General features: G+C 46.8%; 1 protein-coding gene across 1 annotated transcript; it reads left to right on the plus strand.

Annotated features, from left to right (window-relative positions):
- Positions 1–6,657: 6,657 nt before the first annotated feature.
- Gypc (glycophorin C (Gerbich blood group)) lies at positions 6,658–51,045 on the plus strand. Its single transcript, XM_075969042.1, has 3 exons — positions 6,658–7,032; positions 46,049–46,099; positions 49,205–51,045. The coding sequence occupies exons 1-3, from the start codon at positions 6,993–6,995 to the stop codon at positions 49,399–49,401; spliced, it is 288 nt and encodes a 95-aa protein (XP_075825157.1). The 5' UTR covers positions 6,658–6,992; the 3' UTR covers positions 49,402–51,045.
- The last annotated feature ends 21,044 nt before the right edge of the window (positions 51,046–72,089 follow it).

Genomic DNA, 72,089 nt, shown 5'->3' on the forward strand with positions numbered 1-72,089 from the left:
CACTAACATGTCAGAGTTCACACAGTGCACTAATGCACACTAACATGTCAGAGCACACACAGTGCACTAATGCACACTAACATATTAGAGAGCACACAGAGCACTAACGCACACTAACATGTCAGAAAGCACACAGCACTAATGCACACTAACATGTCAGAGTTCACACAGTGCACTAATGCACACTAACATGTCAGAGCACACACAGTGCACTAATGCACACTAACATGTCAGAGCACACACAGTGCACTAATGCACACTAACATGTCAGAGCACACACACCACACACTAAGTCAGAGAGCCCACACAGCACACTAACACAGACTAACAGCTCTGAACACCCACACACAAGCTGGAATCTTACCAGAGCTCCCTCCCCCATGGGTCCTGAATTCCTTTTTCTCTCCAGCCTTAAATAGAATGCCGTTAACTCTTTGCAGACGCCCCAGCTGTGACTGTCCCCAAGCAAAAGCCTCAGCAGAAAAACCGATGCCCGTGTCAGTTCTCCATGTCATCGGTTCTTTCTGCAGAACTGAGCCCCTCAAAATAGCCTGCTTTAATAACGCTCTATAATGTCAAGCCAATTTTCTTAATGTTGTGCCTGTCATAATTTTTTACACTTTATGTATGCACATGTGATGTATGTATGCTGTGCACGCTTGTGTGTGTGCAGGCACATGCATACCATAGCACATACAGAGAGGTCAGAGGACAAGCTCAGGCATTGATCTTCACTTTCTACTCCCTCTAAGACAAGTCCAGCACACCAGGTTAACTGGCCCCCAAGCTCCCGAGGCGTCTCACGAGGCCTTCCTTCTCACCGTAGTCCAGCACACCAGGTTAACTGGCCCCCAAGCTCCTGAGGCGTCTCACGAGGCCTTCCTTCTCACCGTAGTCCAGCACACCGGGTTAACTGGCCCCCAAGCTCCCGAGGCGTCTCACGAGGCCTTCCTTCTCACCGTAGTCCAGCACCCAGGTTAACTGGCCCCCAAGCTCCCGAGGCGTCTCACGAGGCCTTCCTTCTCACCGTAGTCCAGCACCCAGGTTAACTGGCCCCCAAGCTCCCGAGGCGTCTCACGAGGCCTTCCTTCTCACCGTAGTCCAGCACACCAGGTTAACTGGCCCCCAAGCTCCCGAGGCGTCTCACGAGGCCTTCCTTCTCACCGTAGTCCAGCACACAAGGTTAACTGGCCCCCAAGCTCCTGAGGCGTTTCACAAGGCCTTCCTTCTCACCGTAGAAGCCCATGGATTGTGTACGCACTCGCTTCTGCATCTGGCTTTATGTGGGCTCTGAGAATGTGAACACAAGTCCTCACACTGTATGAATAAGTGTTTAACCCACTGAACTGTCTTCCTAGTCCCTCAAATTGGGAACTCTATCTGCTAGAAAAGTCCAAAATTAAAACTACCAGATGTCAGAGAGCTCTCAACTATTTCAAGTTTCTCTACCCTTCACCTAGCAATCCCATGTTCTGAAGTCCCCACAGAAGTACATGAAGATGTGCTGCTACTGAAAACACGGTTGAGATTCCACTATTTGCCAGACATAATTCTTCATATTTTGTATGAGTTACCTCATCAGTTCTTACAGTGACACAGAGATAGTAGACATGGTCCACTGTGGACTTCAGTTAAGAAAGGCAGCAACAGCCAGAAGAGGACTAGGCTATGGGACAATGTGCTGTTGCCTCAGATGCTCATCAGTAGAGACTGCTTTCTGCTTTTATTTTAATGTAAAAACAATTTAATGCAGACCAGACATAGTTCAGAGGATTGGGGTCTTAGTAAATCCTGTTGTTGCTGCAACAAAATACCCAACAAAAACAACTTAAGGGGAAGGCTTATTTCGGCTTACACTTCAGGGGATACAGCCCATCATGGCAAGAAGGCATGGCCGCAGGAGGGCACGGTGCCTGGTCACATTGCGTCCACAGCCAGAAGCAGAAAAGATGAAGGCTGGTGCTTAGCTACCTTTTTCCTTTTATGTATTCTATGATCTCAAGCATGGAACTATACAGCCCACGCAAGGGTGGACAATCCCTCTTCAATTAGCATCAGCAAGACAATCTCTCTTTTCTGAGAATCTCCAGTGCTGACTCTGTTCTTGTTCAAGGAAACTCTATATTATTCCTCCTTTGTCCCCATGAGTACCCTGGGTTGCCCATGAATAGCTGCTGGATAAATGACGGGAGGATAATTGTATGGACGGATGAGTGAATAGGCGGGCGGGAGGAAAGAGAACGGAATTCTTCACAGCGCGTATAAACCTTTTCCTTATATGTACAAAGAATGCCGTCTATAGTTTACTGTTTCGTAAATATTTCTGTATTCACACCCAGCTTGCCTCCATCCTTCAAGACTCTAGTGTCGTCTTCACACTTCAGGTGTACCAGGAGCCAGAAAACTATGGCTTTTACCCAGTCTTTTTTTTTTCAGTGTCATTGTCTTCCTTCAGAGCAGAAGCAGCTTTTGTTTTGATTGTCCCATGCTTCAGAGAAAACAAACACTGTCTTCCTCAGAGAAAAACTCATCACAGGGATGAGCGTCTAAGCGTCTGTCCACAGTCAGATCCACTCTTACCAGAAAAGAAACTCCACTTCATGGTCATCAGTTTCTACTATTGCTGTAGACAATAAAATTACGATATGACCCAGAGTGTCATTTCCAGCAGGCTCTGATGAGCGATACACAAGTCAGAACGGTGTAGTAAGAAACTGACCACCACAGTGTGCAGGGACCTCTGCACACTGCGAAGGGCTGAAGCAGAGGGCCAAGATCCCCTCCACCCAATGAGAACATTCCAGGCTTCAGCTAGATGCAGCAGCAGGGAGAGCCTCTAATATTCCTTCAAACACAGAAGATCTCTGGCAGGACTGGCCGGCTGGCTGGCTGCAGACTCATGCTGAGGACAGAAAGAGTACATATTTGTTAGATGATATAACAAACCACCACGGGGGTTCATCCAGCAGGGAACTCTCCATTAGGCCTGACACTCACTGCTCCCCAGAACTCTGCCAGATTACTCTGACTTGGTGGGTTTGTTTTTTTTCCATCAATGAGTAAAACCACCAAGCAAAAATAAAGATAATAATAAGCCCTCACTTATCGAGTACCTTCAGCTTCCAAGCCACATTCTATGTGACACATTCCAAAAAAGAAAAAAAAAACTGTATACAGAAGAGAGAAAAACAAACCAAGTATTAGCACATGAGTCCATTCCTGTCCTGATTTCATTTCTGTCCCGTGATTAAAACAACCTGAGAAAGATCAACTTACACTTAGATTACAGTTAGAGTTCATCGCTATAGGGAAGCCAAGGCAGGGATGCAGAGAAACTAGTCATCTCACCTCCAAGAGCAGAGAGAGGGTGAATGTACGCATGCCTGGTACTAAGCTAGACTTCTCTGCTCTTACTCAGTTCAGGTCTCCAAGGCAGGGAATGATGCTCCCTGTGCCAGTTACGTAAACAAGATAATTCCCTACAGACATGTGTACAAGGCAACATGATCAAGAGAATTCCTCATTGACACCTGCTTCCCAGTTGATTCTTGTTTCTATCAAACTGGCAACTAAGCTAGCCACCAAAATACCAAAGCCCAAATTCCTCAGTCCGTCTAATAGCCCAGGATCCCATTTTGATCTCAAGTACTTCATTCACCTCATCGGCCATGTTACCTGACAGGTATCAGTTTGTGCCAAGTTAAGACCAATACTCAACATAGTCAGAAAATGTAAAAGAACCAAAGGAAAAAAAAAGAACCACAGTACCAAATATTTGGAAGATAAAACACTGAGGGCCCATGCCTGTCTCACGACAACAGAAACTGATACGTATTGGAAGACAGTCTGGTGTTATCTAATAAATTCCATTTGCCTCGGCTGTAGTTACGGCAACATCTCTGAACTGGAATTACCCTGATGAACTCATTAATCAAAACAAGGTTGAAACTTAGGATTTCTGCCCAGCCAATCCCCTGCTTCCAAAAATAACAATAGCGGAAATCCCCTTCAGAAAGCCTCTCCTGGGGCTGGGGGGATGGTTTGGTCAGTAAAGTGTTTGCCTTGCCATGCAAGCGTGAGGGCCTGAGTTTAGCACCCAGCACCCACATGAGAGCTGGGTGCAGGGCCACAGGCTGTGATCCGACTCTGGGGAACCAGAGACGAGAGGATCACTGGGGCTTACAGTCAATTAGTCTAATCAAATCAGCAATCTGCAGGTTCAGTGAGATTCGCTGAGAAACCTTGTTTCACAAGTGACTGGAGAAGACACTCAGGGTTGACCTCTGCTCTCCATCCACACACAGGGAGAAAGAGAGGGAGGGAGGGAGGGAGGGAGGGAGGGAGGGAGGGAGGGAGGGAGGGAGGCAGGGAGGCAGGGAGGCAGGGAGGGAAGTCCTTTAGGTCTACACTCCTAACACCCTGTGCCTGGGTTACAGCTGAAGTCACGGGTGCATTCAGAATTGTGCCAGGCTTCTTCTATGAGTCCTGGGATCCACAGGCACGATTTCAGGTTTCAACCACCAAGCAGTATCTCCAGCTCCTTTCATACCTTTCTGGCTATTTGCTTCTTTTCTTTCTCCACTTTTTCTTATTGTAGAAAAGCAATGTAGACATCATTACGGTTCTCAGGCATGTCCTACCTCATAGTCACCCAGCTCATCTCTGCAGTGTTCTTTAGACTTCCTCCTAGGAGGTGACCAGTCTTCTAACCATCCAGCCTCTGGTACTGAATTTAAAGCCCTGCACTGTCTTCAGGCCCAGCCACAGTGGCCTGTACCATGGGGTTCTACCCCTTGACACTCTTCAACTTTACTGCATCCTGGCCTGCAACAGCTTGCTCTGTATGAGAAGCCGGCATGTCTATCTTAAATCTCCAGAAATGAGGCAGGAGAAGACCTGTCCTAGCCAAGTTATCCCTTAGTCGGGTGTAAGGTTTAAGGACCAACATCATCTCTACCTGCCGCCGCCACCCTCCTGGCTGCCACTTTGAGAATATTATTTTGTTGGGATCTAGCATAGCATTATTATTAATAAGTTCTCCTGTAGGGTGGTTAGTGTCAATCACCAGCTTGATACAGTCACCAGGAGACGGGCTTCTGAGCATGCCTGCGATAGAGTACCTAGGTTAGGTTAATCAGAGGTGTGGAAGATCCACCCTAGGCAGCACCATTCTGTGGGCAGAGGTCCCGAGTGGTAGGAAAAGGAGAAAGTGACCTTAGCACCAGCATCATGACTCACGGCTTCCAGACTGCTGATCCAGTTCCCCAGGGGCCTGGTGCTTCCTCCAGACACAGAGACTTTCCCAGGAATGACTGTGCCTTTGAACTGTGAGTCCAAACGAACCCTTCCCTCCTTAAGTTGCACTTGTCGGGATGTTGTATCACCGCTACAGGGACAGAGACAGATGCAGCTACAATCGTTTCTTATCGCGGAATTAACACGAGACTGAAATTTAAAGCTTAATATTGGGAAGAGGCGCCAAGGCCACCGCTGGTCATCTTGGCTGGAACTTGAATGGCTACAGCAACAGCTCTGAGCACATCAAAAGTCTGAAACATCCTTCTAACCCTGATGCAGCCGTGCCACATGTGGGGTGATGAATTACAGAAAGATGTGAAATAAAGGGACTTCAGGTCACATGGGGCAGCGTGTGGGGGTCAGAGGTCAGCCTAGCCTCAGCTGCTGTTCCTTAGATACCATCTACCTTGGTTTTTAGGACAGGGTGTCTCAATAACCTGGACCTCACCAAGCAACCTAGGCTAGCTGGCCAGCCAACTCAAGGAATTACCTGCCTCCACTCCTCCAGTGCTGGGTTTACAAGCGTGCGCCACTACATTTGGCTTTGTTGTTGTTGTTGTTTAATTGATTAGGCTACCACCTATGAGCTGAGTATTAGCATCCCTCGCCGCCATTCTGCTTCCTGATGTAGATGCCTCAAGCTCCCTCTGCCATGCCTTTTCTGAAATGATAAACTGTACCTTCAAACTGCAAACCAGAACAAACCTTATTTCATCATGGCAACAAGAAAAGTAACTAAGACACTGTAATTGAACTCTGGTCCTCCTCATGCTTGCAAGGTGACAGCACCTCTTAGATAATGCTACATACTGGTGACACTGTCAGCTGACACCACAGAAAGGGTGACGTAAACTAAGCCAGACACAGAGCGTCAAGCACAAGTTTTACCTGTCTTGTGGAATCTACAGTGTCATCTCAAAGTAGCAATTACTAGTGACCAGTGACAGGCGGGAAACTAGAACAAGACTGGGTAAGTGGTACACACACACACACACACACACACACACACACACACACACACACTGAGCTGGATACCTCCAAAAGTAAAAGATTGGCAAAGAGTTAGAAATGCTAATTGACCGCATCAGTACACAGCCTATGTATGCCCTGAAATATCGTGCCAAGCCCTGAAAATATATATACAACGATTAATGTTAATTAAGAGGAATCATTTTAAAAAGGAAGAAGTTTTTAGGTTTGTTCCGGTTGCACAGAACCAGGCATCCAAGCCACGCTTGAAACGCTTGTCTGCCCCTATTTGGATAGTGCCCAGCCAGGCCACTGGGTCTCACGTGGGACTTTTCCAGTGCTCACACGGGGGTGGGAGCGGGGGGGGGGGGAGGGGAGTGGGGGAGGGCTGTCTAACCCCAAGCTTTCTGATAGTGGCAGATGGAAACAGAAACACCGCGAACTGTGAGCTTTGAGCAGAAAGTTAGAGCGCAGAAGAAAACGTTCGGAAGTGGGCGGGTGTGTGTTTAAAAAAAAAATGGGTGGGAACCTCATGGCCAAGTTGTAGAAAAAAAAGTTGAAGTGTGCCTATCTTGGGGCGGAGCCCCTCCCTTCTGCTCGCCGCGCGCGCGGAGTGGGAGTCCAGGCTACAACCGAGAGGCAGGGTCCAGGAGCTGGGGACCCCCGCCGCCGCAGTGCGCCCACCGCGTGTCTCCCCCACCGCGTGTCTCCCCCGCCGCGTGACGATGAGCAGCCCCGAGAGCACGCCGCCTCCCCCGCACCACGGTGAGTAGCCGGACTGCCCCGGATCCCCGCCTGGCCCGGGAAGCACCGAGCGCGCGGGGTCCGAGTCCAGGAGCCGCAGGCCGGGCCCGCTGGCATGGTGGCTGGCCCCCAGCCCAAAGAGGCCACCAGTCCCGCGGTGGCGCGCTGTTTCTTTGTGTGGGGTTTGGGAAGGGTCCGGGACCCGAGGGAGAGAGAAGCCGAGCCTTAAGCAACCAGGCACCCACCACACACTCCACCCCCAAGCGAACTCCTCACCCCCACCCCAAGGCAAGTCGCCGTGGTCCGGTCAAGTTCGCACCAGAGAACCCGGGCCAACTCCGGGAAAACTCCAAAAACCTCCAACAGTTCTTCCTGGCCCAGGGACAGGCACAAAACTTTGCGAGATCCGCTCTCCTAGACTCTTTGGGATTACGAAACAACAAACAAACAAAAACGGCCGTCTTTTTAAAGGCTTTAACTTCTTGGTGACAAGAGCAGTCAGTGAGAGTCTCCGGATGTCGGAAACACTGATGGGCCTCTCCGTGCCTGCCCTCCTTTGCTTTGGGGCTCTTGCAACCTAAAATGTTGTTTTTAAAAGAACACAACTGTTTATCTGTTTTACCCTTCACCTCAGAGGAATTACATGGTGTTCTCTAGCACAATAATAAGACAATAAGCGGTAGCAGAGGCCTTTTTAATTTTATTTATTTATTTATTTATATTTCTGAGGCAGGGTTTTATGTAATCCAGGCTAGTTTGTAAATTGGAACAGGCCATGTAGTCAAAGATGTCTTTAAATTTTTGATCCTCCTGCCTTCACCTCTCAAGTATTGTGATCACAGGCATGGGGCAACACACATAGTTTATGCCGTACTAAAGAGGGAACTTTGTTCTCCGTGCATGCTAAGCACGCGTGCTACCAAGTGAACTACACCCCTGGTCTGCCTCCACTCTTTGTTAAGTCCTATAAATGTTGGCGATGGAGGCCCCTCGGGGCCCCTGTCTTGTGTGTTTGGATAGGTACCTTCTATTGGTGGTGTGTGGTCTGTGACTGTGTGCCCGTCTCCGTCACCAGCACATGCTATCCTGCATGTTGCCTGTAATGGAACTGTGATGTCTCAGCTCCGGTTCCGGCATCCACAAAGTGAGAAAGCCTCATAGAGCATTTCTCATTGGGTTGTAAGAATGAGATGCATGCAAATGCTTGAGAGTTGAAGCTGCCTAGCACCCAGGTTCACACGCGTTTGTTTCAGTCTGTGACTGACTCAGGTTCTCGTTTGTGGTTGCACGAGCACGTGTGTTCAGTTTCAGATCTTGCTTGGTCAACAGCTGCAAACACCTCTCTTCCTGGGCTGATGGGGTTGCCTTTGCTCAGATAGTTCTCCAGGTTACTATCCCCATTGGATCTGTGGCAGGGTCCCTGCTATGGGAGCCCTATTTCTTGCTGCTAACTCAGACAGGATGTGTCTGCATTCTATCTCCATGATGAAGCTGTAGCTACTCAGTGCCTGAGGTCGGAGCAGAGAGAATTGACTTCCCTGTGTCAGGTCTGCCTAGATCCAGCAGGGTTTAGTCTTCTTCTAGGCCTGGTTGTCACCATTACCAGCAAGTTATGCAGGGCGGTCTGGTGCCTTGCCCTTGGATGAAAGGGGTCACTGCTTAGCATAGAGATGCCAGGTTTGGCAGCTTTATATAGAATTTGCTGTCGCTGGCAGAGGCAGAGAGGGTAGCCAGAGGTGCCAAATGAAATTATATCTCTCAACCCTTGTGCAGTCCCTCTAGCTGCTGGGACATTGGGAGTCTCGTGGGGCTGGCACAGTAAGCAGCTGGACCTTTCCCAGGGTACCCTCAGTTGGGCAAGTATTTTAGAGACTTGCAAAACACTCTGGGAAGCAGAGGGCTGTGGAGTAAGAGGTATTGTGTGTGTGTGTGTGTGTGTGTGTGTGTGTGTGTGTGTGTGTGGTGGAAGTAGGTAACTGTTTGCACAGTGAGTGGGGAGAGGTTAAGAAAACCGAATGGATTTATCTGTGGGTGACAGAGCCATCTTTGTATGTGGAGTTTTACCTATATGTGACTGTAAGAGCTCAGGATAAAGTGTCCTATTCCGGGATTTAATCCATGAGACAAATATTTTGTGTGTTTAGAATATTCTTAAATTCTCAGACACTGTCCTCCAGAAGATCATGCCAGTTGTGTGTACAGGGGGTGCACACGCGTGTGCGTGTGCATGTGTTCATGTTTGTCCGTGTTCATGAGTGTGGAGTGTGCACCTATCTGTGCTGTCGTGCATACAGACCCGTGTGCAACCTCCGATGTCATTTCTCAGGTCCTTACCACCTTATGTTTTGACAGGGCCTCTTGCTGTCCTGGAGCTCACTGAATAGGCTAGGCCAATTGCCCGCGAGTTTTACCTACCTATCTCTGCTTCCCCAGCACTAGGGTTACAAATACGTACCACTACACGCAGCGTTTTCCCATGGGTCCTGGCGATCAAACGTGGGTTCTCCCTTGTGTAGTTTATGGACTGAACTACCTCTCCAGTTTCTTATGCTCGTGACCATTATGAGGACAGAAAATCACCCCCAGACTTGCTCACTCTCACCATCTCAGCTGAATTGATGGGTAGGAAATGTGGTCACGTTGGAGTATGCCTCTCTAATTACAAGAGACTCTAAGTATGTTTTATGACTGATAAGATACGCTATTACTTTGGCGGGGAGTGCCTGCCAGAGCCTAGTCCATCCATTCGTCTATCTGTCCTTGTGTGGTGTCAGACCTGGGCGTTCACCGGCTTTCGGGGGAATGCCAGTATCTCAGGGCCTCAGCTCTCTCTCCCTTTGGTGGGTTTAACAATCAGCCTCACAGTAGCGGCTTGGGGGACAGAAGTCACCTGGACCCGTGCCTAGCAGTGGTGGTTTAGGAGAAAGCAAAACTGACTTGCAGATGTGGGTACCCGCCCTCACTCAGTCTCCAGCAGCAGGTGGCAAGGCTGTTATTTCTTGTTTTTGACAGTGTAACAGTATTATTAGTGCTTTTAGGCCAAGCCCTGGTGTGGATCTTGCCTGGATCACCCCAGCATGCTTGGTATTTGACAAAGGGAACAATGGAGGATCAGGGAGGCCTGTCTGCTTCAAGCTTCCAACTTGCTAAGCACTAAGCCAGGCTGGTGATGGAGGCTGTCAGACACAGGCAGCCGAGGTCCACCTGAGTAGATGTCAGGGGCCTGCTGGCAGCGAGCCTATGCAAGGCAAGGGGTTCTGCTCACTGCAAGGGCTGTACCTGGTTAACCAACCCAGAGCCCTGTGTGACAGCCACCAGGCATGCCACAGCTCCTCAGCCAGGCCTGGGTTCCTGCCATGATCCGTGACCATCTACTAACACTGTCTCTCCGTTCCTGTGGTCAGACCTGCCCCACTATAGCTGCAGCCTTCCCTGATGGCCCTCATGCGTCTGCCAATGCTGCCTGCCTTTCCACCTTCATGCTTCTGACCTGTATCCAGCTCCTAGATGTCCAGCTACCCTCCCCTGAACGCATCTGCGTGTCTATCAAGGGCTTGTTTATGTAGCCCAAGTCATTAAAAAGAAAATAAAACAGCCTTGGAAGTCATCCACTAAACAAACCTACAACGAGGCTACTTGGCAGTCCCGGTGGGTCCTGCATCTGCTCCCTCTCAAGAGTCTGGGCTGGAGAGATGGCTCAGTGGCTAAGAGCACTGACTGCTCTTCCAGAGGTCGTGAGTTCAATTCCCAGCAACCATATGATGGCTCACAACCATCTGTAATGAGATCTGGTGCCCTTTTCTGGTGTGTGGGTATACATGGAAGCAAAATGTTGTATACATAATAAATAAATAAATCTTTAAAAAAAAAGAATCTGACCTCCTCAGTGACTCTGGGCCCACACCCTTCCCCAAACCCCTGTCTCCTGGCACGATGAATTGTTAAGTGAGCCATTCAGAAACATAGAAATGTCCTTGAGAAGTCACCCCTATAGCTCCCAGGCCAAAACTTGATGTATGCTAAAAGGCCAGTAAACGAGACATTGAAGAAAGTAGAGGGCCCCAAACACACGGCATGCTAAGAGCGCAACTGAATGGCATTCTGATCTCCTCCTCCCCTGCCACCTCTCAGCTTGGCCTGGTGCTTCCTTTAGATCCTTATATAATCTGACCTTCTGGGGGAGTGCTGGCCACTGCCCTCAGGTTTATAAATTTTAATTTTTATACATTCTTCTAAAACAATGTTTTTTGTACAACCCTCTGGCCCATGTAGTAACAGACAATGGCCTCTTTCCCGCCTGCTGGCTAGAGCCCAACCCAAGGCTCTGGATTCCATCTGGAGGTAGGTGGAGATTGGACAAGGCCTTGTGCCAGCTGCTAGAGAGCCCTGTGCACAGCTGCTTCCCTGCCACAGGAAGCCCCCAGCTTGGGAAAGGACTTGCTGTCCCTTTGACCTTTAACCCTGAGGTCCTTGCTCTTTCTCTCGCCTTGATGCTCCACACCCTCACCTCTATTACCTCTCATTCACCTCGCTCTCCGTCCCTCTCTTTCTCTCTTCCCCTCCCTCTCCCCTCCGTCCCTGTGTGTGTGTAATGCAGTTCATATGCATGCATACCGTGATGTGTATGTAGATTCACAGTGTGTACATGCAGTTCATATGCATGCATACCGTGGTGTGTATGTAGAGTCACAGTGTGTACATGCAGTTCATATGCATGCATACCGTGGTGTGTATGTAGAGGTCACAGTGTGTACATGCAGTTCATATGCATGCATACCGTGGTGTGTATGTAGAGGTCACAGTGTGTACATGCAGTTCATATGCATGCATACCGTGATGTGTATGTAGAGGTCACAGTGTGTATATGCAGTTCATATGCATGCATACCGTGGTGTGTATGTAGAGGTCACAGTGTGTACATGCAGTTCATATGCATGCATACCGTGGTGTGTATGTAGAGGTCACAGTGTGTACATGCAGTTCATATGCATGCATACCGTGGTGCGTATGTAGAGGTCACAGTGTGTACATGCAGTTCATATGCATGCATACCGTGGTGTGTATGTAGAGGTCAGAGTGTGTATACGTGCAGTAATATGCATGTATACTGTGGTGCATATGTTGAAGTCAGAGAACAGTGTGGGATGTTGGTCTTCACTTCACTAGCCTCAGTAGATTTGCAGACGCCTACACAACTGCTCCTGATGTTTAGGGCTTTTGCATACATTCTGGGGATGCTTGACACGCTGGAGCCCCTCACTGACACTGTTTGCTGATACTTTTGTGCAGTCCCGTCTCTGCTCATCTCCCTCTGTATTAAATCACACGCTCCTTCTCTGACTCCTTTTCAGGGCTAAAAGAAGGAACTTCTATTTCAGGTCTCCTGTGGTGCCCTCGGCCGGCAGCACTGCCCGGGTATCCCCTTCCACCCTGGCACACGCTCATTAGCTGGCCACCTCTATACTTTGCTGATAGGCACCTTTCACAGAGAGCCATCACCTAAATTCCCACGTTTCTCCTTCATGTGTGGTGCATGTTCCCGAGGGCGTACTCTTCCAGCTGACCTGCAAGCCCGGCTCCACCTGGAACTCTAGCCTGGAGAACCATCACATGTCAGCAGTAGCAAACGAGCACTAGAGTCTGTCACGTGGGAAGATAGGATGGCGACCCACAGCAGACCCGGTAGAGCAGCCCTGCCTATCTGCCCTTCATCTGGGCCCCGCGTCTGCGGCTTCAGGGTCCACTGAGCAGCGAGTTCACTTGCCAGGGATCCTCCCTCGGTAGAAAGGCTTGCGATGCTTCTCAGGGCTAGAGGCTTCAGATTCCGATTCCTCTTAAGCAGCTGAGGCTGCATGAGTGTGAGGGGTTGAAAGTTCATGTAGGTATAAGTGTGTTGTGTATGTGTGTGGAGGCCAAAGAGCAACCTCAAGTGTCGTTCCTTGGGTGCCGTCATTCTTGTCCACCCCTACCTTGTATGTGTGCGTGTGTGTGTGTATGTGTGCGTGTGTGTGCGTGTGTGTGTGTGTGTGTGCGTGTGTGTGTGTGTGTATGTGTGTGTGTGTGTATGTGTGTGTGTGTGTGTATGTGTGTGTGTGTATGTGTGTGTGTGTGTGTGTGTGCGTGTGTGTGTGTGCGTGTGTGTGTGTGTGTGTGTGTATGTGTGTGTGTGTGTATGTGTGTGTGTGTGTATGTGTGTGTGTGTGTATGTGTGTGTGTGTGTGTGTGCGTGTGTGTGTGTGCGTGTGTGTGTGTGTGTGTGTAGGTTAGAAGACCATTTGGGGGAGCCAGTTCTCTCCTTCCATTATGTGAATCCTGTGAGGGTCCAGGTTCAAATGCTTTTACCCACTAGGTTGTCTGTTGGCCTCCACCTTGTTTTTTGCCACAGGACTTCTCATTGACCTAGAGCCAATGAGTCCAGGCTCTCTGACTAGGGAGCCCTGGGAATCCTCCTAACTCTGCCTCTCTAGAGCTAGAACCACAAGCACCTGCCATCACGTCCTGTTTTTCTCTTCTCTACATGGGTTGAGACTGTCAAACTGAGATCAAGCTCCTTGTCTGCTGGGCCATCTTTCAAATTCTCTTCAGTCATTTTAAAAAATACTGTGTAGCTTGAAAAGATTTCATCAGTGTGCTAGTGATGAAGAAGTTGGCAGTGGGATTGGAATCTGGACCTGGTGTGAACCAGCAATGAACTTAGGCAAGTTGCTGGCCTCTTTATGTAACCCTGGCAGTGCCACAAGGACCTGAATGTCGAGGGCAATGTACTTCCTGCTCTACTCTCTCTGTTTTCTTCGTGTATAACAAGGGGTCCACATTGTCATGTTGCACTGAGTCCTGACATTTCATAGCTAATCTTGATCTTTGTAAGGGGATAATTATTATCTCCATATTCAGGGTATATTCTGAGTACCAAGTATCTCCTGACAGATAAAATGGCCCATAGGACTGGTGATAAACCATCAGTTAAAATGCTTGTCCTGAAAACATGAGACATAAGGTTGATTCCCCAGAATTCATGCCAAAAAAAAGAGAAAGAAAAGAAAAAAAGAAAGAAGGGAGGAAGGAAGAAAGAATAGAAAAGTAACACATGATGGCTAAAATTGGGGAGCTAGAACCGGGCATACCTCTCCTGGGAGTCACTGGCCGCCTAGCCTAGCCTCCCTGATAGTTGATCAGTGGGAAACCCTGTCTCAAAAGACACCCGTGGACAATGCTTAAAGCTAATTTGTGACCGCCACATGGATGTGTGCAAGTGTGTTCCTGTACACAGTCACACCCAAACAGTTTCCCACAGAATGATGCCAGGGCAGGTTCATGATCACTCTGAATGAGAGCCTCCTCGCTCCCCACACCCCACGCCACCCTTGCTTCCCTGTTGTCTTCTGTATGGCAGTTTACTGACATCATGCCTTCAAGGAAAGAGCAAAGGCTGTCAGGTTCTGCAGAGCTTCCTCCTAGAGTCCCCCTCCTCCCGCGGCATGGCACAGTGCTCCCTCTGAACCAGGAGAGCAGCCTTCCCCCAGTGTCCCCCTCCTCCCGTGGCATGGCACAGTGCTCCCTCTGAACCAGGAGAGCAGCCTTCCCCCAGTGTCCCCCTCCTCCCGTGGCATGGCACAGTGCTCCCTCTGAACCAGGAGAGCAGCCTTCCCCCAGTGTCCCCCTCCTCCCGCGGCAAGGCACAGAGAGAAGCCTCCCAGCATGCCCCTTCGTGGTTTTGTCAGTCAGCTCTGTGAGGAGGAACCGTCATTCCTCTGGAGGCTGTCATGAATCCTATGCATTTCCCTGCCTCTCAGTGGCCCCCCGAATAGACTGTGAGCAACTGTTGGCTCTGGCTCTTAACCTGCCATCTAATTTTTAGGGTGTCTCCTAGCCTGCGGACAGCAAAGGTTCCTCCCTGCTCCAGACCTCGAGAACCTCTGCCCTTGAGTGTCTTCTCAAGCACCATTTCTCTGTTCCTCTGTGTTACCCTCTGAGCAGTCCACAGCTGTGGCTCAGACTTTGGCTTCCCTCTCTCCAGAGGCAGGCCTCTTCCTCTCCCTCCCTCCCTCCTCCCCTTTCCCCCTCTTCCTCCTTCTCCTCCCTTTCTTCCTTCTCCTCCCTTTGGGAATGGCCACTCTGCCTCTTCGTGAAGAATACATCTTTCTCTTTCCCTTCCTCCTCCTCATCTTCTTCCTGAGAAATGACACCTCCTCTACCCCTACCTCTCCTCCCCTTTCCTCCTTTCCCTCCTCTTTTTCCCCTCCTCTCCCCCCTTCCCTCCTCCCCTTTCCTCCTGCTCCTCTCCCTCCCCTCCTCTTGTCCACACACTAGGTCCCTGAGGGCTCCTGTGAGGAAAGCCAGGCCCTTGCTTTATTGGCTCCTGCCCTGGGGCTGGTATGTCCTCTGAACGACTCTCCTTCCATTTCTGCAGAACCTGTCATTTTAGGAAAATTAATGTCAGCTAGGCGAGTCCTTGTTTTCCCCGTCAGTTTCGTAATCTCTTTTAGTTTTTGCTTTTCATCCACTCTGTTCCTCTCTTGACCCCTCCTCCTCCTCTAACCGTAACTGGTTCCATGACTCAAAGCAGAGAGGAGACAGCGCCCGTGTGCAGCCTGAGTTATATCTCATGTCACCCCAAGCAGCGTGTGTGCAGCCTGAGTTATCTCCTGTCACCCCGAGCAGCCTCAGGGGAGGTATTTTTATCTCCCTTTGCGTGCGTGCAATGGCACTGAAACCAGCGAGGTGACGGGGGACTTCGCAGGCAGCCTGCCTGTTCCCTCCTTCTCTTTTCCTGTCTCCTCACCCACTACATTGAGAGTGTGTAGGAGGGCTTCAGCCAGCTCCACCTGCTCCTAGAACCCGGAATTCAAATTCACAGTACTGCCTGAGGGTCACTAAAATCAGAAGGAAGAGAATGAGCCATTAAAGACAAAAAGTGCAGTTATCTTTACAGCTAGAAAATATAATCTTTAATATTTGTCGGAAAGAAAAGATCCCCAAGATCAAAGAATTGGGGCCCAATAGTAGGCACCCTGTGGCCCAAAAGCTGGGCTGCCATACCCCACTTAACTGTCTGTTTGCCTGCCTGTCTGTATTCCTACCTCTGTACCTCTGTCTCTATCGCGTTCTCTTTTGACTTCTTTTGTAAAGATTTTGCTTGTTAGTGTTGACTGGAGAGGGAACATGTTACAGCACACATGTGGAGGTCGGGGGACACCGTGTGGAGGTCGGGGGACACCGTGTGGAGGTCGGGGGACACCGTGTGGAGGTCGGGGGACACCGTGTGGAGGTCGGGGGACACCGTGTGGAGGTCGGGGGACACCGTGTGGAGGTCGGGGGACACCGTGTGGAGGTCGGGGGACACCGTGTGGAGGTCGGGGGACACCGTGTGGAGGTCAGAGGACACCGTGTGGAGGTCGGGGGACAGCGTGTGGAGGTCAGGGGACACCGTGTGGAGGTCGGGGGACACCGTGTGGAGGTCGGGGGACACCGTGTGGAGGTCGGGGGACACCGTGTGGAGGTCGGGGGACACCGTGTGGACGTCGGGGGACACCGTGTGGAGGTCGGGGGACACCGTGTGGAGGTCAGGGGACACCGTGTGGAGGTCAGGGACACCGTGTGGCGGTCAGGGGACACTGTGTGGTGGTCAGGGGACACCGTGTGGTGGTCAGGGGACACCGTGTGGAGGTCAGGGGACACCGTGTGGAGGTCAGGGACAACTCTGAGAGTCAGTTCTGTCCAGTCACACACTGAGGCACGGGCTCTCTTATTTCTGCTGCTCCTTGTCTTCCAGTGGCAGGTCCAGAAGCCTCCAGGGGAGCTGCACCCCTGCCTCCTGTTTCACTGTGAGAGTGCCGAGATTACAGATGTGAGCCACCGCATCTGTCTTTTTGTTGATTCCAGTGATCTAAACTTTCCTCACCAGGCTAGGGCTACAAGTACTTTTACCTACGGAGCCATCTCGCCAGCCGCTCCACTGGCTTCTTTTTCTTTCTTTCTTTCTTTCTTTCTTTTCTTTTTTTGTTTTTGTTTTTTCTTTTTTGTATTTTTTATTGATTTTTTTATTGAGCTCTACATTTTTCTCTGCTCCCCTCCCTGCCTCTCCCCTCTCCTCTTCAACCCTCCCCCAAGGTCCCCATGCTTCCAATTTACTCAGGAGATCTTGTCTTTTTCTACTTTCTACTTCCCATGTAGTTTAGATCTCCGTAAGTCTCTCTTAGTGTCCTCATTGTTGTCTAAGTTTTCTGGGATTATGATTTTTAGGCTGGTTTTCTTTGCTTTATGTTTAAAAACTACCTATGAGTGAGTACATGTGATAATTGTCTTTCTGTGTCTGGGTTCCCTCACTCAAAATAATGTTTTCTAGCTCCATCAATTTTCCTGCAAAATTCAAGATGTCGTTATTTTTTATTGGGTTATCTTCATTCAAAAGTTTGAGATTTGTGGTTCATTATTCCAGAAGCCATGGTGTTCACTGAAGAATTGTAGCTTAGTGGATGGAAGATAGTGTAAGAGGATTCTCTTCAGGGAAGACGGTGGCATGAGGGGATGAACAGAAAGGACTAGCCGGGAACCCTGATGGGCAGTCTAGGGCAGGGACTCCCAGTCTTCCTAATGCTGGGACCCTTTAATACAGTAGTTCCTCATGTTGTGGTGACCTCCAACCATAAAATCATTTCATTGCTACCTTATAACTATTTGAATCATAATGTAAATATCTGCTATGCAGGATATCTAATGTGTGACTTCCAAAGGGTTTGTGACCTGGGGTTGCACCGATCACTTGCCTTTGGTGTGTCATCTAGGGTGTTAGTTACTTTTCCTGGAACTGTGATTATTCCTGACAGGAAGTCACTTAAGGGAGGAAGGTCTTACTGGGCTCACAGTTCAAGGTGAATTAGTCCCTCACGGTTGGGAAGGCATGGAGGCAGGAGGAGACTATTCACGCTGTTACTATAGTCAGGAAGCAGAGCACAAACAGGAAGTGGGGCGGGCTGTAAACCTCAAGGCAGTCCCTCAGTGGGATTTAGCCTATAAACCTTAGGCAGTCTTTTCCAAACTTAAAAACAGTGCCACCAATGAGGGACCAAGAGTTTTCAAACACACAAGCCTGTGGGGGACATTCACATTTTAATCACCACAGTGAGAGACAGGCAAAGCCCAAGGCCAGGACCTTTGCCCGTGCACACAAGGGAAGGCAGAGAGTGACACGTGGCAAGGGCCCAGCCATCCAGCTCAAGGGTCCACATGCAAGTGCTCCATTCAACCACAAAGTCATCTACGTAGAACTTAAGTCCAGGTTATCATGGCGGCAGCTGAGGATCCAAAACACCGTATCTCCCATGTTCCCCGTGTATCGTCAACACTCCAGCCTTGATGTCAGATGTGTCTCCGCTCCCCCAGAGCTTCTTTGGTTAGCTGCTATGCTGGGACCTTCTGCTTGGCTTCAGTAAGACCCAAGGTCGTTTCCACATTTCCAGAAGTAAAGGCCTTTATTTCTTCATCTTCTCTTTTCTTTGGGTGAGCTGTGGTGTTTATGGATTCGTGTATGAAGGCATATGTGTGTACTCATGTGCCTGTGGAAGCCGCTTGTCAGTGATTTGAGTTCTCCTCAATCCTTCCCTCTTTATTTTTCAAGATAGTGGCTCCCATTGGTCTTAGACTCGATGTAGCTAGACTAGCTTGCCGCAGTCCCTGGAGAGCTCTATCCACTGCCTTCTGGTGCCGGGATTATACATGTGCACAACTGGCTTTCTGTGTGGGTTCTTGGGATCAACACCAGGACCTCGTGTTTGTGTGGATGGCAGGCACTTTACCAACCCGGCTGTCTCCTGAGCCCTTTCCTTTCTTGTGACACTGGGATCCTGTGCGTGTTAGGTACCTGCTGGGCCCACAACCTTTTTTTAAATTTTAAGACAAGGTATCAACAAGTCACCCAGGCAGGACTTAAACTTGACACTCTTCTCTTTCAACCTGCCAGGTAGCTGAGACAAGAAGCCTGTGCTACCAGTCACAGTACAAAACAAAACAAAACCCTTCCTTCGACTTACATCACTCAGGTGCCTCTGTTCCCGCCACTCACCTTGGCTCGTCCATCTGTGACCAGCATGTCAGTGCCATCTGCAGAGAATACACAGTGACTATTTGTTAGTTATGTCAATGAGTCCACCCCCTGTGCCCTAAGGGCGTAGCAGTGGGCAGCCGCCCGCTAGGGTTACTGTCTAGAGAGATGGATGTCCTCTGTTTGTTCCTGGAATACCTCCACCCCAGGACCACTACGTGCAATGCTCTGTGACCATGTGTAAGTGTGTGTGACAGCATGCAGTGGCACAGATGTATACATCAGAGGCAGTCTCGGGTGCCAGTCCTCACCTTTTACCTTGTTAAGGTCCCTTGCTTGTCTTCACAATGCATGCCAGGCTAGCTGGCCTTCAAGCATCCAGGGCCTCCTCCGTCTCGACCTTCCCTCCCATTGTAGGAGAGCTGGGCTTGCAGACATGCTGCAACACCCAGTTTATGTGTGTGCTGGGGATTCAAGCACAGGTCCTCACACTTCCGCGGCAAGCCCTTCACTTACTGAACCATCTCCCAAGGTTGAGAACAATGTCTCTGACCCAGCACGTCCTTTCTGTGTGAAGACTGTAGGAGACACGGGGGCACGTGGCTACTGTTGGCCGGAGCCCGGTCAGGAGGTCAAGCTCCAAAACCATGAGAGAACCAGGAGGTCTGTATCACACATGAACAGCTGGCACAGGCTCCCCCACTCCAGCACATCTAACAGAGTGGCTCTCCTGGTCACATGTCCCTGCAGTTTGAAAAGAATGGCTTCGCTCCTGAGGTCCCCACCCAGTGTCACAGTCCCAATAATGATGGTATTGCTTCACATCTCCACTGCAGTTGTTGCTATGTTTCGTTCTCTTTCCAGCACCAACAGTGGTGATTCTAATCTCATCTTGGTTGATGTAGAGAAATGCACAGATTACGTCTGTGTGAGACAGCTGAGTAGGGGGTGAGAGGACTGGGAACCACACCTCCAGGGGACGTGTCTGATGGCTCAGCCCTGAGATGGATGTGAAACTTGTAGTCCAGTGCCTCTCAGAGCCAGAGCCATTGCTCATTGTTAGCTTTGCTCCCTGTGAAGACACCGTGTGCTTGGATCTCCGCAGAGCCTTCTAGAGGACCAGTTCCTAGAAATGAGAATTACTGTAAAGCATTCTCGGTGTGGCTCGCTGTTCACCTTTTGACCAGACCCCTGTGTGGCATTCTGCCAATTAATCCCATGAAGAAAATTATTTTTTTTTTGTGGTTTGTTTGTTTTGTTTTTTCAAGACAGGGTTTCTCTGTATAGCCCTGGTTATCCTGGAACTCACTCTGTAGACTAGGCCAACCTTAAACTCAGAGATCTGATTGCCTCTGCCTCACAACTGCTGGGATTAAAGGTGTGTGCCATCACCATTGCCTAATTCATGAAGACAGTTCTTAACCCCACCTCAGCAGTCGCAGGTTGAGACCATGAGGAAACTTTGGAAAGCATGGGATTGGTGAGATTGCTCAGCAGTGAAGTGTGCTTGTTCTTCACTCATGAGGAGGTGCATGAACGTGTTAGGGTACGCATTCAGGTCAAAGGTGAACCTTTCAGATCCCAGAACACACATCAGGTAGCCCTTAGCCTATAACTCCAGCTTCAGGATATCCGACACCATCTTCTGACCTCTGCAGGTACCTGCACACACATGGGCACATGTGCACACACCACACATAAACGAAACAAAATACATACATTTTAAAAGTTAAAGAAAATCTGGAAAGTTGAAAGAGGAACTGGATAGAGAATTCTAGGGTGGAAACCATTTATCCACAAATGTTGGTGAACTAGCTCATGCATCCCTACCTCAAACTGTGCAGAGTTATGTGGGCCACCCTGTCATGGTCCTCCAGGCTGAGAAGTGAAGATAATTGCTATTCCTGCCCACAGAGCAGCAGGTATACGTTGTGATTGGACTGCTAAGCATCCAGTTCTGTTGAAGGGCATTCTATCACAGACTCAGCTTTGGGATCATATTGTTTACCATCTCCCTGTGGCTGAGCCCATCGCTAGACAGGAACCCGGGTATTTGAAAAGTGACTCCATGCAGTGTACTCACCCAGGTCCCAACTTTAGCTAACACTGGGTAATCCTGAATCTCATCTTCACGTGATACAGTTTTAACCTATCAGAATCAAAGCTTGGCGTGTGTAGGCTGAGGAGACAGAGAACTAGGGAAAGCGCTTGCTATGCAATACAAGGACCTGACTTTAATCCTTAGAAAAGTGTGATACAGTGGTACACATCTGTAATCCCAGTGCTGGGAAAGCAGAGACTAGTGGTTTCGTGGGGCTTGTTGGCCAGCTAACCTCACACACTTGAGAAAAGAGCCCCAGAGAGAGATCCAGTCTCAAATGAGGAACAACATCTCAGGTCACCTCTGGCCTGAAGACACACCCCGATGTGTGCATGCACACCCCCACCCCCCACACGTACACACGCACAAATCCCCTTGTGTTTGAAGAAACAAGCTTTCGGTTCTTCTATGCTGGTTGATGTTGTAACTTGGAGAATGACTGAAGTCAGGTTGAGTTGGAAAGATACCAAACAGGAAAGGGGTTGGGACTGGTATGCCAAGTCCTTGCACTGTGCAGAAGCTGTCTGGCCTCCAGAAACAGCGACACGGTGCCTGCCTTTCTATGTAGTTGGTGGGTGCTTTATGTGGCACCCTGTGATGGAGCACAGAACCCCTCTGAACTCAGCGCAAACTCCCTGAGTGTCTTTGAACCCATCCACAACACCAGCCCTCATGTGTGCTGGAAATTAGGTTTAGAAAAAGGAGTTTTCATTAACAAGACTGAAAGAAAGTTCCCTCACACAAGCTAAGTAAGTTTGTTTGTGTCCGGCTTTGGTAATAACCCTTGGGTTATTTCCTACTCAAGAATCTCAGATCCTTTAGAGCCAGCTCAAAACAGTCTATTTTTAAGCATTTGAGTGAAATGATGTTTGTTGACCACAGAGAAAACAGACAGTGGTGAAGGGAGGGAAATGCATCTTTGGGGGCTTCACAGTCAAAGGCGGGTGAGGCTGATGGTGTCTTAAACACAGATGCCCTGGGAGCCCTCTTGAACGCCGTGGAGCCTTCATTGACAAGAGTGTATTCCTTCCTTGGAGACAGCTAATGTTCTTCCCTCCCTCTGTATTCAGGCTGATGCTTCCTTACTCTCCTTCCTCTTCTACCTCTTCCTTCTCCTCCTCCTCTTCCTCCTCTACTTCCTCTATCTCTCCCTCCTCCTCTTCCTCCCCCCCCCGTTTCTGTGTCTTTTTCCCCCCCTGTGCTATTTCCCTTCTGCATACAGCAAACTACCTAGTGTTAAGTTTCCCGAGATTCTCTTGTGTTTACTCTGAATTCCACCTTAACAACACACTGAGGTCACAAATGTGCATTGCTCCGTCTGGCTTTATATGGACTCTAGGGATCCTAACTCAGGTCACCTGGTTTGCATAGCAAGCGCTTTATCCACTGAGCATGTGCCAGCCGTCAGCCGCCAGGCCGGGGGTTCCTCTTGATAAATAACTCTCTCTGAGGGAGCCCTCCCTGGCCACATGCCACCCGCCTGGTCTCCAGGACTGTGAGAACAGAGGAGCAGCTCTGTGGGCTGAAGCCAGTTTGGTTCTTCCACCCTGCCTTTTGTACTGGGAAGCCCTGAGGATACCCGAAGATGGCTCTTCCAAGAACTCCCTCCGTGTGGAGCCCTCCCCAGGACAGAGGGGTAGCCCCTCTGAGGCAGCACACCTCCTACTTAGGATCCCGAGCTGTAACACCTCAGGCTTGGAGTCAGGCAGGCCTGGGTTAAAGATGCAGTGTGAGCACTCTGTTCTGAAGGCATAGGTGAGAGGCCAGGCCTACCACATGGCGCATACTCAATGGATGTTACTATGACAGGCAAAAGACAAAGAGATGTGGGACCCAAAATCAGAGATCTCTAAAACTGTGGACCAGGGCCCAAATCCAGCTACTGCTTTGTTTCTTTTGTTTGTATTGTTAATGTATGTGTGGCGGCAAGTTTGTGTGTATGTTCCTCTGTGAAGGTGCATGTATGTGTATACTCATGTATAGACCAGAGGACGGTCTTGGGTTTCATTCTTGGCAATACCATGCATTTCCTTTGAAACAAGGTAGCTCCTTGATCTGCCATTCACCAGTTAGGAAGTCAGCTGGCCAGAGAGCCCAGGAATCTGACACTCCCTCTCCCCCAGCTCTGGGATTACAAACTCTAGGATTACAAGGTTGGATTAAACTCAAGTCCCAGTGCATGCAAGGTAAACCCTGAGGCATCCTCCAAGCCCTGCTGCCTGTCTTTGTAAAGTATTATTAGAGCACAGTCACACTGCTTCACTGTGATGGCTGAGTTCAACCCTTGCCCACACTCACCTAGCCTCAAACTGTTCATTCTCTGGCTCTGTAGAAAAAAAAATAAAAACGAAAAAACAAACAAACAAAAAGCCTTCCAGCTCCTCACCTAAACTAACAGAGGGTTATAACTTCCAAGTCCAGATGCAGCCTGACCCATTGCAGCTCTCCAAGAAGCCCAGCTTCAGGGACTGGTAGCTGTGGAAGGGAGCTGAGATCAGACTACAAGCAGCAGCCTAATGCTGCCCAGGCTACATCTGGCTAATTGGTCCCCAAAAACACATCGATGCCTTCCCTGATCTGCATTGCCCAGGCTGCCAGCCAAAGTCCACCTTCTTATAGTTACTCCTGGACCATCCCATCACCTCCTCTGCAGAAACACGCTCTGCCTTGTCCTTCAGAGAACCCTCACCTCACCAGAGCAGGCTCAGGAGGAACTGCGGAGCAGGGGTACTGCCTGTCAGCCAGGCTCCCCCAACCCTAAAGCTGGGGCTCTGCCGTCCCTCTCCCATGTTCACAAAATAGTACTGGTCACCCCAGGGTGGGCAAACTTTCCACAAGGAAGGCGCCAGAACAGGGTTCGTTCATGTCTCCTACTGAAAGGGACGCCCACGCAGGAAGCAGTCCTCAGACTTGAAGGTTAAGTGTGCCTGTGTCTGCCAGTTATCAGATGATGCCTCCCAAGCACAAGCAGGTTCCTCCTGACCCTGAACTGGACTTGTCTTGCCAATTGTGCCTGTGACGCCGTGTGTCATCCCTGATGTGACAAGTGTCACAGGTTTATTCATGAGATCCATGCCTGGAGACAGGAGAGCAGTCAGACATGAGACCACCGACGGTAGAGTAGAGTGATACTTTGGGGTTGAGGAAAGAGTGAGGGCAGGCCAGTGGAGGTCAGGAAGTCACTGATGGTCTGGGCATGTGTTGTGGAATTTCATCTACAGGTACCACCCTGAACCACACGATAGAGGTGTCCATCTGAAATATGTGGCTGTATATACACCTGTGTGCAGGTGTGTGCACCTGTGCATGCCTGCAGGCTAGGAATGCAACAGCTACCTGCACGGTTGCCTCTGTCTTAACTCCTTCGAGGTAGCGTCTCTCACTAAGCCTGGAGTTACAGTGGTGGACGGCAGTGTAACTGAGGGGACAGGTACAGAAGCAGCCACACTTGGCTCTTCACACGGATCCTAGGATCCAATCTCTGGTCTTCATGCTTGCACTGTAAGCCCTGTTCCCACGGGTCCATCTCCCCGGCTGCCAGGATGGATGACTTTTAAAGTCACAAAAGGGCTGATGAGATCACTCAATTGGTAAAGGCGCTTACCATAAAGTGAAGCCTTATAAACTGAACTCAATCTCTGGTACCCACATAGAAGACAAACGCCTACAGATTTCCCTCTGACCCCCACATGTTCTATAGCATGTCCATACCTACACATACATGATAAATAGGTAGACAGACAGGTGTTAGATAGATAGATGATAGATAGATAGATAGATAGATAGATAGATAGATAGATAGATAGATAGAATTACCAAAAAAATTTAGAGCCACCCAAGAGCAGTCACTGGTGTAAGTGGGGTGGGTGTGGAGGGATGGCTTAGGAATAAGAGCAGGTAGTCTTTTTAAATTTGCCATCAGTTTCCTTTCTTGTCTCTTCAACCAGCACCAGTAAGCCTGTGGCCCAGAAGTCACATACTGAGGCTAGGCCCCCAAGATGTGACAATGAGCAAACCGGCAGTGATCTTTAAGAAGAGTTAACATTCTAGTGAGCGTGGACAGACACACGGTGGAAGGTTCATTCCATTGGGTCGTGCTAAGGGTTAGAGAGGACATACAATCCAAAAGGATGAGGAAGATGGAGAAGAAAAGGGATGTGTGTGTGTGTACATGTGAGTGAATTGTCATGTGTATTCATATGCAAATATGGTGGTGTGCATGCATGTGTATGCATGTGCATGTAGAGGTCATAGGGTGACCTCAGTTGTCTTCTCTCAGGCACCATCCACCTTAGGGTTTGGTTTGGTTGAGTAGGACAGGGTCTCTCACCAGCCTGGTTCTCACCAAGTAGACTAGACTGTCTACTTAGAGCCCCAGGGATATGCTTGTTTGCTCCCTGAGCCCCGAGATTACAGGAACACCACCATACTTTTCTTTAAATGTGAGTTCCAGGGATCCAACTCAGGTCCTCATGCTTGGAAGGCAAGTACTCTTCCAACTGAGCCATTTTTCCTCCCAAAGGAGTGCCACTGTAGAGAGTATGGCCAGAGGCTCTGTCACCAGGGGAGGTGATGTTTGAGAAAGATCTGAAGGAAGAAAAAGAGCCAAGCACTGGGTCTCAGAGATACAGCGTGACCTCACAGAGAGGAGACAGTTGTATAGCTCAACACACTGCTACAGCATTGGTCCAGGACAATGAGACAACTGATGGAAAACCAAATCTTCCCAAACCTGTGAGTCGGCTAAACTTCTCCTCTTCAGGAATTTGTGGTAGGGATAAAGGCTGATGCTTGCAGCTCCTTATAAATTTGGTACCGCACGGGAGAAGCAGAGAGCAACTGTGGCAGGGCCCCGAGTGGCAGACCTAATTGGAGTTCATGCTTTCCACAAAGTAGGTCACCCACAGGATGCCCACGGCGTGTGTTCTCTTTCCCTTGAGTCACGGTGTGCTTTGGACGATCTTGTATAAAAGGGCAAATGACTTCATACCATATACCTGTATCCTCGCTACACATATTTGTGCACACTCATGCATGCACGCACACTCACGCTGCTAAGGAGGCTCAGCTGGCTCCACTTGAAGGGCTTGGCCTCTGCTGGGCTTCAGATCCCAAGTGGCTCTGAAGCCCAGCTACTTCTTGAGTAGGGATGCAGGTGGCATCTTGTCACTTTATCAGAAAGGGTCTGGAGTGATCTATAGCCCAGTGAAAAGTGAGATGGATCATGTGCACTTGCCAGGTGCAGAAGGTAGCCACAGGGACAGACAGCCACCATGCCAGTGTGTGAGTGAGACAGTTTTAGGTTTCCTCAGAGGGCCCTTTTCCCTCCCTCCTTCCGCTGATGGAAGCGGCCCCTCCACCTAGGTCTGCCCCGATAAGCCTGGAACAGTAGCCGAGCCTCTTATCAGGCAGTTGCAGAGGGGGGATACAGGGACTCTGCGCTGCACACTGGGCGCTGATAAAGTAGGCCTGGGTCAGACACTCAACAGCTGCTGTCTTGGACCTGTCCCTAGAGTCTCAGTTCTCAGAAACAGGAGACTCAGACCCAGGAAATCTCATTCATTTCCTGCACACCACAGCAGACTGAGCTGCTGATGGCCTTGGATGCAGAGCGTGCTTAGGAACATATAAAGACTTGGCCAGGATCCTTGGTTGAGCAGAGGTACTGAGGGGCTCTTGGGTGACATAGATGGGGACCCAATGGGATCATGGGGTTGGTTGTGAAGTGTGAACTGTTCATAATTCCTTGTGAAGCTGGCACTGCCATCCCCATTTTAGTGCTGAGACGTTAGATTCCTGTAGAGGTGTCAAGGTATTTCACCTACCTGGTCAGTTGTTCTCATCAACTTAGACCATGAAACCCAATATGGACAAGTTCAACAGAGCCACCATGTATGGGCTGTCCATGCATGCTTCAGCATTGCCAGGGCATAAATTTCATTTCATTCATTCATGATCAGATTAGATGCTATGTTGGTTGGCCCCCATTTTGACTTCCCCTGTCATAGAGGGCCAACAAGAGTTTTCATTGGCCCTTCATACACACACACACACACACACACACACACACACACACACACACACACCCTGCTTGACAACATCATAGACTATCTTTAGATTTCACCTTAGCTTTCAACCTTCTCCGACTTAGCCCATCTAGGGATTTCAGGTGAACGTCTGTGGGTCCAGCAGACAGTACTGACACTGAAACAGTCCTGTTTATTTAATATTAAGCTTATCAGGGATCTTGCAACTTCAGCCAGTAGTCCTAATAGGATAGAACCTAGACAGAGTGTTTGTTTTGTTTGTTGAGTGGTGCCAGGGACTGGACTCAGAACCTTGCACATACCAAACTCTACCACGAAGCTCATACACAGCCCAGCACAGTTGTTTGTGAAAGGGTTCTAGGTAACGTGTGTGGAGCCAGAGTGGAGAGCAGGTAGTAAGGAGTTGCCCTTCTGAGTGTGTTGTTCATGGATCCCAGTCCAGATCACCAGGCGCAGAGCCCCCAGTTCAGGGAAGCCTCCCCGATACTCTAAAGCAAGTCTCTGGGGAGTATGTCTTATCATCTGTTGGGTTCACTTCAGGGCCTGGAGCCCAGGGCCTCACATATGCTCAGCCAAAATTCTCACTTAGTGACACCCCCCATCCATAGTAACGTATTTCATGTGAATTTGAAAAGCTGTAATACCACCTTCATTTTTAATACTTGAAATGATTATTGTGATTTAATAATTCCATTTACAGAAATATAGAATAAGTTATTCATGACCCTCTTGCCTCTCCCTCCTTATGGACATTCCTTTTACTAACTTCCAATCACAATCCTGCTTACAACTTCTGGCCTGGACTCCTGACCTTTCAACAGTGTTAAAGTTTTCCTTCCTGTGGCCTTGACCTCAACATGGAGTCCTGAGGGTTGCAATCAGGTTTATCAAGCTTGGTAATGCCTTTACCTACTGAGCCATCCTCCTTGACCCTGGAAATATTCTTCCTAATTGTAGTTACCTCTTCTCCAGCATTTATAAAGAATCCCTTTGTTTTAGGGTTTCTATTGCCTTGAAGAGACACCATGACCATAGCAAAATTTATAAAGGAAAACATTTAATTGGGACTGGCTTACAGGTTCAGAGGTTTAGTCCATTATTGTCATGATGGGAAGCATGGTGGCACCCAGGCAGGCATGGTCCTGGATAGGTAGCTGAGAGTTCTACAGCTGGATCTGTAGGCAGCAAGAAGAGGAAGATACTGGGTCTGAATTGAGCATTTGAAATCTCAAAGCCCACCCCTAGTGACACACTTCCTCCAACAAGACTATACCTACTCTAACATGGCCACACCTCCTAATAGCGTCATTCCATTCAAATATGAGTTTATGGAGGCCGTTCTTTCTGATTATTTATTTATTTATTTATTTATTTATTTATTTATTTCCCGAGACAGAGTTTCTCTGTGTAACAGCTCTAGCTGTCCTGGAAATAGCTCTTGGAGACCAGGCTGGCCTCATACTCAAAGAGATCCACCTGCCTCTGCCTCCCATGTCCTGGGATTAAAGGCGTGTGCCACCACCTATTCAAACTACTGCACCCTCTTTCTAGAACCTCTCTCCCACAGCATCTGCTCACTGCTCACATGAAAAGACTCCGCTTTTGTATCTTTCAGGATCTTTCATTGTCTATCACTCACCCAGGCAGACAAATGGTAAAAACGTATTAACAAAACCGAGCATGATAGTGATAGTGGAATAAGTATTAGGACAAGAAAAAGGAAGGGAGGAAGATGAGCTCATGGTAGTTATGGGTTCTACCATTCATATCTTCTTGTTCTTTTCTCCTAAAGTCTCAGTTTTTAATTACCAAAACAAAATCTAAGAGCAATAATTTGAAAGGTATAAGATAGAAAATTAATTTGTTCCTGTGTGAAAATGTCCATACTTTAAAAGAATACAAGAATGTGAAATCTATTCTGTTTTAGATTGTTCCCCATCAGGAGTCTTTAATCTTGATTGAATAATGAACCCAATCCTGCAGCTGCCTAGTGACTTTCTTGGTAACTTATTTTATACTGTTATTCAGTTTGATGAAACAAAATCTCATGTTAAATAAAGAAATAATCATGGCAGTCTGTCAGGAGATGCTGTTTCCATGACTCTCCTTCCCCAGAGCTAATGTGTCAGGACTCAAAGATGCCTTCGAGGAGTGAGATCCCTGGTTAAGTGGTGAGGGATAGATACATCATCGCAGCAGAAACTGTATGAGTCTGCCCATTTCCGGGGGTTCAGATCTCAAACACACCACCTTTAAATTCCTAAAGTGAAAGTGGATCTAAGTTTGTTGACTTTCCTCTGACTAGCTGTGGGGCAGCACACAGGGGTGGGGGTGGGGTCCATCCAAAACAATTGCTATGGCTACTTGTTTGTGCTGTGAAACTTCAGCTGGCAGGAGGAAGAATTATATGTGCATTTGTGGCTTCTTTGGTTTTAAAAACTAATATGGTCAAATATAAATCACAAGACCTGGATAGGGAGTGGGGAAGATGGAGCAGGAGCTTGCCAGAGTGACAGACGGAGACAGGAGTTCATAGGGCGTTCCATCAGCTAGGGAAAGAACGGGAGGAGGCAGTAAAAGGTTAGCAGGACAGGAATGGGGGAGAGAAATGACCTATCTCTCCTGAAGCAGACAAAAGACAGGTCAGGGGTGGGGCCATGAGCTGGTCGCTTCCTGATTCCATCCCAGATACAAAGAGGAAGTGAACTGGTGACTCACATGGGTGTTTTTCCTGCCCCGATACTCAGCAGACAGGATTTGGAGGTGCAGAGAAGGGTAAATAGCGCCATGGGAAACATTCAGGAAAGCCGACTGGCCCCCATGATAAGGAAGCGCCGGCCCTGAACATCCTGTCATCGGGTTCTCCACAGCAAAAGTCAGGCTTCTGGTTTCTGAAGCCATGTGTGTACACGTGTGTGTGTGTGTGTGTGTGTGTGTGTGTGTGTGTGTGTGTGTGTCTACTTAGGAACACATGGGCACACATGAGGATAATAAGAAGAGATCTCGTGTAGTAAGTGCCACCCAAAGGGAGCCGTTCGGGATAGTCTCATGTTCATCTCTGCAAACCAGAGCCCATGTGGCTGGGGTGGAGTCAAGGCCCCTGTCCCCAAATTCCAGGCTCCCTGTGTCCCCCACTGGAAAGGGCGATTTTATTTGCACATTGCTGTCTTTACCCGCACCCAGCCAATGTGCTCCCAATATTTAAACCCAAATGCACTCTGTCTCCTGCCATACCCGTTTCAAAAGCCTGTAAGCCCAACTGTGGGGTTGCCCAGAGACCCAATATGACAGAAAGCACTGGTTTTTCAAAATGAATGTCAATCTTGAATATTCAGTTCTAAAATACCCTAAGATTCTGGATGTTTTTCCTAAGGTCTTCCAGGAAAGCTGAGCTCAACTGAGAAATCTTCGGAGGCATTTGCTTCCAGTGTGTGGAGGTCTGAGCAGTGTGCAGTGTTGAGAACGGTGAGCATTGCTCCCGCCTGGTCCTTATCCGTCTGGTTTCCCCGAGAGCCAGGCTACAGGGCTGAGAGGGAGTTTCTCCTCTGCGCACTCAGCCCGGGTCTTGTAGCCCTGAAGCTCTCTCTGAGCCTACCGGTCACAGGAAGAAGAGAAACAGTTCAGAAAAGACAGGGAGGACACCCACTTCCTGCTCCCCAGCCTTTCCTTCCCTCCAGGGTGCTTTCCCAGTGCACTTTTCTCTGTCGGGCCACACGCTGCCCTGCTGCCTTGGGGCACTCCTTTGCTTCCCCAGCCTGTGGGAGCTCTGCTGTCTGCTTTGGACTGTGAAAGCTCAGCCTCTTGTCCTGACACCATCCAAGGGCTGGGAGGTCACTGCTAGTGAAGTGCTTACTACAGGAGCTTAAAGGCCTGAGTCTGTTCCTCAGAACCCACGTAGAAAAACTGGCAGGCTCAGTGTACACTTAGAGTTCCAGCATTGGAGGTGGAGTTAGGAGGACCCTTGAGGCCCACTTACCAGTTAGTAACCTAGCTAATTGCAGAGCCCTAGGTCTTGGTGAGAGGCCCTGCCTCAAAAGTCAAGATGGACAGTGTACTGGGAATAAAACCGAAAAGTGACCTCTGACCTACAAGCCACCCAAATGCACGCCTACTCTCTCTTTGTCTGTCTCTCTCTCTCTCTCTCTCTCTCTCTCTCTCTCTCTCTCTCTCTCTCTCTCTCTCTCTCACACACACACATAACACTGTCCAAGTGAAGATTGCGAAACTCCTTTCCACCCCTCCTGCCCAGCTATTCTGCTTGCTATAGACACAGGATCTGCTGCTGCCCCGGAAGGAAAGAACAGCTCCCCGGCTGCATGCAGAAAATGGGCCCCCTAGAGTTAGTCATCATGGCTAACTAAATCATCATTATTTACAGCTGCAAACTGATCAAGGACATTAATCCGCGTAATTAGATTCCTAATTAGGCTGAAAATGCAATTCTATTCTTAAGTGATTTAAGTCCTTTAGAGAAGCAAAAAGCTTGAGCGCACAAGAGCCGGTTGGGAAGCAGCATGATGTGACTCCGGGCTGCACAGGGGCTGCTGATTTGTACTTGAGTCACATGTGTGTGTGTTTAAAGCCCACATAGGCACACGTGCATGAAAAATACATACCTCTGCCGGTGCCCATGACAGAGACTTAAAACATGGCGGTCACTAGTGTCTCTGGAAGCTTAATATTCCTGTGGGCTCTGTTTAGAGAATCCCAGTGTATGCTGAGTAGTTGCATCGGCAGCAGTGATGATGGGAGGACCTCTGGGAACTGCTAGAGGCATGGTGTGCAGTGCCTTTCATTTGGTCACCGGGCCAGTGTCCTGCTAAGCCTTGAAATGCTGCCATTTTGCTTCCGGGAGCTCAGAAAGCACAGAGCCTACCGTGAAGCACATGCCCCATATGGGGTGTACTTGGAGAGGCCAGAGGACAGCGTACGGTGTCATTCTTCAAGAAGCAGTTTTGTTTGAGCCAGCGGCTTACTAGCCTGGAAGTCTGCAGGTAGACTGGGCTGGCCTGCCAGTGAAGCCCAGGAATTCCTGTGCTGGAGTTACAGATATGCATCTGGCTTCTTTTTCTTTTAAACATAGATTCTGGTCCTTACATTTGCAAGGCAAGTTTTACTAAGTCACCTCCTCCATTCCTACAGAGGGTTTTATATAAACGAGTCACTCAGTAAGCTGCAGTCTGTGACCTGGGCTTGTACAGTTAACCAACCAAGAGCAGGCTTTCCCTTCCTAAATGTTTGTGTTTGTTACCCTTACAGCTCTGTAACAAAATACTTGAGAGACACAATTTAAGGGGTGCAAGGTTTCTTTACTCTTGTAGTTTCAGGGGGAGCGGCCCGTGGAGGCAGGGTAGTGGCTGATATGTGAAGTGGACATTTGGTCATATGACCAGGAACCAGGACTGGACATAACCTTCCAAAGCTCGGTGCAGGAGTCACTAGAGTCAGAGACCAGGTCTCAGCTGCTTCTATACACCAGGCTCTGCCTATTCTCCTTAAGCCAATTAAAGAGACAAATTGACAGTAAGGGCAGAAAAAAAGCAATTTCTGTGACGAAGGAGATAGGGATCCAGTGATTCCTACCCTCACATAGCCGTCTTCCTCTGGTGATACTGATACGAGGTGCAGACTTAAGTTCATGGCAAGAGGCATGCAGAGCTAAGCAGTCCCGGTCACGGCGGGGTCCTGTCCATCACTGGCCATCATTGTCTGGCTGCCTCTCTCTCTCTCTCTCTCTCTCTCTCTCTCTCTCTCTCTCTCTCTCTCTCACTCATATTCCTTTTAAAATATATATATAGGTTTTAATTAGCTTACAAAGTACTGAGTTTCAGTAAGACCTTTCGTACATCCTTAGTTGTGATAAATCCTCCTCCTCTTCTCCACCCCACTAGAGCCTTTAACCTCATATTTTGCTTCATCTCTTTCATCACTATCATCTCTATCTTAGTTACATTTCTATTATTGTTATAAAACACCATGACCAAAGCAACTTATAAAACCAAATGCTTAATTTAGGAGTTACGGTTTCAGAGGATTTTAGTTCATGATGGCCGAGCAGAGCCATGATGGCAGGAACAGCTGAGAGCTCACTCCTTGCTCTGCAGATAGGATGCAGAGGGAGAGTCACACTGGGAATGGTATGAGTCTTTTAAAACCTCAAAGCTGGGCCCCAGTGACACAACTCCTGCAACAAGGCCACACCTCCTGATCCTCCCCAAACTGTTCTACCAACTGGGGACCAAGTATTCAAATACAGGAGTCTGTGGGGCCATTCCCACTCAAACCACTGCAAGTCCTATGGCCAGTTTGTCCCACGAAGGATAGGGTAGTGACCAGTCAATGGCTTGGACAGAACTTTAAAACAGCTTAAGAGTCTCCCTCTTTGAATATCTCCTTCCTGAAACTTCCCTTACTTCCTGGTGGTTCTATTTGCTAGAACTGGCTGCGCTAGGGTTCCTGTAGCAATTCTACTATGATTTTGTTCTGTTCTCAGAATAAAACTCTAAGAAATGGGGAATCACCCCCCAGTGGTTTATTCTTCCAAAGCATTCCTTAAAAATCTAATGTATCTATTTCACCATTATTACCCTTGACTTCATCTAAAATCTCATTAGATGCAGGTAAGATCCTGATGTTTGTTTTTTACTCTTTATTCTTTTGGCTTTTGGGAGAGGCCACCACCAAGCTCCCAAACAGATTACACTGAGGCATTATTATTACTTATGAATGCCCAACCTTAGCTTGGCTCGTTTCTTGCCAGCTTTTCTTAAATTATCCCATCTTCCTTTTGTCTCTCAGCTTCTTCCTTTTCTTCCTTCCGTGTATCTTACTCCCAGTCTTACTCTGTGGCTGTCTGGGTGCCGGGGTGGCTGGCCTCTGACATCCTCCTTTCCTTGTTCTCTTGCTCCTCTCTCCTTCCAGAGTCCTCCTTCTCTTTATTCTCTCTGCCTGCCAACCCTGTCTAACTTTTCTCCTGCCTTGCTGTTGGCCATTCAGCTCTTTATTAGGCCATCAGATGTTTTAGACAGGCAAATAATCATAGCTTCACCGACTTAGTTAAACAAATGAAGCATAACACCTTAAAATATTCTGCAACAACGAGACTCCGCCGGAGGTCATTGGTAAGATGGAAGCAGAATCTTTCTTGAAATTCGAGTGGGGAATTCTGTTAAATCTCAAAATTTAAGATTAGAAGAATGCTGTGTTTTAAACGTTCAGCCATCCTAAGAGTGTGTTTTGTATATCCACCTGATTCTTTGCTGTTTCTGAATATAATTTTCTTCACATAGGTACAGATCCTGTATACTTCTTAATAGATAAAAATCCCAATCTGCTGTCTAAGCTAACTGTAGCTGTAATTTCCTTGTACCTCCTATTTTCAGCATATGTTTACCGTAGGTACTTTATGGGAGTCTTTTGCCTTCTTACTCCTCCTGGGCTCTTTAAAATAGAATGTCTTCCTCCTCCCTCCACAAAGCACAAAGTGGCCCCTGTGGGCCGCCATGTGCTGTCTCTCTCACAGGTGACTCCTGCAAGCACACATAGGTAGTATTCCTCCAGTATGACCATAGATTCCATTTGACTTTGGCCACATAGTCTTGTGCTAGAGACATTAGCAGTGAGGACTGCAAGCAGTGAGTCGGCATCTCTCTCACGCTGCTTGCTGCAACCTCAGCTCCTACTAGTTTATCCTCCTCTATTTAACATCTCCACTCCAATAGCTTCTCAGGCCCATGGGCATCTCCAGACCAGTGACCCAGCCAAGCCGTCCCCATGACACTGCCATGCCTCTGTTTCCTCACGTCTACCCCATTGTTTCATCCAACCTTATCCTGCCTTGCCATAGACCAAACAGCTTTATTACTAACCAGTGAGAGGAATGCATATTCACAGCATACAGAAGGGTCACCCACAGCAATGATAGAGAGAACTTAGAGAGTCTGGTCAGTTTCTAGGACTTTCTTAAGTGTTTGGAGTGGTGGACATCCTGGAATTAATGAGCCTCCCTGCAGGATGGAGTCTTTTATCCCCCTTAGCATGGCTGTTGTCTCACCTCTCTTCAACACTTCCAGATATGCCCTCTGTCTTGTTTTTAGAGGCAGGGTCTCGTACTGGCCTGGTATTCCAGCTACTAAGTATCCTATTTGCCTATCTCTGCTTTCCCAGCACTGAGATTACAAGTGTTCACTAATACTACCAATAACCAGGGGTTTTTATTTAGCATGGATTTTGGGGCTCAAATCCAGATCCTCATGTTTGCATGGCAAATACTTTACCAACTGACTTATCTCCTCAGTGCCTAATTTTCAGATTCCAAGCCACCCTGCAACACACATCCCTGAACATGGATCTTTTCCCATTCCAGATGATTTCTCCTGACTCCATACCTAGAGGGCTTATTTCATCATTTGGGTGACAGATTTGCCATATGCTATATAAAAGCATCGATTTTGCCTATATTTTAAGAATTTTATCAGGCTTAATTGTTGTGCTATTGCTTTGAAGAGGCACCATGAACAAGGTGACTCTTATTTTTAAAAGGTGTTTAATTGAAGGGTTGCTTACAGTTTCAGAGGGTTAGACTGTGACCTTCATGGTGGGAAGCAGGCAGGTATGGCACTGAAGCAATAACTCAGAACTTTACATCCAGCCCCACAGGCAGCAAGTGAGAGGAGCCGGCAGACACATAGACAGACAGACTGGGCCTGGTGCAGGGTTTTGAAACCTCAAAGACCACTCCCAGTGACATAGCTCCAACAAGGCCACACCCACTCCAAGGCCATACCTCATAATCCTTCCCAAACAGTTCCACTCTCTGGTGAGTAAGCATTCAAATATATATATATAAGTTATGAGTCCATTCTCCTTCAAACCAACATACCATCTTAACCCAGGTCATGGCAACACTATTGGCAATGATAATAACTAGTATCCCGATGGCCTGACCTACGCCCCGCACTGTCCTTGATCCTCAGCACGGACCAACAATAATCCTGCATGGTTGGACAACCATCTTGACGCAAAAATATAAGCACCATCTCACTCCCCGAGGATAGTTCAGGCCCGAGTGCCAGGGCTGAGCTGCCACTCACTCACCAATCTGTCTGTCTGTAGTAAGTGTGCTGACCTTGCAGGGATGTGCGCTGAGCAGGTGGAGCCTCTAAGAGCATCTCATGGCATCCTCAGTATCTTCTCTCCGTCAGTGCCTGGGTGGGGCTGTAACGGGTGTGTCTAGGTCTGCCTGAGCTACATCATCTCTAAAGAAGCTCAGAGCTGTGAGGCTAATGCTGAAGGGGATGAATAATCCCCTCCTGTCCTCATGACAGCTGGGGATATCTGTTTCCTTTGTCATTTGGGAAGTGAAGAGCCCTTTCTTTGGAGAAGCATTTCTGCACCTCCTCTTCACAGCCCTGATGCCCTTAAAGTAACAGCAGTGCTGGTTCCTCCACTGTCTCAGTGTGATCAGCAGTGCTGGTTCCTCCATTGTCAGTGTGATCAGCAGTGCTGGTTCCTCCACTGTCTCGGTGTGATCAGCAGTGCTGGTTCCCCATTGTCAGTGTGATCAGCAGTGCTGGTTCCTCCACTGTCTCGGTGTGATCAGCAGTGCTGGTTCCTCCACTGCCTCAGTGTGATCAGCAGTGCTGGTTCCTCCACTGTCTCGGTGTGATCAGCAGTGCTGGTTCCTCCACTGTCTCGGTGTGATCAGCAGTGCTGGTTCCTCCACTGTCTCGGTGTGATCAGCAGTGCTGGTTCCTCCACTGTCTCGGTGTGATCTGCAGTGCTGGTTCCTCCACTGTCTCAGTGTGATCAGCAGTGCTGGTTCCTCCACTGCCTCAGTGTGATCAGCAGTGCTGGTTCCTCCACTGCCTCAGTGTGATCTGCAGTGCTGGTTCCTCCACTGCCTCAGTGTGATCTGCAGTGCTGGTTCCTCCACTGCCTCAGTGTGATCTGCAGTGCTGGTCCCTCATTGTCTCAGTGTGATCAGCAGTGCTGGTTCCCTCATTGTCTCGCTGTAGTCCCTTACCGTGTGTATTCAGCTAAGGTCTTGCTTAGCCTCCAGAGAGCAAGGCTGAAAACACTGTGTTCTCATAAGCCATTGATCGGAAGGATACGAGCATTTATCAGAGTTATGTATAAGAGTTATCTCCCCTGTCCCCAGCAACAGTTAATGGGGGCAAGCAGAGAAGAGGAAGGTGACAGATTCTCAGTCCTCGATTGTGCTAGGTTTTTAGTGACATTGGCTGGTTCCTGAAAAGAAAGGAGACACTAGTCAGGAGTCGTGATGGACGGAGGTGTGATGTGATTTCATTTTTGTTTGATGAGAGAAGTATGGGGGATTTGGTTCTATTTACCAAAGCCTGTTGTCACCTTTGCCAGGGTGGGGTGTAATGCTTTAGCATTCCTGCAGTCTATAGATGAACAGCCATGAGCACAATGGATTCAGCCATGAACTCAGTGGTCCTTAGATCCAGGCTCCAGCAACAGCAGCAGCAGGAGCAGCACCTGAGAATATATGAGAACAGTGAGTTCTCAGATCAGGTGGGGAGGTGGCACAGTTGGTGAAGGGCTTGCTTGAGAAATGAGGACCGACCTGAGTTTGATTCCCCCAGAATCCATGTTTAAAAACAGCCATGTTTGGTGCCACATATTGTAATCTCAGCACTAGGGTAGCAGAGTCAGGAGGACTAGAGAATCCCCAGAGCTCACTAGCGAGCTAACCCAGCCTAATCAGCTAGTTCCAAGTCGATGAGAGACCCTGTTTCAAAAACCAAGGTAGATGGATCCTGGAAAATGACAGCTTAGATTCTCCTCTTAGTCACATAAGGACCTGTAAGTTCTCTGCCCCCCATCACTGACTACCTAGGGTCTTGGGGTAGAGGCAGGCTGATCTGTGGTTCTCTAGGTCCTCGGGGGGTTCTTGTGCGTGCACACTTGAGCTTGAGGGTGAGAAGTAGTTATCTAGGCTGCATCATTTCCCCCCGTTCAGGATTTCCTACCTCTGCTTTGCCAAAAAGGAAAGGAGTCTCTGAGAGGGAAGAACACTAGCAGGAAAAGTTTTATACTACCCCAAGGTGTAATCCCACCTCAAGAAAGATAATGGGCACTGGAGAAGGTCACCATGATCCAAGAATATTAGCTCCTTCCCTCCATAGTGCTTACATACCATGTTCCACAGATGATGAAAGCAGTACCCCCTTCCTTTACTATTCATAACCGAACAAATTCTCATAGTGAAACAGTGGGGTGCACCAACGTCGTCCCACACTGCTTCCCTCGCCCACCATAGGAAATCCCCTAGATCTTTCTGGTCGTTGATTAAAGCCAAACCAGGATTCATGGTGATGACACTGGAAAGAATTTCAGGAGTAGCTGGGATAAAGAAGAGGAGATTTTATTAAAGATATTTTAATATAGCCTTAAGCATGGAGATTAGAAGAAAAAGGGTACTCAAGAAGACATGCCTGAGAGCCTGAATATGTGGCTTCTCAAAATGCACAGAAAGTAAGAGGATTCCCAAGTCTCTCAAATCTCTAAAGGGTGAGTCACAACTAATTGTGATGCTATCTATTTGTATTAGTCAGGGTCCTCTAAAGGACCTGAACTCAGAAGGAGTGTATGTATTTAAAGGGTTTTTCTTTTTCCATTGACTCATAGGTTACGGTCCAGGTAGTCCCAGTAATTACTGTCTACAAGGGAGAGGTTGAGAATCCTGTAGTCTCTCAGGACTGAATATCTCAGCAATTTCAGTCCGGCACTGGAGTGCTGGAGGATTCCTGTAGTCTACATTGGGATCCCAAAGAAGTAGGTTCTAGTATTTGTGACGGATGCTACACCATCGCAGATAGACTTCCCAACAAGAGTGATGGCAACGGGATAAATGGAATAGTCTCCTTCTTCCGTGTCCTTTTGTCCTGGCTACCTCCCCAAGGTGTAGACCAGATTTGGGTTTGGTCTCCCTGCCTGATCTGATTAAAAAATCCTTTGCAGATGTGCCGAGCTGCCTGAGGTTTAGCTGATTTCGGATGCAGTCAAGTTGAGAATTGGGAACAAAGATTAACTGTCATACCATACACATCATCTCACTGGATCGCAAGCTAAGCCACTAAAGATTGCTCAGAAACTCTTTCTCCTTCTTGGTCTTTTGCTAAGAGATAGATAGATAAGTGAGCTATTCTTGAGATGTCTTGGATGTAATTGTAAACTGCTGAGGTTAAAAAACCAGAGACCACTAAGGTTGCACAAATAGTTTGATACATTTCCTTTCCTTGTAGACAACCTTTCTGGTGAGATTTCTAAAGAATCGCAGGTTTATAGCTGAAAAAGAGAAAGGCTGTAAGAAATTAGGATCTATGTTATAATTCTTGTTTTGTTGATGAAAAGCTTCTGCTGAATTTCATAGTGAGCAGTTCATCTCTTTCCTCATAACGCACCCTGCATTTTTCTCTTTTTTTGAGTTTTTTATTTATTTAATGATTTACTCTGTGTGCATCTGTGTATATAATACATATATAGATATAGATATTGCACATGTGGAGGCAAGAAGACAGCTTGCAGGAGCCAGTTTGCTTCTTCTACCATGTGGGGCCCAAGGATGAAATTCAGGTCAGCAGCCTTTGTAGTGGCAAGCGCTTTTACCCACTGAGCCATCTCACTGGCCATTCCCCACTTTCTGTCCTGCCTTGCAGCCAGGCTCTCAGCCTTCTCTGATTGTGTCCAGGGAGGTTGGCCTTTCCCAAGCATGGACAGTGGATCACTCCTGTCACACGGCATCTGCTGTCCCTGACTTCAGCTCCCAAGCAACAACTTAGTTGACAGCAGACTCATTGCCATGTCCCTATTCCTGTGTGTTAAAACCACACCCGCAGCTCCTGGAGTGGGCTTCTCCTCCAAAGGAGAACAAGTTCACCAAGAACCTTGGTGGCCTTGGTATTGTCCAGATATCTACCCTGTTCAGTTATCTGATGGTACTGGCCAACTTTCCACAGGCATAAGCAGTGTGGTGTTGCTGTAGCTCTAGCAGATTCCGGGTCCCCCAGTTCCCCCAGGAACCTGACATCCAGCAAAGCTTTACTGGAATCCTTTCTCTCTCCTTCCGTCTTTTTGAATTTCCTAGAAATTCTGTTCAGGCCGTGTCTGTGGGGGTTGGAGCTAGGGGACACAGTATCTTCTTCTTTGTTTACAGTACTCCATGAATACATGAGAATACTTGGCACCTTCTTTGTATGTGTGTGTTCACACGTGTGCAGGTGCACATATGGGAATGTGCGCATGTGGAGATCAGAAGACAACTCTGTCATTCCTTGGCTACCATGCATTGCTTGTTTGTTTTTAAGACAAGGTCTCTCATTGGCCTGCAGCCGAATCCATTGGACTGGATAGCCAAGAAGGAGCCCTAGGAATCCACCTCTCTCCATCCCCCCTCCCCCCCCCCCACATTGGGATTCTGAGCAGATGCCACCACACCTGGGCTTGTTTGGATGTCCTTTTGTTTAATTCAGATAGTAAGGATGGGACTCGGGTTCTTGTGCTTCTGAGGCCAGGATTTCACTGATGAACTGTCACCTTAGCCCTTCCTGCCTTTAATACCCTGTATGCCTCACAGTCCACCCTTAACACAGGTCCTCCCTGGAGGAGAGCCTATATGATAGAAGTGGCTCCATCCTTCAGTTGTATAGGGCTGCTGTCCTGGACTCAGGTTAGGGGGAAGCTGTTTTATTCTCTGTTAGAAGAATGGTCACAAAGCCTTCTTCCTTTTCTGTATGTACTATCGCTCAAGTGAGCTGATCAATTGTGAGGGAATGCCATTTGTGTGTGTGGTGTAAAAGAACTTCTGGAGAGGAGAGAAGGATAATAGCAGAAGAACGTGTAGCAATAGCCCGGGCACCTAAATCTTGAGTTGTGAGTTATAGCATCCCGCCCCTCCCCCCAGGTCCTCGTGTGAGCAAATCCTGGGCATAGAACCTCCTAAGCATGAGTCCAAGTGGCACTCACTAGTTATTTCTCTGTTGGGATTAAAATACCATGTCCAAAAGCAGCTTTCAAAGGGAAGAGTTTATTTAGGTTGACAGTTCTAGAGGGCTAGTCCATAGTGGTTGGGGATGCATGGCAGGAGACCGGCATGGTGGAGCAAGGAACTGAGAGACCATATCTGAACAGCACACAGGAAGCAGGCAGTAAGTACTGGAAGTGGGGTGGGGCTGTAACTCTCCAAGCCTGCCCCAGTGACTTACTCCTCCCCCACAGCTCCGCATCCTAAAAGTTCCATAACCTTCTCAAACAGTGCCACCAGCATGGGACTAAGAATTTAAATCCATGAGCCTACGGGGGACATTTTTTCTCATTCAAACCACAACAGGAACACAGGGAAGGATGCCCATCCCGACACGACCTTTGGAGCCCAAGTCTATCTCCTCCACGGTGTCCTATGTCTCCCTGTAACAGGACTATGTCTTCCCATAATGGAGACACCTGTCTTGGCGCTCTGGCTTTGCTAAGACCCAGGGTTGTACCACAACTTACAAAATTCATATAGACAGTATATGGGTGCAGGAGGGAATGGCTGAGATCCAGGCAAGAATCCACAACCCTCCCCATTCCCTACTTCTATGAGAAAATGTCAACAAACCTAATCTTGAGGGTCCCTTGAAAGTAGTCACAGCTTCTATAGTGAAGATGGTAGCTGCACTGTGTGGAGAATAACATTGCAGATTATCATAGGATTCCTACTGCTATTTACTGATGTGATAAGAAGACCCTTAGCAGATGTTAGCACCATGCTCTTGAACTTCCAAGCCTCCAGAACTTTGAGCTAAATAAATATATACTTTTATGGGTCACACAGAATTCCAGCCACTAAATCCATTTGCTCATATATGCATGCATCCGTTCATGCTTTAGTTTTATATTTATTCAGTATTTCCCAAGTGGACAGTCTCAGGCTATCCCAGGCAATAGAAACCCTAAGACAGAAATCAGTGCTAGGTTCATGGTGTATTGCTGTTACAGACCTAACCATGTGTTTTGGGGAGGATTGTGGAGGCATTTGAACTTTAGATCAGAAAATCCACTGAATGTTGAGAACCCAGTGGGCTGTTTCATGGGAACTTAGAGAATAATACTGAGAGCAGTGCAGGTGATGGAGGTCTGCCTTGTAAAGTTCAGAGGGAAGCAAAGACTTCATCGGGGCCGTTCGTATGCTATTAGGAATCTGAGGTTCTGTGTTGTGTGGAGCAGCGGGCTGTGTCCGGCCACCCGGCTAGCTTTACTCGAAATAATTACACAGAAATTGTATTCTTTTAAACACTGCCTGGCCCATTAGTTCCAGCCTCTTATTGGCTAGCTCTTACATATTGATCTAACCCATTTCTAGTATTCTATGTAGCACCACAAGCTGGCTTACCAGGAAAGATCTTAACCTGCGTCTGTCTGGAGTGGGAGAATCATGGCGACTGCCTGACTCTGCTTATTTCTCCCAGCATTCTGTTCTGTTTACTCCGCCTACCTAATTTTCTGTCCTATCAAAGGCCAAGCAGTTTCTTTATTAATTAATCAATGAAAGCAACAGATAGACAAATAACCTTAACCAATAGACAGATGACCCTTCTCCATCAGTTCTGGTCTGCTTGGAATGAAGAATCAGCTGTGACTTCCAAGAGACCCAGAACGACTAATGTGAAACCTTTGCCTTGTTGGGAAAATTCCTGCTTGTCATTTGGGGCTGAGAAATGAGTGGTTATTAGATGAAACCAGAATCTCTGTGGTAAAAATATTCTGGAAGGATTCCTTCAGGGCCAGCACACAGGAGCTGTGATCCAGTAAAGGCCGAGGCTGCATCTCCTGCGGGCAGCCAAACTTGGCGATGTGGAAGAGTTTTCTAGCCGGATACTGGTTTTGCTCATGGACAGCAGCTGAGGCTTGGCACTGTGAGAAGCTAGAAGAGACCATTGGTGAAGGTGCAGCATCCATTGCAGTAAAAGCCCCAGGATTGAAGGGATCCTGAAGAGAACAGGAGTCTTGGCACATGTGCTAAGCTCACAGCCCCTGGAGAGAGCCTGGGAGAGAATGTTGGTGAAGGTGTAGTCAAGTTGCAGCGGAGTTCCAGCATTTTGGAGATGACCACCAAGGAAAGAATCTGTGGAATGGATATAGTCTGAGCCTAGAAGACAAGCTGTATGTGGGGGTAGGTGGGTGGCAGACCCAGGGAAGCGGACCTGCCCAGGACCTTTGGCTGACCTGAGCCTCCCCTCTTGGCTATGTCCAACACACTGCCCCGCCAGACTCTAGCAGCCAGTGTTTTATCAGATCCAGGCAAGTACATGGTAACTGCCCTGTGGAGAATGGTCTCATTGCACTACAATTGCAACGATTCCCTGAGCGTGGTGTGTTCCTCTCTGCTTCAGCTTGTACTGAGATTTCTAATTTAGTGTTGCTATCTCCAGAGTCTAATAACTCCCCTACTCTCCTGTGCCCCCAAGGAGAGGAGATAGCATTTGTAGTAGTTATAGGAAGCACTATAGGAGGTTGCAGTGTGCCAGATCCAGAAGCCACAGGCAAGTACTAACAGCAACTTCAGTAACTTGGATAGCTCCATAGGATGGGCCTTTCCCGCTGTACAGTTGATACAAAGATCTGGGTTTGGGAAGAAAACTCAGGGAGAGACTGAAAGTATACCCCAAGTGAATAATGAAGTCCCAGGCTGCCACTGGATGAGCTGTGTGACCAAAGGCACGTCACATGCCTGAGCTTGAATGTTCAACCTGTGGAATGGCCGATGATGACCGGCATCTCTCAGGAGGACCCTTGAGAGAGCAGGTGTAGGGCAATAACAAAGCCAGACTTGGTATGAGCAGACCATCAACTGGCCTGTGTTATAAACACAGTGGTGCCGACCTTCATCCCACCACAGATAACCACTACTGAGTGTCTAGCCAACGTGGGCTTCTGTGATCGGATAGAGTGGTATTGCGTTAACTTTTCCTAAGATGATATGAACAGTTGTCTGTTGGCCCCAGATACGGCTCCGATGGCAGACTGAAGTAGTGATTCCATCAAAGTCCAATTTGACCAACCAGTGAGTTTTGAGGGGCTTCTTGTCGAGAGCATGGGTAAAAGTTTACTTAAAGGAATGTGGATAACCCAAAAATAGACACATCAGAGGCTGGGGAGATGGCTCAGCTGGCAAAGAACTTGAATTTGCATCCATAAAATCCATAAAATGGGCAGGTGTGGTAGGAGGCATCTGTAATCCTAAAACTAGAGGGCCAGAGGAAGAGGAGTCATACAACCCAGTTGTCAGCCATCCTAGCAGAATTAGTGAGGTCTAGGGTCTGTGACAGGTAGGTAGGTAGGTAGGTAGGTAGGTAGGTAGGTAGGTAGATAGATAGATCGATAGATAGATTTTTGTCTCAAAAAATAAGGTACAAAGTCACCAAGAAAGATCTCTGACCTCCATACACACAACTACACAGGTACCTATTAACAAACATGCACATAACCATACAGACATATACATATACCAGACAAACATATACACAATCAGTTGTATCACCACAAAGTCTCACATCTTGAATTGTGTACTCATAGAAGCTGTGTCGTGGAGTCTTTTGGTTAATCTTCTGTGTTATAAAAAAAAAAAGAATAATCCTCTTGTACACCATAATGACTTGTCGCTGGAACTGGTTTAATAAAATACTGATTGGCCAGTAGTCAGGCAGAAAGTAAAGGAGAACAAACTAAGGATGATGGGAAGGGGGTGGAGTCAGGAATCACCAGCCAGATGCCGAGAAAGTAAGATGGGCATGCCATACTGAGAAAAGGTACCACCATGTGGCAGAGTGTAAATTAGGAATATGGTTTAGCTTAAAATTTAAGAGCTAGTTAATATTAATCCCAAGCTACTGGTTGAGCATTTATAAGTAATATTAAGCCTCTGTGTGGTAATTTGGGAAGTAGCTGCTGGGTATTTGGGAACAGGCGAGTGGGAGAGAAACGTCTGGTTACACATGGCTCCCTACATTGGGCGGCAGATGAAGCGTGATCCTAATTAGTCTTAACAATACAAACCTGGAGTCAGATGTCAAGGGTGAAAGCTGAAAGATTAGAGAAATGAAGGAACAGTCAGAGTCACTTCTTACCTCTCTGAATTCTCAGGGCCAAGATCCTGTCTACATCCTGCCTTATCACTTCCTCTCTCTTTCCCGTGTTGTCACTTCCTGTGTCCTCTCTGTACAGATCTCCTGAACTCTAACTCCATCCTCTGAACTCCAAGCAAGCTTTATTTGTCAGAATACAGACAAAATATCACAACACTTGTGTGTCCTGTGTGCGTGTCCTAGTATCTCCAAAGATCACTTGGATGTGGGAAAAGCTGGAAGAGAGTCACGACCCAGTCTCAGCTGAGGGTCTTGAGACCTTCTTCTTTCTTCTGTTAGAGGGTATCAAAAGTCCCATTGCCATTATCATAAACAAACATAGCTACCTTCGTTTTTTCTGCTCATTGCGTTGCCATAGATACCTGGCCAAGGTAGTCTTCACTCCAAGATGGTGAATATATTATACCCAGGGGGAAAAGTCAATGGGTATCTACAAGGTGTGAGCATTGGCGTCTGTGCTGGGATTTAACGGGGAGTGGCATGGTTCTGGAGTGCCCTGGGAATCACGGGGTATGCTCAGCCTGATTCAGTAGGCATGCAGAACTGGGTCTATGCCTTCCAGCAGAGGTCTGGTGCACTCTGTTCTTCTCTCTGCAGGCAATCGCCAAGCTGCTTACAAGTGACCAGGGGGTGCATACTGGTTTCTGATTGTGGGGAGTCTTCCTTTCTCACCGTAGGTTTTCACTTTTGTCCACAGAGCCTAACCCAGGGATGTCCTACAGCGTGATGGAGATCGCCATCATTGCAGGTAAGCTGGCATGGGAGTTCTCTTCTAGAAGCCAAGAAAGACCCTGAGTGGAACTGGCTTGAGGACCTAGGTGGAAAAGGGCTGGTAATGCCTGGCGATTCCCTCCTGCTCTAGTTTGCTTCTTGTTGCTGTAATAAACACCTGAACCAAAATAAGCCCAGGGAGGAAAAGGTTTATTTAACGTAAACTTCCATGTCAATGTCACAGTCCATTCTTGAGGGAAGCCAGGGCAGGAACCCAAGCAGGGGCAGAGGCAGGAACCATGGATGAAAGTTGCTGAACAGTGTGTTTCCTCTGGCTTGCTCAGCTGAGTTTCTTAGAGAAAACCTACCATGGGATGGACCCACTCACTGTGGAAGCAGCAATCAAGAAAATGCCCCATAGGCCTGTCCATAGGCCAATCTGGTTAAGGCAATTCTTGAAATGAGATTCCTCCTCCCTAAGTGTGTATAGGCTTGTGCCCGGTTGACAAAAACTATGTCTCCGCCCCTGGAGGGGTCTTTGGGGATAGAAAGGAACACTCCCATTCTGGTTGAAAGTGTTACATATGGTGCCTGGTGGAGTGTGAACAAAAGGGGGCTTGCTACACATATCAAAAGACATCCTGTCCCTGGACCTTGTATCCACCACAGTGGCTCGGGCTGGAGAATGAGCCATCTGTGTGTTACAAATAAAAACATGATAAAACCAGATTAGTAGAAAAGGAAACTGGGACAAAATCCGCTATGGGAGAGCTTTATTTGGGGTAGGGTGGTCGGAGCACCGTAGCTATAAACCCATGAGAGGTTCTGAAGTGGGAAGGCCTTAGGAGAAGGAGAGGTGCCATGTGTAACAGGGTAGGGATTCTGGAGGGAGAAAGCCTCCAATTCCAAAAAACAAAAGCAGTTCTGACTCTTAGAGTTTGGGGGTGGTGGAAGGAGGTAGAGGTTCACACCATGTGACCTAGTCTGTGTGCCAGGAGTCTCAAAGCAGGAAGGTATTAGACAAAAGCAGGGTTATAATCCAAGGTTGTCAGAGCTCTGGGCATCAGCTAGGCTTGCTCCCAGATTCAAAAGGAGCGGGGGATTCAACTGCTTGTGAGGGTCTCTGCTGCTTTCCATGGCTGCATTTGAGAGAGACTACAGGAGGGTTGCTTGGTTTTGGGAGAAAAGAAAGCAGCTAACAAGTGTGTCCTAACCCTGTAAAGCAGTTTTGGGTACAAGTTGACAAGCTAGCCCAGGCTTTGAGGACTTCACATCTCCCTCAGCCCACACTGTCCTGACTCACACTTCCACCCAAAGGTGAAACCCTGGGCTGGTGGCTCCCCATTTGTGGCCCAAGAGCAAACAAGCTTGGGCTGTGTCTCTCTTTGCTCCCTCTTTGTGATCCCCTCTTCTCACTCGCTGGTGCACAGCTCAGAGATCATCTTCAGTTAAAAATAAAGAAGAAACAGGAAGCCATCAAAGACATCTGACGATTTCATCTAGCTGATCATTGTCTCGTCTTTTGGGCCCTCAGCCCTTCCTATTCTCAGGAACTATTGACAGGCTGTGTTCCTACGACAGTCACAGGGAGCTTAGGAAATCGTTCCTGTGACAGTCGTAAGGAACTTAGGAAATCATTTAATACAAATAAGATATGGGAGCTATATTGCCCAACATTATTACTCCAGGAACCCTTCCTTCTAACGTGAAAATAGTTAAATTCTACAACTTCAAACCTAGTGAGAAAAGATGAAACACCTTCCATGGGATTATTGCCCTTGGACCTTCTAAATTTCCCTTTACAGACCCTAAGTGATCTGACCCCTCCTGTCCCACCTTCTGCTTTACCTCTCTGATTGCTGGGACCTAGCACACCTTTGGCATTGATCAGCATCGTGGCCAAGTTCATCTCTTCCTGGAGACCTGGAAAACCTCACCTTCCAAAATGAATGGTTCAGACTGGATAGGGACACCTCCCCCACCCATTTCATGCCATACCCAATCACACTTGTCTTTTCCCCCTGTGGACTCACTCTATGGAGGGTAATCAGTTCTTCCTAACCTGGGCACAGAAATTCCCATATGGAAATGGGATTGTCTGGAGAAGTGAAACCCTACATTCTATGGGCCCTTCAACTTCAAGTCAATACAAGTACCTATGTGTTACTGGTGGTCTCTGTAGAGACAGAGTGTGTGAAGAACTGATAAGCACTCACAAATAGCAAAGCAGCAAGGGTTTTCATTCCAAGGCAAAGCAAAAATTCCAGAGTGTGATTGCCATGAGAGAACAGTTGGTCCTGAGCAAGATTTGCATAAGGGTGCCTGACTGCTGCCTGAATCTTCCTTTTGTGGAATAGGAGGAAGGGGAATTGGATGCTGGGGATGTTGGGTTTTTGAGATTAAAGTTTAATTACATTTCTCCCTTCCCTTTCCTCCGTCCAAACTCTCCTATATACCTCTCCCCCCTTTAAATTCATAGCCTCTGATTTTACTAATTTTATTGCATGCACATGTGTATTTATATATTCCTAATATAACCTGTTTAGTGCACATAATATTACTTTATGTATGATTTTTAGGGCTGACCATTTGGTACTAGTCAACCAGCTGGTGTACTTTTCCTTGAGGAAGGCCACCTCTCCCACTCCCAGCTTTCCTCAGTTGCCTATAGTTCTTTGTGTAGGGTTGAGACCTCATGGGATCTTTTATTTCGGTCCAGTTTGGCAAGTTCATGGGAGTCATCCTTGTTTGGCTCACATTTGGTCAGTCATTGGGTGAATTTTGTGTTGATTGATGGACTCTGGTTATGTGAACCTTTGTATGCTATGCATGTCCTTTCCCATGATGCATCTGATTTTCATCCCATGCATGCTCAATCATGCAAAGATGTAAGATAGCAAATAGAGATTGTTTTTCCCCAGGTGATCCCCTGGGATCCTCTCTTCTCCTGTCAACCAGGGAAGGTCAGTAGTTTCATAGACCCAGATACCGCTGCCTTATTTTACTGACTGTCCATGGCTACCCGGCCTTGCCAAGGTGAACTCTACTTCAAGATGGCAGGACGTTATGCCCAGAGGACAAAGTCATAATGCAACAGTGCCCCTGTCTGCCTTGATTGATTTGCATCCTGTCTCTCTTGCAGCTGTGATCACTGCAGTGGCTTTGGTCCTGGTTTGCCTCCTCTTCCTCATGCTTCGGTACTTGTACAGGTACAAGGGTACCTACCACACCAATGAGGCCAAAGGCACAGAGTTCGCCGAGAGTGCCGATGCAGCCCTGCAAAGCGACCCTGCCCTCCAGGACGCCGGGGACAACAGCAAGAAGGAATACTTCATCTGAGGAGTAGCAGTCTTCACCTCCCTGCAAGGTGTTTGTGGCTGTCGGAGAGAAAGCACACCCACTAAGTGCCACCACTGTCAGCACTGGGAAGCCCTCAAGGGCACCCCAAAACTCTTACTGCAGAACACTGGGTGCCTGCCAGGAAACTGATACAGATATGAAGAATCGAGGTGCAGAACACCTCTTGCAGGGACTCGATGGCCACCCAGAGGCTGGCATTGGCTCTACAAGGCATAGAGAACATCTGGATACACAGGTCTCCCTGTACAATGCAGGTCTCATCTCAATAGCATGCAAGTTCTTCTAGGTGCGCAGGAGATGGTTGGACCTCAGATGAACAGAAGAAAGACATCTATAAGTGGACTGGGGATAACGACATCAAATGTCAGTCCTTGACATTTGGGGAGAACGGCAGGTGCCAGAGTTAAAAGGTACCTTCATCTCCCATCAACCCAACACAAAACGTTAACAAATAAATTTGAAATGTAACTGAGCATTCTTATCAAGTGTCTAGGAAACAGTAAATGCCACCTATTGGTGGCTTTTCTCTTGTATAACATTGTATCTGTGTACGTGGGGCAAAAATTGTCCAGTTCTGGCAAGAAAACAGGAGGAAGAATGACCTTTTCCCCTCACTGGTCCAGCTACATAAAACAAATGGAAGGATGAAGTTCAGTAACCGGCCACTGGCTGAAGCACTGATTTCTTGATAAATAGTATTCCAAGACGAGAGTTGTGTTCAACAACCACGAGTGAACTCCATCAGCCCTGGGTTTGGGTCCTAGCTCCCCTGCACTGGTCTTGGGACCTTAAGCCGTGAAGTTGGCTCCTCTGCCCTTAATGTTGGCATTTTGTTGGCATTTTTCAAGTGGAATTGATGCTAATTGTATTACCCCTACTTCCTAACTCCCAGCTTTGTAGGCAGGAACAGAAGGATCAGATACCAGGCAATCACTGTGTTCCTGTGTCATTAACTCACTAGTTCATGGCTTGCCTGTGTTGGCTAATGAGAATTCATCCTCGCCCCACCTCTTAACATCCTGAGAAGCCACCAATTTAAAGTGAACGACAGGGAGAAAATGAACTAATTAACCAACCCCGTCCAGGTGAGATTGCCAGTGGCCCTGCAGTCACTCTGAGATCAGTGTGGCTGAGTTTAAAGACTGTCCCTTGCTATACCCAGGTCCTCTCAGGAGCCTCTTCAGCTGTGCTATCTCCACTTGGACTCCATCAAAAAAGACCCATCTCATGTCATGTTCCCTGGGAATCTAATGAGGATATAAGCTTAGTCGAGTATGGCCACCAGTCAAAAGAGCTGGAAGTCCCGGGAGTGCTGTGGGGAAGAGAAGCAGGGATTGGCCAAGTGCCAGATGTCCCCAGATTGGTGGATGTCTGTGTTCTCCTCTATGAAGTAAAAGACTGGCTACAGATGTTGCCCATTAATCTAGAGACCTGGTCTAAACCCCTAGTGAATGCTTGAAACCAAAGGCAGTATTAAACCCTGTGTATTTGGCTTTTCTGCACACACTTATGTTAAGATTTAATTTATAAATTAGGCACAATAAGAAATTAACTGCAATAACTCACAGTAAAATGGTATAATTATAACCATAAGCTGGAATAAAAGATTCTTGAAACCGTGAATTGTTTGTTTCTGGAGTTTTTGATTTACTGTTCTCAGATGGCAGTTGGCCGTGTGTAATTACAACTTCAGAACGGACCTATGCATGGGGGCAGCTGCTGTTATCTGCCCACACCTGAGACTGTGCTACATGACAACAGCCTAGGAAAACAACCGTAGAACAAATCAAACAAAAAGGTGCAGTCGGCTGCAGACGGAAGTTGGAGGTCAGGCTGCGTCCAACAACAGAGGAACATTGAGACCCAGTTGTTCCCCTTTTACGGGGATGAAGACGATCATCTGGGATTCTACAAAGAACAGAGCAGGAACACCTGGGGCAGGAGTCACATAAAATCCCGTGGTGTAAAACTCCCTACTGTTCCTTAAAACCTTAAAAAAAAAGAAAAGTCGTATATTCCCTTACTTCTGAGGAGGGTTTCTCTGAAGTAGCTCGCGCTTTGTCCCCTGCTCTCACACTCCGCTGACCCTCCCGTATGGTACACGCACTCAGAACACTTCCGTCTCTTGGCAGCAGAGCTAGGTAAAATCATCTAACCCAGTGCCTTCGTGTAATGAAGTGTTGACTGCCGTGTGCAATTTCTTGGCTATTGTAGTGAAAGCAAAGAACAGAAGAAAACAGAATTGTGTGTTTGTGTTCACTTTCACCCAGTCATACAGCAGAGAACTCCTAAGAGCCACCCAGGATCAGGAATCATCTGTATTTAGTAAGGAACTTCAAAGGCAGGTGTGTGCGCGCACGCGCAGAGACAGTCACACATTTACTAGGTACTTGTGTCATTGCAGATTACAGAGCTGGAAACACTATTTCTGCCTTCGAGAGTTTGAGGCTTAGCCAAGAAGATATATAAATAATGTGCAAATGTTCAAAGCCCTCAAGTATCGCAGATGCTGAAAGCAAAGAGATGACAGATAAATTTGAAAACTGAAAAAAAAGAGACACAGTTTAAGAGTAAGGCAGGCTTATGAAGAGCCCTAGAGAGGAAGGAGGTTGGGTCAGCAGAACAGGAGGTAAGAGCTGGGCCATAGAGGAGCCGAGCCCAAGCTAAGGCTACACATGAATCAGGAGCCACTGAAATAACGGTTGGCATCTATGATAAGGTGAAGACAGCAGCCAAATCAGACAGGACTCAGAATGGACCATGGAAATGAACAGAGGACAAGAGGGTAGGGAAATAGCACAGCCAGCAAAGTACTTGTTTTGCAAGCATGAGGACTCTAAGTTTGACCTCCAGAACCCATGTTAGAGAGAGGCGGGATGAAGCTTTGTTTTGCAGCCTGGGATGAAGCATCTGTGCCATACTCTCCAAACCCCAGGGCTCAAGGAAAATCACAGAAAGATGGGGTGAAAGAGCATAAGAGGCATGTTCAGAGAGGACGGCTGTCAAATAGTGTCTTCGGAGCATCCACGTCTCTGTGCCTGTCTGAACAAAACCTGTGGACCTAGAAAGACCAGCTAATCCCACAGACAGGGAATGAGGTTGACGCTCAAACCAGACAGTAACTGCAAATGCATGAAGGCTGAATGATGTGGGAGTGATTTCTTATTAATAAAGAAACTGCCTAGGCCCATTTGATAGCCAACCCTTAGGTAGGCGGAGAAAACAGAACAGAATGCTGGGAGAAAGAAGCTGAGTCAGGGAGTCGCCATGATTCTCCCGCTCCAGACAGACACAGGTTAAGATCTTTCCTGGTAAGCCAGCTCGTGGTGCTACACAGAATATTAGAAATGGGTTAGAACAATATGTAAGAGCTAGCCAATAAGAGGCTGGAACTAATGGGCCAGGCAGTGTTTAAAAGAATACAGTTTCCGTGTAATTATTTCGGGTAAAGCTAGCCGGGTGGCGGGAAGCGGCCCGCAGCTCCGATACAACAGCTGAACTCAGCCAACTTTCTGACAGCCCACACAGTGTGTTTATACTTCCCTTCCCTCACCCCTACCTCATCCCTGAAGGACAGGAGAGCTACTCTTGAACCTAGATGTTAGAGGGTCCGGAACACACTGCCATTCTTAAAGAGATGTTGGAGAGGTGGGGAAGTGGGGCCCACACAGGACTGAACCTGTCAACTCTCCAAAGAGAGTTTCTCCTCCTTGCCTATAGAGAGGGGACTTATATAGGGGTTTAAAACAAAGAACCTAGGAAATAAGACACTGCAGGTTCACCTCTGACCCCACACACATGCCATGTACTTGCACCTTCACACACAGACACACGCATGCACGCATGCGCGCACGCACACAGGCTAACATTCCGCTCCCATGATCCCATTGCTGGGGCTGGATTCCATGGTGTTCATTCATCCTATCAAGCCAGGAGTGGATTTCAGCCTTTCCAGGAGGTGGGACAGTGAGTCAGGGCTTAAAGCCCAGCACTGTGTAAATCCCAGAGGAGAAGTTTATCTCCTTGGGAAGAGCTCCTGACACGTTTATCTTACTTAAGCTGCTCAATTGTTTTCCATTCCTTTCCTGAACATTTTCTCATCAGAGCATCGGAATGCCTTCGGGCCAACAGGATTCTAGAGGGCTCCACGCCAGGAATAGAACTGCATACATTTGCAGGTTTGCAGCTAAGCATATCGATGCTATGTTAAAGAGGAGAGCTGTTCCGAAATAGGCTAGACTCAGACAGAAATCTCACCTCGGGCCCTGACTAGCTACAACTTAGGAGGGAGGAGTGGACTCCCCCACGCTCCAGAATCTCATGAACAAACCAAAAGGTTGGAACTTCGGGGGTCTTGAGTATTTCATCTGGGGAATGGGGGTGAAGTATACATATGTGTGGGAAGGTACACACCCAAGTGTGCAGGTATGTGTGACAGTCAGAGGACAGACAACCTCAGACGTCATTGTTCATGGGCCATACACCTTGCTTTGTTGAGACAGAGTTTCTCTTTGGCTTGAGGCTCAGCAATTAGGATAGGCTGCCTAGCTAGGGTCCTAAGGATCCACCTGCCTCTACCTCATTGATACTGAAATTAAAAATGTGTGTCACCAGTCAGGCGGTGGTGGCGCACGCCTTTAATCCCAGTACTCAGGAGGCAGAGAAAGCGGATCTCTGTGAGTTTGAGGCCAGCCTGGTCTACAAGAACTAGTTCCAGGACAGGCTCCAAAGCACAGAGAAACCCTGTCTCGAAAAATAAAAAGAAAGAAAGAAAGAAAGAAAGAAAGAAAGAAAGAAAGAAAGAAAGAAAGAAGAGGAGGGAGGGAGGGAGGGAGGGAGGGAGGGAGGGAGGGAGGGAAGAAGGAGTGTCATCATGCCCAGCTTATTATATGGATGATGGGAATCAAAGTCAGGTCCTCACACTTGCATAGCAGGGATTTTAACAGAACAACATATTTCCCCAGCCTAACAATTCTTTGCACAAAGATGTTGATCCTGCTTAAGTTCCTATCCTGACTTCCTTCAATGATGGTCTACAATGTGGAAGTGGGAGCCAAATAAGCCTTTCCTCCCCAACTTGCTTTTGGTCATGGTGTTTTGTCACAACAATTGAAACTCTAATAAAGACACAAGAGAAGGTCATTCTACCTGAACTTCCAATCCCACGTAAACCCTAAATGCTACAACATGGGTTTCCTTCTCCGGAGTACTAGCTACCTGTTTCATTGCTTCAGCAGGATGCCAGACAAAGGCAGCTCACGGAAGGCAGAGTGACTGCTCACAGCTGGAGAATACGGTTCATCCTGATGGCGAAGTCACAGCAGCAGCAGCAGGAGCCTGCTGGTCATATGACACCCTCAGTCAGGAAGCAGAGAGAGAGGAGTATTCATGCCTGAGTTGGTTTCTCCTTCTTATTTGATGTGGAACCCCAGCCCATAGAATGGTGACTTTCCGTTCAGGGTGTTTCTTCTAACTTTGATGAACTGAATCTAGATAATCTCTCACAGACATGCAGAGCTTCTTTCCACGGAAATTTTACATTCCATCGAGTTGACAATCCAAAGCGTTCCACCACAGAAGGGGTGGACTGTGGTGTAGAAGCCGATGAATACAACAGAGCAAAAACTGCAGGCAGTTAAGATCAAAAACACTGATGACAACTTATGCTGGAGAGGATATGGGTAAAGGGAGCACTCCTGCATTGCTGGTGGGAATGCAAGTTGGTACATCCCCTTTGAATGTCAGTGTGGAGATGTAGTGAGGAGACGAGCAGGCCTGCTTTTCGTCCCACCCAGCTTCCGCATGGTTAGCTTTACACCCAAAATAACAACACACAAATTATATTCATTTAAACACTGCCTGGCCCATTAGTTCCAGCCTCTTATTGGCTAATTCTCATAACTTGCTTAACCCATTTCTAATAATCTGTGTAGCACCACGAGGTGGTGGCTTACCAGGAAAGATTCAGCATGTCTGACCTGGCGGCTGGCTCCATGGCGTCTGACCAACTATGCTTTCCCTCTCCCAGCATTCTGTTCTGTCTACTCCACCCATCTAAATCCTGCCCTATCAAAAAGCCAAGGCAGTTTCTTTATTAACCAATGAGAGTAACACATAGACAGATGACCCTCCTCCATGGGGTTCCCTTCTGTGTCAATATTATATACAAATGCTTTTATGTAGTTATGTAAAATATAGGAGCCACAAGTAAGAAAAAAATAACACTTTTCTTTCTGTTATTGGCTTAATTTAGTCCACGTGATTATCTCTGGTTTCGTCCATTTCCTACAGGAGGCAGAAAATTCCCAAGATACAGGCACTTCCTGAATAGGGTATCAGTCGTTCATAAATTAACAATCAGCTTTTCGTACATCAAAGGAAACAGTTCATTGAATGAAGAGCCAGCTCTACAGAGTGGAAGAAAGTTCCCTCTCTATGTATCTGAGAAAGAAGTACGTATCAACAATACACAGGAGCTAAAAAGCTGCACATGCAACCGTTCCTGAAGCGGGCAAAGGCCTTGAGTCTAATGAAAAAAAAATTCTATTTGGTAAAATTCTATGCATTATATGCAAATGTCTGGTTCTTACTTTCTAGAAATCTGAAGTTATCAGAGGCTCACACTCATGATACAGCAGTGTGAACAGAAAGAACACTCTCTGTGTGTGCACATCCATGTGTGGATAGATGTACGAGTGGGTGGGAACGTGTGTCTGACTGCCTCCCACCTCTCCATCATTTAGTTGTGTGTGTGTGTGCAGCCACACCTGGATTTCCATGGAATCTTGGGGGTTGATTGTAGATCCTCATGGTTGTGTGGTGTGAGTTTCACTAACTGATCATTACTTCAGCCTATGCACATGCTTTTGCTGAAGGTATTTCTTTATGTTGGATTGAAGGACAAATGTGTGGACATTGTTATGATTGTCGTCACTTTAAGAGACAAGCCACGCCCACTCCCACTCCAAAGCGAACGTGCAGTAGGCAAAAGAAGCTGGACACTCACAGACTTTTGACACAGGTGCTGACTGACCCCAGGAGGACCAAGTCTCACTGAGTCTCTCTAGCCAGAGTGGGGCTTTTGGAGAAAGGTGGTCCGTGGCATGCTCAATCCTTGAGGAGTTCTGTCAGTCCCCAGAATCAGGCTGCCTCTTGATTGTCACCTCAGCTACATCTGAAATTAGATAAAACCCAGAAGCTGGTTTTGTGAGGGATTTTCTTAATCCAATTATTTGAATTAGGAAAACACAGCCCACGTCTGGGTTATGCTGTTTGGAAACAGCCCACATAAAAGGACCTGCAAGAATGGAGCTTTGCAGTTTTGCCTCTTTCCCTCACTCTCACTAGCAAGTTCATCTCCCCTGTTGCTTCCGCCGGTATTAATTCCAACTTCTGTAGGATTTCAGTGAAGACCAGCAGATCTCTAGGAACCCTTCTCGACTTCAGCATCAGATTGAACCACAGGGCATTGCAGACTCAACAACTGCTGGACTCTCAGCCTTTGTAGGATTGCTTGAACCACATCCTGTAAGCCACTCTGATAAATCAGCCCATTGACCTTCTTTTTAGAAGGGCTACCTCGGTGTACCCTAGACCTCATCCGTTCTATCAGCTCTGTTTCTTTATAGAACACTGATTTCAATACCTAGATATGGAGGACGTGATTGGACACAGAAATAACAGAACACTCATCAGCTTTCCTACTTCTACAGTGAGGACTAGTATAGTAACAAGACCAAGAGGAAGCTAGGGATAGTTTTGAACTTAAAAAAAAATAGTAAACCAACATTAATTTCTCATTGCTGAGGTGGAAAGTGTAGGGGTGCAAGATTGATGAGTCCCACCACACCCCATTAAGTGTATTCATTTTATACATGTAAGATGATAGATCTTGAAGAATGATAATGGATTATGGTCATCTTAACCAGGCAGTGTCTCAAATTATAACTGCCATGTCAGACATGTTTCCAAGGCTTAGGGAAATTTACACATGTCCCATATCTGCTATATAATGATTAACTAATAAATACCTTCCCCTCCCCTCTTTACCCATGAATAATGGCCACCAGAAGCAGTTTGGTTCTAGCTGTCAAGGCCAGCATTACACTTCTGTAATGAGCACATATCTCATGAGTTCATTTATGGGAATTTTGGCCTCCCTTTCTTCCAAAGGGCGTCACAGCATTGGCTCCACTGCTTTGATGTTATGCTCGTTGGACCTTGTTCATAAGAAGCAACAATGACTCCAGACACATGGTTAAAACATTAATACGCTACAGAGTGGAAAACAAATTTCTATATTGTGGAGTCTAGAGTGCACTGAGATAATGCTTCTAATGGGAAGGCCGAGGAAATACATCTAGTTCCTCTTTGGGGGAAACAAGAAGGTCAGTACCTCATGAGTTGTCATGGCAATATTGTCTTCATTTGGGTGGGTTGATTACCCCAGCCATTAATAGGTACTTAAAAAGGCTGCTAGTTTTGAACAAAGGAAAAACCTTTTTTAAAAAAATTTGTATTGTATTCTATTGAATTGGAGTCTTGTGTGTCTTGAATTTGCTAACTATCCAAGGATCATAGTGCATTCCTGATTCTTTGTGTCTACCCCCCGCCCCCAAGTACTGGGGTTCCATTCATGTGCCATAACACCTGCTTCATTGTTGAGGTCAGCCTTAGCTGATTAAAACAAAAACAAAAATATTCTGTATCTAAGAGCACTCTGACCCTTGACACAATAAGGATGGGGGAGATGATCTGTAAAACAGACGTCTCTGCCCCAAGAAAGCTTGCATATGGTGTTTCTTATGGTGCAGTGGCTTGTTACATCCCCATGTATTTGTCTATGGTACTTCCTTGTCTTTGTTCTCTGTGGTGATCCATTCTGCAGTGCCTTCTTCTGATTGTATACTATCTGTGCATGTAGTTCCTAATAAAAGCTCAGGGCAAGAGGCTGTCTGGATCCTTTGAGCTTCTTGCATGCTCTTTAGGTCCCTAGCCTCCCCTGCTAAGAACTTGCATTCCAGACTCTGAGTTTTGTTTCATGGACTGAGCTTGGCTATGAGTGGCAGTTTATGTTGTGTTGGAAACCAAACCCAGGAACTGATGCCTGCTATGCAATTGGTCTACCAATCAATATGCATCCCCAGGCCACAAAGTAAAGTTCTGCTCCTGTGGCTACATTGGCTGTATGTCCCAGCCTAAGGCATCTGTGGCAGATAGGGATGCTCTCTGGGGCCTTTGGCAGAATGCTATATTTGGATGTCTTAGGATTTTGAAGCAAACACCTGATGGCCTAAGTGGAGAACCTGTTGTCTTTTGTGCATGGACTTGCAGTCTTAAAGGAAATTGAACCCCTAACTCTGGAATTACCAAGTTACCATGCCAACTCAGCCACCAGCCAAGGGCTGACTGGCCCTTCAGACTTGACTTTGGTGTATATCACATGCACCAATAGGAAGCAGCATAGGGCTTGGTTGTGCCTCAAGTTGGTATCTCAGACCTTCTTAACTCCCCAAGGAAGGTCTTATCTCCTCTGAGTAGTGAGTGGGGGATGTGAAGGAGGGGAGGTGGGGATTAGGAGAAGGGGAGGGAAGAGGAACTGGGGTTGGTATGTAAAATGAAAAGTAAAATTTTTTAACAAAAAAAATATTAAAAAATTAAATGATGCCATTTGGGTAAAAAATAAAAAATAGTAAGCAGTATAAGTGAGGCTTCATGCTTCTTGCCTCATCCTCGTCCCAGACTCAGAAACAATAATCACCACCCTGGGTGTAAACAGTGAGGTTTTAAGTCTTCCTGGTACCAGAGAGCAAAGATCAGAGGCATCTTACTTCTTACAGACCCTAACATGCCTGCAAAGGAAGACACTCCTTTCCTGAAGTCAGACCAGGCTCATGGAATCTGATGATAAGACACTTACCATAGAGACTTCTGGGTGAATGGCTATGCAGATGCCAAGAGGACAATATGTAAATAGAAGTTTCTGTCCTGTCTGGTCCTGCAGCTGTTTGGTCCCATCAAAACACACAGAGGCTTATATTAATTATAAACTGGTTGGCCTGTTAGCTCAGGCTTATTATTAACTAGCTCTTACAACTTAAATTAACCCATAATTCTTGTCTATGTTAGCCACATGGCTTGGTACCTTTTATTAGTGAGGCAGTAATCCAACAGCCAACATCAACTAAATGGAGAAAAGCTACAGTACTGAAAGCAGCCTGATATTGGCATAAAAACAGACAGGAAGACCAAAGGAACCGAATAAAAAACCCAGATATTAATTCACAGTCCTTCCAACACCTGATTTTTTGACAAAGAAGCAAAAATATCAAATGGAAAAAAGAAAGCATATTTAACAAATGGTGCTGGCATAACTGGATATCAACATGTAGAAGAATGAAAATAGACCCATATCTTTCACCATGCACAAAACTCAAGTCCAAATGGATCAAAGACCTCAACATAAAGCCAATTCCTCTTAGAAAATGGATCATCAGAGAAACACATAATCCAATAAAACATGGAGTACAGACCTAAACTGAGAATTCTCAACAGAGGAATCTAAAATGCCTGAAAGACACTTAAGAAAATACCCAACATCCTTAATCATCAGAGAAATGCAAATCAAAACAACTCTGAGATTTCATGTTACACCTATAAGAATGGCCAAGATCAAAAACACTGATGACAACTTATGCTGGAGAGGTTGTGGGGTAAAGGGAACACTCCTGCATTGCTGGTGGGAGTGCAAGCTGGTAAAACCCCTTTGGATATCAGTGTGGAAATTTCTCAGAAAAATAGAAAACAACCTTCCTCAAGACCCAGTGATACTACTTTTGGGTATATATCCAAAGGATGCTCAATCGTGCCACAAGGACATGTGCTCAACTATGTTCCCAGCAGCTTTGTTTGTCATAACCAGAACCTGGAAACAACTTAAATGCCCCTCGACTAAAGAATGGATAAGGAAATTGTGGTACATTTACACAATGGAGTACTACACATCAGAGAAATTTAATGACATCTTGAAATTTGCAGGCAAATGGATGGAGCTAGAAAACATCATATTGAGTGAGGTAATCCAGACCCAGAAAGACAATTATCATATGTACTCACTCATAAGTGGTTTTCTAAGCATAAAGCAAAGAAAAATCAGCCTATAAACCACAATCCCAGAGAACCTAGACAACAATGAGGACTCTAAGAGAGACACACATGGATCTAATCTACATGGGAAGTAGCAAAAGACAAGATCTCCTGAGAATATTGGGAGCATGGGGACCATGGGAGAGGATTGAAGGGGAGGGGAGAAGCAGGAAGGGGAGCAGAGAAAAATGTATAGCTCAATAAAATCAATTAAAAAAATAAAATTTATTTTGTTGCAAGTACAAGCACTTGTATCCCCAAAACCCATAGGAAAGAATTCAGGCATGATGGAGTGCACTGGGAACCCATACCCGTGGAGGGCACTGGGAACCTATCTGTGCAAAAGGCACAGGTCTTATTTTAAAGGGAATAAGATAATTTATTTTGGAGCCATTTTGCATGACCATGCCCTGGGAACATAGATTTAGGTTTCCCTGAAACCCATTTTCAAACATGGAAGCAGTTTCATGGGGTTTTTATAGTGTTACAGAGCAAAGAAAGCCATAAAACAAGAAAAGTTGTTTTGGTTTGTGGGGTGTGTGTGTGTGTGTATGTGTGTGTTACTTTACTATGAGCTCAAGATATTGTCTGATTACTTTCTCAGCCTTTGGATTGATGGAAGGAGGTCTGCTAAGTTAATAGATTCCAAAGGATTTCTCTTTATCAGTTACAAGATATTAGTTCCACTCCAGAGGTGGGCAAGGCATGGCTGTCCTGGAGAGCCAGAACTAACCTAACACATGGCAATTAGACTCTGGACCTGCAGCGGCACAGTCCCTAGAGTACTGTAGCTCTGATCAATCAGTCTCTGCAGACGCAGCCTCTTTCCTGGTTTCTTATTCACAAACTCATTGGGAAGACAGAGACAAGCGGGTCTGGGAACTTGCTGGCTGGCCAGCCTAGCCTGCTTGGCAGGTTAAGGTAGGTGAGGGACTCTGTCTTTAAAAAGACAAGCTGGATGGTGACAGGAATGACAGCGGAGTCTGTCCTCTGACCTCCGCATGCACGTGTGTGTCCACGCACAAAATAAAATTAAGTTCAAAAATAAAAGTCACTCCCCATGGGGCCTGGCAAAGACACTTCTTGCCGAGCTCTGCTCACACAGCAGTTGCAGGATGGTTTATTTCAGTCCTTCTCCCAAACCCAGAGATGTCTATGCCACATTCATGTCTGCGGCTGGTGCCTTCTCTAACCCTAACCTAAGCACAAGAGGATAAATTTCAGATAGGACAAGGTTGTGTGGTCAAATATCTGTACCAACCAAATGCACAGCTTGGGTCAAAGGCTGGCCCTTCTCTCAGCACTATTTTTTTTCTTTGGTAATTACCCAGGGACCCTGAGATTTAAAGGGGGAGAGAGATGCAAAGCTATGCTGGAAGCCACAAGAAGACACCAAGGAAGCCTGAGCACATGGCAGGGGCTGGAAGTCTAGCCTGACCAGTGTATGCCCATAACTCTAGTAGCTTAGATTTAATCCTGCCAATAATACCCAGGGCTTCAAAAGAGAAGCAATAACCAGATCTCCCTAAGTGATTTGCAGGGTCTTCAGATAAAATAGGAAAGCCTCTAATTGAGAATGGGCAAGTAGAGGCCTTTCTAGGCTGACTGGAGTGGCCACTGGGAGGCCAGCTGAGGAAACAGGGATGAGGTGAGCAAGGCAGGAAGCACAAAGGGACCCAGAGAGAACAGAGGAGAAACAGGAGGGGGAGAAGCAGGGCAATGGTTAGGAAGTCGTCAGTGGGGTCAGCGGCGACAAAGATTAGCACTGAGGAGTCATATAGGCTGGCATGAAGCTGGGCTTCTGCAGGAGGTCGGAAAGGAAGGTCTGTGTGCACACGCCCAGGGCGTAGCCGGCTCATGACCACATGCTCAGTGAGGTCTGGACCACACACTATCCAGACTCCAAGGAGGCAGAAGGAGCCATGGCTGATGTTTTTGGAAGTGAGCCTTTACACATTGGAATATGGCAGTCCAGGGCTTGTCACTGGGGCCAGAACACAGAACCAGGAGACTGAGAGAGTGGTTTTGTGGTAGCTGCCCTGGAGTGGGTCAAGACAGTTGCCCTACAAGGTTTCTTTGGAGATGAGCCCCATTAAGTGTCAATCCTTAGACCTGTTAAAAGACAAAATCACAGTTGAGCAGTGGTGGCATACACCTTTAATCCCAGCACTCGGGTGGCAGAGGCAGGTGGATCTCTGAGTTTGAGGTCAGCCTAGTCTACAAAGAGAGTTACAGGACAGCCAGAGCTGTTACATGGAGAAACACTGTCTCAAACAAAAAACAAAAAAAAATTACAATAAATCTAATGTTGCAGATTTTTAAAATATCACTTTTAGTGTGTGTGTGTGTGTGTGTGTGTGTGTGTGTGTGTGTGTGTGTGTGTGTACGTGCACACACAGGCACATGTCACTACTTGGATGTCTGAAGATTCGGTGGAATTGGATTTAGGGACTGTTGTGGACTACTTGCTGTGGAAGTGCTGGGAACTGAGCTTGGGTCTTCTGCATGAGCAGCAAGGACAATTAACCTCTCAGCCATCTCTCTAGCACCTGGTTTTGCAGGATGACTGGCTTTACTTGTGATTCTAGAACCACCTGGTAGCAATTGTCACCAATACAACACCGCCCCACTACTTCCACGCGTTATATTTATAGTCAGAGAAAAGGAATGGAAGGAGAGAGAGTTTGATTGGTTACAGCTGTTTTATTTGAACATGATCTCAATAGTTCGTCTCTTGCTATTGGCTGAGGCATCCTATTTGCTGTGCCTCTGTTTGTACACCAGTTGGCAGTTCATTATGTGCAAAAAAATCATTTAGGTCAAACTTAGTACAAGGGTGGGAAGCAGCAGGACCTTCTTTTTTACATCAATAGGCACACACCCTTCAATGTGGTTGTCTCTCCTGGGGCAGTGTCAGCCTTGGCAGTGTGAAGACAGGGAAAACCTTCCTTAAGGAGCCCCGAGCAAGCGTGGAGACAGGGCCGAGAGGACAAATGAAATCAGCATAGTAGATAAAAGACACGGGAAAGAGCAGGCTCCCCTAGTAAAGGGGAAGTAGAAGGGTATGACCCAAATACACTGTATTCATGCATGAAGAAATGAACAAATACTTTTTAAAAAAGAAGATGAAGGTTGCCTAAGACCAAGACTGGAGACTTCTCAGCCAGGTCCATATCCCACCTGGATTCAGCAGCACCTTGGTAGGTTCCATCCTTGGTTTTTCTAGACACCAAGTGGTTCGCTGCTTCGAATTCTCGATTCTCGTCACACTGTTAGGACAGTTGGCTCTAGACAAAGTGATTTCTGGGAGGAGAGCACCCTGACACCTTCTCAACCAGTTGTTGCAGTGGAGAAGGCAAGGTGCCATACACTGTGTCCTCCTACCCACGCACCCTCGCGCACTCCCGCCCTCCGGTGGCAGCAGGCACTCCCTCCGCTCTCCAAGCTGCAGTCCTCAGCCTTGGGTATTCCAAGGAGGGCCAGGCTCATAGGCAGGGAAACTCAAGACAGTCGACCTGACCCTGAATCGGTGCCCGTACAGAAACTCTGTGGGCGCGGCTGGGAAGGTTTAGAAAGTTCAGAAGCGTGCCCTTTTCCTATTTGGCAGCCCTGGGCCTGCCTCTAGGGTCTTTAGGGCCTGCCAGATGTGGGGACAACATTGTTCCCACGGTGGGAAGAGAGGAGCAGGGAGTATGTACCCCCAGCACAGAGTCCTCCCATCTGATCAGCTGGTCTCCAGCTAGAGCCTACAGAAAGGCTTGATATTGCTCAAGCTTCCCTCTTCCCCCTTTAACAGAGAGGTCTCGCACCTGCTGCCGCCTGACCGCCCTCCTCTCTGGGTATCCCAAAGGCATTCTCCAATGTACAAACTCCCCCATAGCCGTTGCTCAGCCCCTTACTCTCCCGTGACTCTGGGCCAGCCACTTCCATGGTCCTGGCCTCAGTTTCCAAACCTGGGCAGCTAGAAACTGAAGAACTGTTAGCTTGTTTAACATTGCAGGACAGATTCAGGACATGCTGGTTTAGATGAACGAGCGACGCGCGCCCTCTAATGTCCGATCCCCGCCTTTGCACTGTCTTCTTACCAGACCAGAGAAGAAAACGAGGGAGGAAACAGCTCTCTCTAGAAACTGGCTTTTGAGAGCTGATAATCAGAATCAATAGGAAAAGAAAAATAGTGAAGGGGTGATATGAACGTATGAACCGGCACTGAGATGAACTCAAGTGCAGAGTGAGAACGGGACAGAGAAGAGTCGACAGCCTTGAGAGCAGCTCTTTTCAACTGAGTCACATGGAATAAAACAATCAGTTTGCAGACGACCATGGTGTGATTCTGGGAACCAAGCACCCCAATGCCTTCCAGTGTCTAATGCCTAGGCACTTTTATTTTGTTTTGTTTACCCATTTGTTTGTGTATTGTGCTGTATTTGTATGTGTTCTTGTGTGTGTGTTTACACATGCATGAAAATGCGTGTGTGTGTGTGTGTGTGTGTGTGTGTGTGTGTGTGTGTGTGTGTGTACATTGGCATCTGACAGTCAAAAGACGCTACTGATGCACTTAACCTTATTTTTAGATTCATCCAACCTTATTTTTTGAGACAAGATTTCTCACTGAAACAGAAGCTTGCCAATTTGGCTAGGCCAGTTGACCAGAGCCATCTAAGGGTCTACCTACTGCCCATTTTCCCCAGCACGGGGATAACATACACACTACCAACACCCAGCTTTTTGCCTGCATGCTGGCGGTCTGAGCTCAGGTCCTTATATTTGCTCAGCAAGCCCTTGGCAGCCCAGCCATCTGCCCAGCCCTGTTTTTCAATTAGCATACAGAGTGTGACAGGGCTGAGAATACAAGTGTTTATGTTCAGGATCCCAGGGCAGCACCAGCCTTTCTCAGGGTGAGCTTTTAAATCACCCTGAGAAATCCTGGGTTGACATACTTCAGTTAGCAAAAACAGTTAGCCAAATGCAGAACCACAGAAGCCAAAAAGCAAGGCTATTTCATTTAGAGACTTTTTCAGAACCATGGACTTTGATGGGTGAAGTCTTTGTTTTTGTTTTGACACATGGTACTGTCTACAAATGGAAGACAGTGTAATGGCCTGGAGTCATTGTGCTAAGGGCTGGGGGTTGTTACACTTGATGGAGAATCACATGGAAATTGACCCAACTCTACTGTAGAACCCTAGGGCAAGATACCATGGCCTTAGCTTCTGTTAAACTGCTTGCTTGCACAAACATCCTCCCACAACTGCTGAGTGAGATACCAGGATGTGGGTTTTGCCATTGAAAGTCCCTTTATCTAAATTAGTTGTTCTCAACCTTCTTAACACTGCAACCCTTTAATACAGTTCCTCGTGTTATAGTGACACAAACCATAATGTTATTTTTGTTGCTACTTCATAACTAATTTTTCTATGAATCATGATATAATTATCTGATATGTAGGATATCTGATATTTGATCACTGTGGAAGGGTCTTTCAACACCCATCAAAAAAATGATATGGGATTCCCCTCTGCACGCCATGAATATTTTTCATTACCATTGGTTATTAAAGAAGCTGTTTTAATCATTGGCTTAGTGAAGCCAGGCAGGAAATCTGAACAGAGATAGAGAAAGTAGGCAGAGTAAGGGAGACACCATGTAGCTGCTGAAAGACACAAGCTGCTAGCCGTACCTTACTGGTAGGCCACAACCTCATGGTGATCCGCAGATTAATAGCAATGCGTTAATTTAAGATGTAAGAGTTAATTAGAAATATGCATAAGCTATTGGCCAAACAGTGTTGTAATTAATATAGTTTCTGTGTGATTATTTCGAAAAATGAACACACAATCTCTTACTACAGAGGGTAGTCCCAGCCAGTTGAAATAAAGATTTTCAATTGGCTGTGAACTGTGCCTGAGTGGTCGTCTTTGGTCGGCTCCCCATAACAAAGGTAACAAGCTCCCTCCGAGTCTGCACGTAGCTGTGGCTGATCTTTCTGTCTCCACTGCCTCCCCATCCCCACCCACTCTCCCCTTCTATTTCCATGCCACAAGCGCCCAATTACCCTCCCATATCCCTCACTTAAAGCCTTTCCCCATCTCCCTGGGTCCCTTTTTTGTTCCCTAGCCAAAATAAATGCACATTGGTAATAACTACAAGCTAGGACAAGCATATGTGAGGGAATGGGCAGCATTTGTCTTTCTGGGTCTAGATTGCATCACAATCAAACATTATTACATCATTGAGGCCATTAGGGAAATTGTCTTTCTGCCCAAGAAAATGAAATCTTTGGCCCAGTAGAGACCCAGTTGGACTGTCACTGACCTGGTGAAGGAACAGGAAGGCAGATTTGTAGTGGCATTTCATTGGTATTTTAATAAATAAAACTTGCCTAAAGATCAGAAAAGTAAAACAGCCACACTGGTGATCCCTATAGACACACACCTTTAATCCTCGTGAGCACACTAGCTTACCATAGAAACCAGGCAGTAGCGGTGCACACCCTTGATCCCAGAACTAGGGAGGATTATAAAACGGGAGGAGGCAGCTTTCAGTCTCATTCTGAGGTTTCCTGGAGGCAGGATCAGCATTTTCAGACTGAAGCTGAGGTAAGAGCCAGTGGTTGGTTGTTTTGTTTTTCTGGCCTTCAGGTTAAACCCCAATTTCTGTCTCTGAGTTTTTATTAATCGTGCTTCACAGATTCATGTTAAAGCAAGCATAAGAGATAGGAGGAATCGCTACCCTGTATTGAAACACTGTGGTTTTGCTCCCCAGACTCCCTGCTCCCTAGCACAGGCCCTAGGAGGTGCCTTGCTGTTTTTTGGGGTCCACCAGCTTTTGAGTCCTGGCTCCAGAAGGTGTAACTTTCCCTTTTCTTTTTCCTTCTGGCTTTTGCTTCCAGATACTGGCCGGAGACCATTTTTCTGGTATTTGGGGGTTTCTCTACTCATTCCCTGAAGCCCCTATCCCTGGATTTTGGCTGCTAGTCTGTTCTGTGACTGAACTCCATGCAGGCTTAACTCAAATGCTTGACTTTTTTTCCTTCCTTTCTCTAGGCATCCTAGACTCCCTGTCTAGGCACCTGAAAGATTTAGTTTGCCCGCCCTGGGTTTTCTTTTAAACTGTATGAAACTGTCCTTGGGTACCTGTTTATATCTGTTCTTAAATTCTTTTCTTAATGAGACTAAAGAACCCTAAGAGGGGACACTCTAATTTCTGTATTGTGTGACAACCCCACCAGGGCTCCCCAAAATTTTCAATAATTATTTATCCAGTTCCAGCCACTTTCCTGCAAATTTTATATCTTTGTTTCTCTCTCTCTCTCTCTCTCTCTCTCTCTCTCTCTCTCTCTCTCTTTCTCTCTCTCTCTCTCGTGTGTGTGTGTGTATGTGTGTGTGTGTGTGTGTATCACATAGCCCTTAGTCATTCATCTGTCAGTGAATATCTTGGCTGATCCCATTGCCTTGCCATTTCAAACAAGGATTCATGGGAAAAGCTGTGTCAGCAAAGCCTAGCTGATGACTGATACAGCTTAAGTGTGGGGGGAGTTTAGAATGTTGCTGATCCAGAGTCTAAATACAATTTCTCTTGAGCTATCTTTAACCTCCTAAATTCCTCATCCACTTCTGTGTCAGACCTAAAATCACGTGACTAATAGGCAAAAACTTTTTTGAATGTGTTAACCTAACAAAACCATATAGTGTCTACCAACCAAAGGGCTGAGGATCATCATATAGTATTTGGCTTCTTCAGGGAGATTGTCTGCTTTCTTGATATGTACTCTGGACTTCAATGGGCATCTGCCTTGAGTTCTGAAAAGGCTGATTCTGTAATTACATATTTATTAAAGGCAATGGCTATAGATGGGCATACTGATACAAATTGGAACTGTATGTACATAATGTCCCTACTTATGTTTCCAGTAAAATGAAACAATTTTTGTGCATTATAACATAAAACACCTTACAGGAAGACCGTATAATCTTACAGGACAAGGAATTGTTGAATGATCTAATTGCACTCTAAAAGAAGTGTTTATAAAATAGAAAGGAGATGTGAGGAGAAGGGAGATATGAAGATTCCTAAAGGTAGATTACATAATGCTTTACTAACTTTACATTTTTAATACTAATGAACCAGGGACAACAGCTGGTGAAAGGCATTGGACCACAGGGGGGAAAACTGCTGAACTGAGTCAGCCCGTGTACTACAAGGACAACTGGACATCAAAATGGAAATTAAGAAAGGTGTTACAGTGGGGCCCAGGATAGGCTTATGTCTCTGCAGGAGACAAACAGTTGTGGATAACATTGAAATTGAGAAAATTCGACATGAGCAAGAGAAGACTCTTGGATGCTTTGGCTGCTGACCTGTGTGACCTGGAAAGAGGGGATAACAGAAAGCTTGTGAAGTGGATGGCTAAGACTGTGTGACAAAGGAAAAGTGATAAAGGGCCGGGGAAACCTTTGAATTCTACAACTTTGTTCATTGCTACACTGTTTGTGGTCACTGTACAGGTGACAGGGACTAATCATACTTACTGAGATTATTTTCCCAATCCTCCAATTCACAGAGGGGTAACTTGGGGAGATATGGATATTCCTGCTGTGGTCAATGAATTCCTCTTTGCTACCTGGTCCTTATGACCACAGAGGACCTGCTAAACCTGAGAAAGAGGGTAAGGAAAATATAAATTATTCTGTGGGAGTGTAAGGGTATTTTTATGGGTAATGGAACTCACTGTCTAAACATAAATTTTCAAATTTGGCTATCTACAGTTAGTCATAACTGCCCGGGATTTTTATAATAAATTTTATTGCCTCATGCATCTGCTTTTAGAAGATAGGAGATCATGCGACTAGTTCCATAAATCTGTCATTTTGAGAGACTCGGGTTACCAATGAGGAATGTGACTGGGTACACTGGCAACAATACAAAAGTGAGAGATCTCGAGTGCTTATTAATATCTCCCATGAAGATGTCATTGATTGGAGCCCTTACAGCTTCCCTAGAGAAAAATATTCCCGCTCAGAATTAAGATGGCAACCATATAGCTTGAATAGAACTGTGACGATTAGCTCTACTGTTGATGAACCTATCCAATAGCATGGAGTTAGAGGGTCGGGTCCTATGTTGTAGTTTGGCAATTCAGTTCAGACTAATTTGTGAAAATTGGCAAGCACCTTACACGCTCCTAAAGAATGGAAAGGAAAGTTAAACAGTAGTGATGGTAAGTTTACTTTGTTCTTTAGATTGAATCAAAGTCACATCTTTGGAGCATGTGGACCATTACCTTGTCTTATTGGAAGGCCTTTATGATGGCACCCTAATAATTATCATGTCACTTGTGAACATGTATTCTTCATACATGTATTAGTGCTACTATTTTATTTGATGTCACTTCTGAAAGTTTATATATTTTTAGAGGAAGGCCAACAGTCTGGATGCCACTGAAGCTGTCAAGGCTATGACAGGACTCACCTCTGATGATTCTAGCTCAGGAACTCACTGCAAGAGTATTAAGAGCTCATTGGATGGCTGGACTGATTACTGCTGTGGTTATGGGAATTGTTGCATTGACTGCTATTGCTGCAATGACTGGACTGGCCCTTCATAAGGGAACTCTAACTGTTGATTTTGTCAGAGATTGGCATCAGCTTGCTGTAGACCTTCGAGCTCAGCAGAATAAAAGATAGTGAGATCGTTAATGAGACAGCTGACTTGAGACAAGCTGTGATACTTTCAGGAGATCAGCTAGAGACTCTGAAAGAACCATTAAACTAAAATGCGTTTGAAACATTACATCTTTTAAGGTTTAATGAAAGCAAATATAATTGGGAAAAGTTAAGATGCATTTGTCGAGTCACCCTGGTTCTTCTCAATGACTTATAATTTACAAAAAGAAATTAAAGAAACCTTTTCTAATAAGTTGCCTAATACATCTGGGATGGATATTATGGCAAAGTCTTGCAGATACAATGGCTTTATTTAATCCTATGCATTGTTTTAATAGATATCTTATCCTATTGATTGTCATACTTGTTTTGCTGTAATGACTTTACTGACTTTAAAGTGTATTCAGGCTTATCTACGTAAGACTATGAGACATGATAGAGAAAAGGCTGTCCTCGCTGTGTGCTGGCATAGTCGTCAATGTACTTCATATGGCTTAAACAAAAGGGGGAAATGTAGGAATCTAGCAGAGTCACTGTATCAAGGGTAAACATTAGAACAGCATAGTTGTTTCTACTGTATCTAACGTAAACATCAGAATGACAGTTGTTTTGGAGAAGCACTTTGACCTTGAGGAATCCTGGTGGAAATCTGATTGTTTTCTGTGATTTATAGTTGACACTCTGAAGTAGCCTCACGGCCTTCCATGGCTTTAGTCACAAGATGGTCCTGGCACACCTGGAGCTCCTGAATTGCTGGGTACTGCAAACGTACACGGTAAGGACTAACGTGCCATGGGCGTGATAGCTTCCTTCAGAAAAAAACATTAGCTTAGGTGAGGAATTTTGGTGTGAAGAACTTATTTACCCAAAACACAACTTTGTGTAGCCATCCATTTTCTGGTGTCTTCTTCAGTATCTTTCTTCAAAGACTTAAATTTCTTGTAAAATATGTCTTTCACATCTTTGGTTAGTGGTACCCCAAAATATTTTATGTTATTTGTGGCTATTGTGAATGGTGATGTTTCTCTGATTTCCCTCTCAGCTTCTTTATCTTTTATGTATAGGAGGACTACTGATTTTTTTTAGTTGATCTTTTATCCTGCCACATCACTGAAGGTATTTATCAGCTGTAGGAGTTCTGTGGTAAAGTTTTGGGGGTCACTTAGGTATACTATCATATCATCAGCAAATAACAAAAGTGTGACTTCTTTTCAGGGATCTTGAATCCCTTTGATCTCCTTTGGAAATCAGTGTGGTGATTTCTCAGAAAATTGGGACTCAATCTACCTCAAGACCCAGAAATACTACTCTTAGGAATATATCCAAAGGATACACACTCATATCACAATGACAGTTGCCCAACTATGTTCATAGCAGCATTATTCATAATAGACAGAATGTGGAAACAACTTAGATGCCACTCAACCAAAGAATGGATAAAGAGAATGTGGTACATTTACACAATGGTAAAGAACAATGGCATCTTAAAATTTGCAGACAAATGGATGGATCTAGAAAAACCATACTGAGTAAGGTAACCCAGGCCCAGAATGACAAACACAGTATGTACTTACTCATAAGTGGATATTAGATATAAAGCAAAGGATAGCCAGCCTACAGTCTACAATCCCAGAGAAGACAGGAAACAAGAAGGACCCTAAGAGAGACATACATGGATCCCCCTGAGAAGCAGAAGTAGACAAGATCTCCTGAGTAAAATGGGAGCATGGAGAGAGGGAGGAGGGTGGAAGGGGAGTGGGGAGTGAAGAACATGAGGGATTGGGGGAAAGACTAATAGGAAGAACAAGGAAAGAGATATCTTGATAGAGGGACTCATTATGGGGTTAGCCAGAAACC

Source organism: Microtus pennsylvanicus, chromosome 4 (assembly GCF_037038515.1).
Source record: "Microtus pennsylvanicus isolate mMicPen1 chromosome 4, mMicPen1.hap1, whole genome shotgun sequence".
In the NCBI taxonomy this organism is placed as follows: domain Eukaryota; kingdom Metazoa; phylum Chordata; class Mammalia; order Rodentia; family Cricetidae; genus Microtus; species Microtus pennsylvanicus.

Coding starts and splice junctions, on each gene's coding strand:
- Gypc (XM_075969042.1), top strand. CDS start 6,993: ATGAGCAGCCCCGAGAGCACGCCGCCTCCCCCGCACCACG. Junction 7,033..46,048: donor GCCGCCTCCCCCGCACCACG/GTGAGTAGCCGG, acceptor TTTTGTCCACAG/AGCCTAACCCAGGGATGTCC. Junction 46,100..49,204: donor GGAGATCGCCATCATTGCAG/GTAAGCTGGCAT, acceptor TCTCTCTTGCAG/CTGTGATCACTGCAGTGGCT.